Genomic DNA, 72,089 nt, shown 5'->3' with positions numbered 1-72,089 from the left:
CTATATAAGTTAGTTGCCATTGTATGTAGGCTAAGCTCTCTCCTCACTCACCTCTTCCCTTACATCTCTCTCTCCCCCTTTCCACTTTCCCTTTCCTTCCCTTACATTAGTCAGTAACTTGTTTCTATGTAAATACTTAAGCCTAGATTTAGAGTTTTGTCGGTAAAGACCCGCGGTGCTAACGCTGCTTTTTTTTCCAGCTCACCCTTAAGACAACGCTGGTATTTAGAGTTGTCTGAATGGCTGCGTTAGCCTCAGAAAAGGGAGCGTTGAGCATAATTTAGCTCCACTTCAAAGCTCAATCTTTCAGCAGTAAGCTGGAAAAACGTGCTCGTGCACGATATCCCCATAGGAAACAATGGGGCTGAGCTGGCTGAAAAAAACCTAACACCTGCAAAAAAGCCGCGTTCAGCTCCTAACGCAGCCCCAGAAGTCTTCATCCAAGAGGAGCAAGAAGAGGTCCTCTATCCGGTAGAAGTCTTCATCCAAGCGGGGTCTTCCATCTTCCAGCCAGCCGACGCGGAGCCATCCTCTTTAACCGACGGGCTAACGACGAATGACGGTTCCTTTAAGGGACGTCATCCAAGATGGCGTCCCTCGAATTCTGATTGGCTGATAGGATTCTATCAGCCAATCGGAATTAAGGCAAGAAAAATCTGATTGGCTGATTGAATCAGCCAATCAGATTGAAGTTCAATCCGATTGGCTGATTGACCTTGCATTCTATTGGCTGATCGGAACAGCCAAGTTCATAGGTAGTTTATGGGTGTTAGTGTACTTTATAGCACAGTAGTTAAGAGCTTTATGTTCCCGCGTTAGCCCATAAAGCTCTTAACTACTGACTTTTTTTGGCGGTAGGAGTCTTGTCTACCGCTCACTTCTTCCAAGACTCGAAATACCAGCGTTAGGCAAATCCCATTGAAAAGATAGGATACGCAATTGACGTAAAGGGGATCTGCGGTAGCCTCGAGTCGCGGAAAGAAAGTGAGCGGTAGACCTTTTCCTGCCTAAATACCAGCGGGCGGTAAAAAGCAGTGTTAGGACCACTTAATGCTGCTTTTGATGGCTAACACCAAACTCTAAATCTAGGCGTTATTTTCTGTATAATAAAAGAAATAATTTCATCAAGCAGCGTCCTGATTTCCTAAGATAAAGGTAATGTTAGTGAGGAAACAGTAACTAAAAAGTTAGCAGATTCTATAGTTACAAAAAAAACCACTAAATTATGAAGAAAAAAAAAAACAAATTATCAAAAATACATTTTTTACACCTAATCTAATAGCCCTATCAAAATAAAAAAAGCCCCCCAAAATAAAAAAACCCTAGCCTAAACTAAACTACCAATGACCCTTAAAAGGGCCTTTGTGGGGCATTGCCCCAAAGATATAAGCTCTTTTACCTGTAAAAAAAATACAAACACCCCCCAACAGTAAAACCAACCCCCCCAAATAAAAAAAACTAAAATAACCTAAACTACCCATTGCACTGAAAAGGGCATTTGTATGGGCATTGCCCTTAAAAGGACATTTAGCTCTTTTACTGCCCAGACCCTAATCTAAAAATAAAACCCACCCAAAAAACCCTTTAAAAAACCTAACACTAACCCCCGACAATCCACTTACAGTTCTTGAAGTCCCGCTTGAAGTATCCATCCAGGCGGCGAAGTCCTCATCCATGCAGCAAGAAGACTTCATCCAGATTTGTTTTGATTTTTTCCGTAATTTAGTGGGGGGAGGGGTTGTAACTTAGTGTTTGTTTGTTTTTGTAATGTAGTACTTTTAATAATGTTTAATAGTATATTTAAATAATTTTAGTAGGGTTAGGTTTTTTTTAATATGTAATTTAGTTTATTTAATTGGTAGTTCAAATTAATTGTAGTATAACAGTTACGGAAGGTTAAATAATAGTTTAAAATTAGTTTATTTTAATTCTACAGGTAAGTTTTAATTTATATTAAGATAGGGATGTTGTAATTTTAATTTAAAATTAGGGGTTGTTAGGTTTAGGGGTTAATAGCTTAATTTAGTTTTTTGTGATGTGGGGGCTGATGGTTTAGGGGTTAATAGGTTTAGTTAGTGGTGGTGATGTGGAAGGCCAGAGGTTTAGGGGTTAATAAGTTTATTTAGTGGCGGCGGGGTCCGGAAGCAGCGGAATAGGGGTTAATAACATTATGTGGTTGTTGGCGATGTCGGGGGCGGCAGATTAGGGGTGTTTAGACTCAGGGTTTATGTTAGGGTGTTAGGTGTAAACGTTACTTTTTTTCTACCATAGAAATCAATGGGGTATGCTTCATTCTCTTGCAGCATCGAACATTAGCTTTTGGTGCTTTCAGACTCCCATTGATTTCTATGGCATCCGCGGCCTCAAGGGTGGCGGATTGAAAACCAGGTACGCTGTGTCGAAAAAGACGCAAGCGTATCTGTTAACTATTTGATAAATGGGAAAAAGTGTCAAATAGAGCCGAATGTGTATTCGGAACATCTGTAATGAATAAAGGTTTAATCTGCGTCGGATTGAGATCGCCGGTTTGTATGTTACGTCACAAATTTCAACATTTGCCAGTCTTGAGGCTTTGATAACTAGGTTGGATCAATCTCGCAACTATTACGGCACTGAATTCCAGCATATTTTCGGTTGACAGCTTGATAAATAGGCCTCTCTGTCTGAATCATGAACATTTAGTTTTGACTTTACTGTTGCTTTAATAATACCGAGGTATTTCCATTGAGTTGTGTTCTTTATTACAGCTTCCTTTGTATTAACAAATAAATATGCATATTTAGTTACAATTGCTTATCATGTAAACATCTCCTTATAGTATGTTTGTAATGTTAATATACCTCAATGAATTCTAAAGGGGCAGCAAACCCCAACATTTTCTTTCATAATTTGGTTAAAACATACAACTTCTATTATCAAATGTGCTTCAGTCTCATGTTATCCTTTGCTGAAGGAACAGCAATCACAAAACACGAATGTAGGCAGGCACCAATCAGCAGCTAGCTCCCACTAGTGCAGGATATGTGCATATCCTTTTTCAACAAGGGATACCAAGAGAATGAAACACATTTGAAAATAGAAGTGAATTTAAAGTGTCTTAAAATTACATGCTCTGATTCTTGCAAGTTTAATTTTGATTTTCTTATCCCTTTAAATATTTTGCTTCCAAAAAGGATATTCAGGTGTTTCAGAGAAGAGATGTATTTAGAAAACAATACATGTAAACAGCACTGCTGTCCAGATGAATGATGCACCAACCGTGCAGGCAAAACGTGGTGAATTGGGTTATATTAAATAAAAGAATACCATGTTGAAGTTTGCTTTATTTTTGCTGCAAATCATAGGGATCAGTAATCAATTTGATTGTTCTCAGTTTTGTCTGGAATTAAAAACACACTCTGGGGATTTATGAGTTAAGGTGAATTCTGACTATATTGATTTTTTTTTAATTGCTCCGTAAGAGGCTGGAGGGCATCTTGCATAATTAAGAACCAAAGCTGATACCAGACTATAGCATTTAGGGGTCCAAATATTGACCACAAAGCTAAAAATATCAAAGGCTCAGGAAGGAACTAGTCACCTTTACCTTAATTTGGTTATCAAGTGAATCACCATTTTTTTATTGGATATTGTTGTAGACTTTATTACATCATGGGTTATTTTATTTAATGAAGGGAATGCACAGTAGTTTGTGTAGGCGTAGTTAAAAATCACGATATGATTATTGCATTTTGATTGGATATAAGACTGTTTAAATATTTGATACAATTGTATATACACATAAGCTTAATGAGATAGTTTTTTAGACTGTGTTGCTTGTGTTCTCCATTGCTTTGGATTGTTTTTTTTTTCTTTTAATGAAGTTTTTAACAAACAAATCCAGTCATATTGTTCACTGCATGTTCCAGTCCCAAAGGATCCAGACATGGGAGAGCAGGTGGTGAGTTTGATGCGCAACTGAGAGGACCCAGTCTGCTCTTACAAAACCTGAGAAGAGCTTCCTGTTTGGGAGTATTCAACTTGAAGATACCTATTGCGTTTTTGTGTTTAGTTGATTACTGCACCATGAGGTGCCTTCTCTTTCTACTCTAGTTTGGACAAAGCTGCTTTTATTTGATGGTGCCTGGACATTTTAAAGATTTAATAACTCCTCACTTGTTCTTTTTTGACATATACAGGGAGTGCAGAATTATTAGGCAAATGAGTATTTTGACCACATCATCCTCTTTATGCATGTTGTCTTACTCCAAGCTGTATAGGCTCGAAAGCCTACTACCAATTAAGCATATTAGGTGATGTGCATCTCTGTAATGAGAAGGGGTGTGGTCTAATGACATCAACACCCTATATCAGGTGTGCATAATTATTAGGCAACTTCCTTTCCTTTGGCAAAATGGGTCAAAAGAAGGACTTGACAGGCTCAGAAAAGTCAAAAATAGTCAGGTATCTTGCAGAGGGGTGCAGCACTCTTAAAATTGCAAAGCTTCTGAAGCGTGATCATCGAACAATCAAGCGTTTCATTCAAAATAGTCAACAGGGTCTCAAGAAGCATGTGGAAAAACCAAGGTGAAAAATAACTGCCCATGAACTGAGAAAAGTCAAGCGTGCAGCTGCCAAGATGCCACTTGCCACCAGTTTGGCCATATTTCAGAGCTGCAACATCACTGGAGTGCCCAAAAGCACAAGGTGTGCAATACTCAGAGACATGGCCAAGGTAAGAAAGGCTGAAAGACGACCACCACTGAACAAGACACACAAGCTGAAACGTCAAGACTGGGCCAAGAAATATCTCAAGACTGATTTTTCTAAGGTTTTATGGACTGATGAAATGAGAGTGAGTCTTGATGGGCCAGATGGATGGGCCCGCGGCTGGATTGGTAAAGGGCAGAGAGCTCCAGTCCGACTCAGACGCCAGCAAGGTGGAGGTGGAGTACTGGTTTGGGCTGGTATCATCAAAGATGAGCTTGTGGGGCCTTTTCGGGTTGAGGATGGAGTCAAGCTCAACTCCCAGTCCTACTGCCAGTTTCTGGAAGACACCTTCTTCAAGCAGTGGTACAGGAAGAAGTCTGCATCCTTCAAGAAAAACATGATTTTCATGCAGGACAATGCTCCATCACACGCGTCCAAGTACTCCACAGCGTGGCTGGCAAGAAAGGGTATAAAAGAAGAAAATCTAATGACATGGCCTCCTTGTTCACCTGATCTGAACCCCATTGAGAACCTGTGGTCCATCATCAAATGTGAGATTTACAAGGAGGGAAAACAGTACACCTCTCTGAACAGTGTCTGGCAGGCTGTGGTTGCTGCTGCATGCAATGTTGAGCAATGTTGATGGTGAACAGATCAAAACACTGACAGAATCCATGGATGGCAGGCTTTTGAGTGTCCTTGCAAAGAAAGGTGGCTATATTGGTCACTGATTTGTTTTTGTTTTGTTTTTGAATGTCAGAAATGTATATTTGTGAATGTTGAGATGTTATATTGGTTTCACTGGTAAAAATAAATAATTGAAATGGGTATATATTTGTTTTTTGTTAAGTTGCCTAATAATTATGCACAGTAATAGTCACCTGCACACACAGATATCCCCCTAAAATAGCTAAAACTAAAAACAAACTAAAAACTACTTCCAAAAATATTCAGCTTTGATATTAATGAGTTTTTTGGGTTCATTGAGAACATGGTTGTTGTTCAATAATAAAATGAATCCTCAAAAATACAACTTGCCTAATAATTCTGCACTCCCTGTATATATATACACACACTCACCGGCCACTTTATTAGGTACACATTGCTAGTACCGGGTTGGACCCCCTTTTGCCTTCAGAACTGCCTTAATTCTTTATGGCATAGATATAACAAGGTGTTGGAAACATTCCTCAGACATCTTGGCCCATATTGACATGATAGTATCACGCAGTTGCTGCAGATTTGTCGGCTGCACATCCATGATGCAAATCTCCCGTTCCACCACATCCCAAATGTGCTCTATTGGATTGAGATCTGGTGACTGTGGAGGCCATTGGAGTACAGTGAACTCATTGTCATGTTTAAGAAACCAGTTTGAGATGATTTGAGCGTCTTGACATGGTGCATTATCCTGCTGGAAGTAGCCATCAGAAGATGAGTACACTGTAGTCATAAAGGGATGGACATGGTCAGCAACAATACTCAGGTAGGCTGTGGTGTTTAAGCAGTGCTCAATTGGTACTAAGGGGCCCAAAGTGTGCCAAGAAAATATCCCCAACACCATTACACCACCACCACCACCCTAAACCGTTGATACAAGGCAGGATGGATCCATGCTTTCATGTTGTTTATGGCAAATTCTTTTAACCTCTTTTTTTGAAGCCCTTAATTTTTACACTCCTTACTGAGCAGCTGCCTCATCTTTGTTGTTCTGTGCACTTGTACGGCTCCACCGGCCGTTTCTGTCAGCTTGCTCCCCTGTAGCCTATGCATGTTGGTTTGCCCTGCCAACTCCCCGGATCTTACTGACACTTCCGCGTCTGCAGCGGCCATAGCTTTGGAAAGTTATGGCAAATTCTGACCCTACCATCTGAATATCGCAGCTGAAATCGAGACTCATCAGACCAGGCAATGTTTTTCCAATCTTCTATTGTCCAATTTTGGTGAGCCTGTGTGAATTGTAGCCTCAGTTTCCTGTTTTTCTCTTTTTTGGACCATTCTCTGTAAACCCTTGAGATGGTTGTGCGTGAAAATTCCAGTAGATCAGCAGGTCTTGAAATATTTAGACCAGCCTGTCTGGAACCAACAACCATGCCACTTTCAAAGTCACTTAAATCCCCTTTCTTCCCCATTCTGATGCTCGGTTTGAACGTCAGCAAGTCGTCTTCACCACGTCTAGATGCCTAAATGCATTGAGTTGCTGCCATGTGATTGGCTGATTAGCAATTTGTGTTACCAAGCAATTGAACAGGTGTGCCTCATAAAGTGGATGGTGAGTGTGTGTGTATATATATATATATATATATTGTGTGTGTTTGCTTAAAATGCCCCCTGGTATAAATACTTTTTTGAGCTGTTTATTTATACTTACTGCAGCATTTTCAGTGCTCTACACAGAGCAATGAAAAAGGTAACAGAGAGGATTTTAAAAAATCCTATTGGCTGAAAAATGTATTCCTATTGGCTGAAAAATTCAAATCAGCCAATAGGATGAGAGCTACTGAGATCCTATTGGCTGTTCAAATCAGCCAATATGATTTCAGTAGATCTCATCCTATTGGCTGATTTTAATTTTTCAGCCAATAGGAATGCAAGGTATCCCAAATATAGAACGAGTACCTTGCATTCAAGCTTCAGTGTGCGGCGAAGATAGCATGAAGAGGATCCTCCATGCTGGATGGCTCAGCAGTCGCCGGTCCTGTTCCGCGGCCACTTTCGCTCCGTGCCGCCTTCGCCCTGGATGAAGATAGAAGAGGTCCCGACGCTGGATGAAGATGTTGCCGCCTGGAAGAAGACCTTCACCGCCGGACTTTAGGAATGGTGAGTACCTATTTCGGAGTTAGGCTTTTTTTTTTTTTTTTTTTTTTTTTTTAGATTAGGGATTTTTTTTATTTTAATGTGCTGCAAAAGAGCTGATTGGCAATGCCCATACAAATGGATAGCTTAGGTTTTTTTAGTGTTAGGTTTTTTTATTTTGGGGGGTTTGGTGGCTTGGGGGGTTACTGTTAGGGATTAATTTGTATTTTTTTAGGTAAAAGAGTTTTTTAATTTAAGGCAATGTCCTACAAAAGGCTTTTTTAAGGGCTATTGAGATCTTAGTGTTAGATTAGGGGGTGTTTTTATTTTGGGGGCCTTTTTTATTTTTATAGGGGTATTAGATTAGGTTTAATTTTTTTTATTTTTGATAATTTGGTTGTTTTTTTCCCTGTAATGTTAGACATTTTTATTTTTTGTAACTTTAGATTTATTTATTTTAATTTAATCTTAGTTTGTTTCTTTTTTAAAGTAATGTAAGGTTTTTTTATTTTAATTTTAACTTAGTATTTTTTTATTTTATGTTATTGGGGTTAATTTAGGGGGTGTTAGGTTAGGGGGCTTAGTGATTAAATTAGTTATTTGCGTTGTAGTAATAGGTTTACTATATATGGGGGGCTGGCGGTTTAGGGGTTAATAGGTTTATTTTATTAGTAGCGATGTGGGAGGCCTGCGGTTTAGGGTTAATAGGTTTATTATAGTAGTAGCGATGTGAGGGGCCGGCGGTTTAGGGGTTAATAGGTTTATTTAAGTATTAGCGATGCGGGGGCAGCGGTTTAGGGGTTAATAACTTTATTTAGTTTAGGCGATCTCGGGGGCGGCGGATTAGGAGTATTTAGACTAGGGGTTTATGTTAGGGTGTTAGGGTTTTTACATAACTTTCTTTTCACCATAGACATCAATGGGAATTGCGTTACGGCGATCGCCATTCCGCGATCGCAGGTGTTAGTTTTTTTCTAACACTTTCTCTCCATTGATGTCTATGGGGGAAATGTGCACAAGCACGTTGTCAGGCCTTGGGTTTTGTGCGGTATGGAGCTTAACACACCATACCACACAACAAAAGAAAGGGTTTTCAGTAACTTGTAATGGCAGCACTATGGAGAGCGCGATACTGCTCATTTTTTTGCGTTATTTACCCACCCGGTTTAGCGCATAACTTGTAATTTTGCGATTTGTTGTAGTGCCATCCAAAAGCAGACCAAGATGCTGAAGAAGAGATGTTGAAGAAATCAACCATAAGTCTCTGGATGTGAAACTGTGAGAAGTAGGGAACTGAAGAACATGAGACAGTGATCACCCAGGTAATAAGCAGTTCAATAACTTTGGGTTCAATAGTGGAGTAAAAGATTAAAATAATATAACTGGAGAGAAGTGGTTCACAAATTCTGGCATCAGTATTGCAGCAGAAGAAGTCATATACTGGTACACTCTGAACTTGCATGTCAACAGATGGGATATTTGAAGACAAGATACAAGATAAGCACTGGTCATACACAGAATCTGTCCGAACTTGGTATCAAAGCAAGTTAATCTCTTATAAGTAGTGATGTCGCGAACATAAAAATTTGGGTTCGCGAACGGCGAACTCGAACTTCCAAAAAAGTTCGCGAACGGGCAAACCGGGTGAACCGCCATAGACTTCAATAGGCAGGCGAATTTTAAAACCCACAGGGACTCTTTCTGGCCGCAATAGTGATGGAAAAGTTGTTTCAAGGGGACTAACACCTGGACTGTGGCATGCCGGAGGGGGATCCATGGCAAAACTCCCATGGAAAATTACATAGTTGATGCAGAGTCTGGTTTTAATCCATAAAGGGCATAAATCACCTAACATTCCTAAATTGTTTGGAATAACGTGCTTTAAAACATCAGGTATGATGTTGTATCGATCAGGTACTGTAAGGGTTACGCCCGCGTACACAGTGATAGACGCGTGCGCATGCACGGGAGGAGGCGGGCGGGCACGTGCACAGGGAGGGAGCGGGTGGGAACCTCTACACTACAGAAAAAAATGTTTTTATAAGTGGGAGAAAGGGGTGCAAAATATTTAGTACTTGGAATTCTAAGTGATCTGGGAGCGGGTGGGGGATTGGTCTTGGGGGGAGGAAGCTACACTACAGAAAAATGAAATAAAAATAAAAAAAAACCCATTTTATTTGCAAACTGGGTACTGGCAGACATCTGCCAGTACCCAATATGGCCCCCAATAAGGCAGGGAGGTTGGGGGCTAAGGGGGGATCCTACACAACAGCATATGTAAATATGCTAAAAAATATATATATAAAAAAAAGATACCTTTTATTTTAGTACTGGCAGAGTTTCTGCCAGTACTTTAAGATGGCGGGGACAATTGTGGGGTGGGGGAGGGAAGAGAGCTCTTTGGGAGGGATCAGGGGGTCTGATGTGTCAGGTGGGAAGCTGATCTCTACACTAAAGCTAAAATTAACCCTGCAAGCTCCCTACAAGATACCTAATTAAGCCCTTCACTGCTGGGCATAATTCATGTGTTGTGCACAGTTGCATTTACTGGCATTCTAACTACCAAAAAGCAACGCCAAAGCCATATATGTCTGCTATTTCTGAACAAAGGGGATCCCAGAGAAGCATTTACAACCATTTGTGCCATAATTGCACAAGCTGTTTGTAAATAATTTCAGTGAGAAACCTAAAGTTTGTGAAAAAGTTGACTATTTTAATTTGATCGCATTTGGCGGTGAAATGGTGGCATGAAATATACCAAAATGGGCCTAGATCAATACTTTGGGTTGTCTACTACAATACACTAAAGCTAAAATTAACCCTACAAGCTCCCTAATTAACACCTGCACTGCTGAGCATATTACACATGTGGTACACAGCGGCATTTAGCGGCCTTCTAATTACCAAAAAGCAATGCCAAAGCCATATATGTCTGCTATTTCTGAAAAAAGGGGATCCCAGAGAAGCATTTACAACCATTTGTGCCATAATTGCACAAAATGATTGTAAATGATTTCAGTGAGAAACCTAAAATTTGGAAAAATGTAACGTTTTTTTTTATTTGATCGCATTTGGCGGTGAAATGGTGGCATGAAATATACCAAGATGGGCCTAGAACAATACTTTTGGTTGTCTACTACACTACACTAAAGCTAAAATTACCCCAAAAAGCTCCCTACATGCTCCCTAATTAACCCCTTCACTGCTGGACATAATACACATGTGGTGCGCAGTGGCATTTAGCGGCCTTCTAATTATCAAAAAGCAACGTCAAAGCCATATATGTCTGCTATTTCTGAACAAAGGGGATCCCAGAGAAAAATGTACAACCATTTATGCCATAATTGCACAAGCTATTTGTAAATAATTTCAGTGAGAAACCTAAAGTTTGTGAAAAAAATTGTGAAAAAAGTGAACAATTTTTTTTATTTGATCACATTTGGTGGTGAAATGGTGGCATGAAATATACCAAAATGGGCCTAGATCAATACTTTGGGATGTCTTCTAAAAAAAATATATACATGTCAATGTCAATGTAACTAGCGCTAATTTTGAAAAAAAATGGTTTGTAAATAGCAAAGTGCTACTTGTATTTATTGCCCTATAACTTGCAAAAAAGGCAAAGAACATGTAAAATGCAAAGAACATGTAAACATTGGGTATTTCTAAACTCAGGACAAAATTTAGAAACTATTTAGCATGGGTGTTTGTTGGTGGTTGTAGATGAGTAACAGATTTTGGGGGTCAAAGTTAGAAAAAGTGTGTTTTTTTCCATTTTTTCCTCATATTTTATAATTTTTTTATAGTAAATTATAGGATATGATGAAAATAATGGTATCTTTAGAAATTCCATTTAATGGCGAGAAAAATGTTATATAATATGTGTGGGTACAGTAAACAAGTAAGAGGAAAATTACAGCTAAACACAAACACCGCAGAAATGTAAAAATAGCCCTGGTCCCAAACGGACAGGAAATGGAAAAGTGCTGTGGTCATTAAGGGGTTAATGTAAACTACTGTTACACCAGATATGAGTTGCACTTGTGTGACACTGGAGGAAACTGACTGCTATTATTTCACAGTCAAAAAAGTGTTGTTGTTTTTTAAATGTACACTACTGTTACACCAGATATGAGTGGTGGCACTGGGCAAGTGGGCACAGTATACGCTGTGAGCCTGACACACACGCTGGCAGGCAGGCAACTGCAATTAGATTACACAGGACAAAAAAAAGCAGACTGATGTTCTAGCCCTAAAAAGGGCTTTTTGGGGTGCTGTCCTTACAGCAGAGATCAGATGAGTCCTTCAGGACTGTAGTGGACACTGAATACACTAGCCTAGCTATCGATTTCCCTATTAAATCAGCAGCAGCTACACTGTCCCTCCTCTCACTAAGAATGCAGCTTCCGAATGAATCTAAAATGGATGCTGTCCAGGAGGTAGGAGGGTCTGGGAGGGAGGGTCTGCTGCTGATTGGCTGGAATGTGTCTGCTGACTGTGAGGTACAGGGTCAAAGTTTTACTCAATGATGACGAATAGGGGGCGGATCGAACATTGCATATGTTCGCCCGCCGCGGCGAACGCGAACATGCTATGTTCGCCGGGAACTATTCGCCAGCGAACTATTCGCGACATCACTACTTATAAGCTTTCCATGAAAAACACACCTGAGACTAGAGGAAAACTATAATATACTAGCAACCAAAAATGCCTTAAATAGGAGAAAAGGTGAAAAGCTCCTGTTTATACAGTATATAAGGCCCCAAACTGCTGTCAGATTGTTTCATTGTTTCCCCAAGACTGATGCAAAAACATAAAAAAAATGTAAACAAACACTCTCGCCTAGATTTAGAGTTTTGCGTTAGAGGGGGTGCATTAGCTACGCGTGGTTTATTTCTAACGCACAGAGTTTTTTAACGCGGGTATTTAGAGTTTATAAACAACCTTCTAACCATACTCCTAACGCGTGTATTTCAGACGCATATACTTTAAGATGCGGAAATACGGAAAATAACAACAAGGAAAAATAAATGAACAATCATACACAAGAAAAATACTCGCATTCAATATTACTATATATTAGGACAAACATACATATACAACACTTCACTAATACGACACCATCGCAAATTAACATTTACACATAATACTATTGGACAATGTTATAAAAAACGAGCACTATGACATCATCGCATTCTACACATTCCACAAATACAAACTCGAAATGAGCATGCGCAAATTCACACAACTAATACACATTGCACAAATACTAATTACTAACAAAGCACACCTGAACACAATTTACAAGGCAAACCGGTACATCATTAAACATTTACACAGGGTATATAAGCACCACACAAGCATGGCTTCTTTGACTGTGTTGCTGGTGGGTTTTTGGAGATTACAGAGAGATTTAGTGCCTTATTGTGAGTTAGTTCGTGTTAGTGTGAGAGAGTCAGTTAGTGTTATTATGAGTGAGTTAGTGGTAGTGTGAGTTATTCAGAGTTAGTGGTAGTGTGAGAGAGTCAGTTATTGTTATCGTGAGTTAGTGGGAGTTAGTGGTAGTGTGAGTTATTCAGAGTTAGTGGTAGTCTGAGAGAGTCAGTTAGTGTTATTGTGAGTTAGTGGGAGCGTGAGTTAGTGGTAGCGTGAGTTAGTGGTAGTGTGAGTTAGTGGTAGCGTGAGTTAGTGGGAGTGGGAGTTAGTGGGAGTGGGAGTTAGTGGGAGCGTTAGTGAGCGACAGTTGGTTTGGGTGAGTGTGCGAGTGTTTTTTCTGCATATTTAACACATTTACACGCAAACACATTCAATACATACATACACTTATCAATAACACTACATACACTCCATACCCCATACCCTCTCATACTACACTCCATACCCCATTCCCTGTAGTCCCATTCCCTTTCATCCCATTTACTCTTAACCCATACCCCATCCCATCCCCATCCCCTAGTTACATTTAGTTTACATATCCTCCTTTTAGTCTTCTTATACATTTTGTTTGTTTAAATACTTCTTACCCTCTTTTATTTATATCCCTTTCACACTTTCAGCACTTTTTTTGTCTTTTTAGTTCTTTATCTTGACCCCCTTTCATTTGATCACACTCACTTTTTGTTTGCTTAGTTGGGGTTTAGTTTAGGGAAGAGATGGAGGAGGAGGAGGGCAGGCAGGAGATTAGTCAGGGGAGAGGTAGAGGGGGGAGGAGAGGGAGGGGGAGAGGAACAGGACAGGAAGGGGGGCAGGAAGCGGGGGTGGAAGCGGTGGGTGGACCCAGCCACTTGGTTCAAGATGAACAAGTGGCTGGGCCCAGTGGCGGATAGAGTAGGGCTTCACAGTCCGGGAAACAGAGGGCATCGTCACAGGGGAAGGCCAAGGCGACTAGGGAGGCGAGGTTTACTATGGAGGAGAAGGAGGTCCTTGTAGAAGCCTATATGGGCAGGTATAGGAGGCTGCAGGCTCAGAAGACCACCCCGAGTGAGAAGAGGAAGCTCTGGAAGGAGATAAGGGATGCAGTTAATGCAGTGGGGGGCCGGAACAGAGATATGGACTCTATTAAACATCGCTACCGGGACTGCAAGATGGATCTTAAAAAAAAAATAACCAGGGAGTCCCAACATGCCGCAGGAACCGGTGGCGGCCCTGCACTGATAGTTGAGTACTGCCGATGGGAGGCAATGTTGCGTCCCAGCATCTCCGAGGTGGACATAGTCGGGATCGGAGGAATCGATACCGGGAACCTGCCACTCTCATCTGACGGTAAGCTCATTTAATAATAAATTAACATCAGAATGTATTTAAGGATAAGATTAATGCTATTACGCTGTTTAACACATTATTACGTAAACGCATTCACAATTACTTTGCCATTACATTAGTATCTAGGCTATAGGTTAGGTGTGCATTTAAACAGACTGAAAAAAAACGCAAAAACATTAAGATTGACCAGAGAGATATCACAAACACGGTTTGGAAAATGCGGAAATCGTATTGATTGTTAGATTTCAAAGTGGATTAATGAGGCTGCATTTGTAATTGTATCGTAATCTAAATTATTTACTTTTTTAAATTTAAATATGCTAATATATACATTTCTTTTTTATTTGCAATATACAGAGTCTGAGGAGGAGGCAGCACAGCAACTACAGGCTCCTCCTTTACCCCGGTATGAGAGTGGTGGGGATGAATCGCCACCTCGGAGAGCAGAGGCCCCCCTTGAAGCAGAGGAAGAGGCCCCCCTTGAGGAAGAGGCTCCAGAAGCAGAGGAAGAGGCCCCTCAAGCACCAGCAGGCCGCCGGGCACGGGCAGCCCACCGGGCAAAACAGGAGGAGATAGGTGAGGTGCGGGTGTTACTGGACTACATTGACCAGATGCGTACCTCCCGGATGGAAAATATCCAAGGCAAAAGTCATATTATTGAAGAGCTTAGTGGCATTCGAGAAGGCCAAACACAAATCGTAGAGATCCTTACAAGAATAGAACAAGGACAAAACAGGAGTTTCCAGCTACAACAAGATATGTTTAATTTCTTCCGGGAGGTGCATGCTGGTCTATCTGCTGCTGGGACATCTGCTGCTGGGACATCTACTGTGCCTCCATCTGCTGCTGGTCTATCTGCTGTGCCTCCATCTGCTGCTGGTCTATCTGCTGGGCCTCCATCTGCTGCTGGTCTATCTGCTGGGCCTCCATCTGCTGCTGGTCTATCTGCTGGGCCTCCATCTGCTGCTGGTCTATCTGCTGGGCCTCCATCTGCTGCTGGTCTATTTGCTGGGCCTCCATCTGCTGCTGGTCTATCTGCTGGGCCTCCATCTGCTGGGCCTCCATCTGCTGCTGGTCTATCTGTTGGGCCTCCATCTGCTGCTGGTCTATCTGCTGAGCCTCCATCTGCTGCTGGGCCTCCATCTGCTGCTGGGCCTCCATCTACTGGGCCATCTGCAAAGCCATCTGCAAAGCCTCCTGCTGGGCCATCTGCAAAGCCATCTGCAAAGCCTCCTGCTGGGCCATCTGCAAAGCCTCCTGCTGGGCCATCTGCAAAGCCATCTGCAAAGCCTCCTGCTGGGCCATCTGCAAAGCCTTCTGCTGGGCCATCTTCAAAGCCTCCTGCTGGGCCATCTGCAAAGCCTCCTGCTGGGCCATCTGCAAAGCCTCCTGCTGGGCCATCTGCAAAGCCTCCTGCTGGGCCATCTCTTGCTGGGCCATCTCCTGCTGGGCCATCTCCTCCTGGGCCATCTCCTCCATCTCCTCACCTTGGTCACCCCAGTACTCCTCCTTCCCACAACATCTCCGATGAGAACTCGTCGGAGGCGGCAGTTGCCCCTCCCAGAGCCTCAGCCTCATGGGAAGAGGGGAAGGAAGAGGAAGTAAGTATTTTTTGACATGTTTATTTCGTATTTATTTAATGTGTAATGGATAGGTATGTTATGATGTGGTTTTCAGACACTTGTGGACCACACTCTGTATATAATCTGCTTCTATGGGACCGGGTCCATGGAGGCAGATTGTTTGCAGAGTGTGGGTTATAAGTGTGTGGACACCACATCATCACATACCTATCCTTGTTCATGATATTGATTGGTTTCTGTGATGTGATGTCCAAACTGTTTCCCTAATCTCAAACAAAATGACCATTACAATTATACATGATGGCATATTACTGTTTGAATGACAATAACACAGCTTAAAGGGACAGTCAGAACATTATTGTTTACAAAGAAAACACTGTATTACGCATTATCAAGTTGGAAACAAAAACATGGAGAAATACGTGTGACTTATGTGCTTACCCTTGTATCTATGCCTATGAAAAATGACCACTTATTTGTTGTTCTGACATAACATTTTAGTCAATCAATGATCAATACATGGTAAATATGCTGTATGAGCTCAATGTTTTCAAGATACAAATGCTATCAAAATGCCCTCTAGTGGTCAAATTGCATTCTGATTACATGCACTCTTCAAGCTCTAAGAAATGAGCACACAAACCTCATAGGTTTAGCTAGCAAATAAAAATAACCAGAGAAAAATGATTAATTGGTGAGAAACCTTTGATATCATTTTTATTTAAAAAATTGCTTTTTTAATAATGCAAATCATTATTTGTTTTCTAGACTGTCCCTTTAAAAAAATTACATATGCTAACATATACTAATATTTGGTGATTGTTGGTATATCTACATGTACTTGTTCAAACAAGAAATATTGCAAAAAGATTTCTATTGACGTGTTAAATAAAGTCTATTTTCTTAAAGAGACATTATTGTGTTTGATTTATTTTAGAAAGACATTTGTTTTAACAAGGAACATGGTTTAAAGTCCTTTTAGGAGTGACTAAACAAATATATGCTCACAATAATATATTTGGAGATTAACCAATGTGGAACTCATACATTATACAAAAATCAACATTTGCATTAAAGGGACAGTATACAATCTTTTTTTCTTTTCCTTTATTTAAATAAGTCAACAGATACAAAATTATGGCTCCAAAAATATATACCACGCAGGGCAAAATTACAAGTTTGAACAAAATAAGCATATCTAACACATAAAAAGCAAACTTAATTAACCAGCTTGATCTCATGTACATGAAAGTTAGTATCTTTGACAAAGGATTAACTTAAAATAATCATTTAGGGTGCTTAGATACCAACCTTAACTTAACAAACTTAAATTTTTCAGCCGTGTTCAGTTGATGACTTGAATATAAAGTTTTAGATAAATCAGCATACAAAAAAAATCACAACTCAAATAATGTAAGCTGCAGCAAGCAGGGTAACAAATTAACCAACATAATGGTTTATAGCATAAAGATACCATCTTGACTTGATAAACTTCAAACACATATGCATAAATAGATAGCATCTTGAACATAATGTCAACTTAACAAGATCATTTATGGAGCGTAAATATCGACCTAAACTTATCAGGCTTAAATCTTTCAATCTTACTTGATTGATATCTAAACAGAGTTAGGTTAATTTTTTTCCTTTTTTTTCTCTTTTTTTACCCTCTTTCTTTCTTCCTTCTTTGCCTTTACTTTCTTCTAATTCCCTAATAAACAGACAAACAAGCAACAACAAAAACAACAACAAAAACACCAACAGCAACGACAGTAACAACAACAACAACAGCAAAAAAAACAAAAAAAAAAAAAAAAAGGAGATTCTCCCCCACATCCCTATCTCCACTCCCTAGCCCCTATCGTAACCAATAATCCTGAGCTGTATTTATATAGCTTCTATTCCCTGTAGCAAGAGACCCAAGAAGCTGGGAATTCATTATATAGTACATATTCTGCAAAACTGTCTGAACTTAAAAATGGAGATAGAATACGCTTTTGGATATGCAGTGTATAGGACTTGATTATAGGTAACCAATCTGAGATAATTTTTTTTATTTTTTTTTATTTAGCAGATTTCAGATGAAAAGATTCGAAAATTATTTGATTCTGTATTTCCTGGGTAACCTTAGAGAAAGAGGGAGCAAATTTCGATTTCCAATTTTTTGCTATAAGATGTCTAATTGACATGATGATAGATACCAGGGTTTTCCGTCTTAAGGAGGAATCAGTAATATGGAAATTAAAAAAAATAATATTTTCTGGGCTAAGTAATATATCGATACCATAAAACTTTTTTAACCAAAAGGAAAGTTTGTTCCATAGTTGTCTTAATCTAGGACAAAAATAGAACATATGTAATATATCGGCCTTGGGATGTGAGCAACGAGGACAATTAGAGGATTGTGAAATATACATTTTTGATAATCTTACAGGCGTTATGTATGATCTATTTATAATTTTAAAATGTGATTCTTTCCAACTTGATGGAATACAACATTTATTTACTAAGATACAACTGGCTTTTATATCTCCATCCTCCAGATTTGGACAATCCCGCGACCATATGGAAAAAATATTATTAAGACAGAGTAGGTTCTGTTTATTGAGCATGATATCGTACATCAGAGAGATTGACGATGACTCTGCTTTAAATTTCAAGATACATTTATTAATATCAGACCATGCTAGACACTGATTGGGCTCCCAAGTATGATTATTAAGATAATGTTTTAACTGGAAATAAGTGAACATATCCTGTCTAGGTAAACCAAATTGTATAGTAAGAGACTCAAATGAGCGAATATAACCATTGTCATGGAAAATTTGGTACATATTAATAAGTCCTTTGTCGGCCCATTTCTTGAAGACTGCCTGGGAGTAGCCTGGGGAGAAATCAATTGAGCCAATTATTGGGAGAAATTCAGAAAAAGAATAATCAATTCCTATTAGCGTACAGAATTTTTGCCAAGCTTTAATAATATTTTTTATAGTTATCAGACCCTTAATATTATAGGGTAGATCTATTGGTGCATAGTGCAGACTAGCTTTAATAGAAAAGGGGGAAAGCATATAATTTTCCATTATCGAACAAGAAAAAATATTTGTGTTAGCTAACCAATCTATGGCAATTTTGGCTAAGCAGGCAATATTATAAAATTGAATATTTGGTAGAGCAAGGCCAGCTGAATCACGAGAATGCATTAATTTCCTAAGTGCAATACGGGTTTTTTTATTTTTCCAGATAAATCTGGAAAAAATAGAATATAATTTATGTTGGTCCAGCATAGAGATAAATAGTGGTAGATTCTGTAGAAAATATAATAAACGAGGAAATATAATTGTCTTGATGACACTGACACGAGCTGACAGTGAAATGGGTAATAAAATCCAATTTTCTAAGTCAATTTCAATTTTTTGAATAAGGGGGGGAATATTTAACTTATACCATAGATTAGGGTTGGCATGAATATGAATGCCTAAATATTTGAATGTTTCGGATGTTTTAAAAGGAAAATTGGACTTGGTACGACTATCCTTTTTAATCCACATTAACTCACTTTTCTTGGAATTGATTTTGTAGCCGGAAAAAGAGCTAAAGGTATTAAGACTATTTAGAATCATAGGGATTTCCTGCGCAGGATTTCCTAGAAATATCAATAAATCATCTGCATAGATTAGAAGTTTTAAAGTTTGCGGACCAAATCTAATACCATTAATTGTGTCCCTAAGCCAGATTGCAAGCGGTTCCAAAGCAATATTGAAAAGGAAAGGCGACAGTGGGCAGCCTTGCCTAGTACCTCTGCCTAATGTCAAGGATGGAGAAACCTCAGAATTAACTAACAAATATGAGATTGGATTCCAATAAATATTATGTATGAATCGGATGAATTGATTTCTAAAACCAAATTGCTCAAGCGCTCTAAACAAATGATTCCACGTAATAGCGTCGAACGCTTTTTCGGCATCGAGACTGATTAGAGCTGTATCTTGCATTGGATGGGTCTGTTGAACTTGATCAGTATTATATATATAATCTATGCATGTTAAAACTTTGCGTATGTTTTTTGAGGAGTTCCTGGTACTCATGAAGCCCGTTTGATCGGGATGGATTATCTTATCGAAAGAGATCGACAGCCTAGATGCTATAATTGTAGTTAAGATTTTATAGTCTGTATTAAGAACAGATATGGATCTATAAGACGCGGGATCTTCCGGGTCTTTGTCTTTTTTAAGTATTAAAGAAATGTTCGCTGCAGTAAAATTTTTTGAGATTTGTTGATCATTGGTAAAATAACTATTATAAAGTCTTTCTAAAGTCTCTATGATTTCATCCGCTAAGATTTTAAAGAATTCAGCCGGAAGGCCGTCAGGTCCTGCTGCCTTATTTAATTTAGTTTTTACTATAGCTTTCCTTATTTCATCTTGAGTTATGGGGGCATTTAGTATAGTTAAATCTGTGTCCAGCATTTTCGGCAGGTTAATCTTAGACCAAAACATTTCTTCCTGTACTGTATCTGGTTCTATTCCAGTATATAAATGCTGGTAATATGAATGGAAGAAATTACTAATTTCATGAGGGTCTGAATAGCTTTTATTACCTGTCCTTATGGCCAATATATAATTTTTTTCTTCCTATTTCTAGTTAGCTTAGCTAAAAATTTAGCAGAACAACCATGAAAACTTTTATAGTAGAGATTATTTTTGATTTCTTCCTCTTGGGTTTTTTGCTTTATTAAGACATCTCTTTCCTGTCTAGCTTCTATGTATTTTTTCCAATTTTGGTCATTACGTAGATTATTATATCTTTTATATGCAGTTTTAACTTGATTAGCTAAAAGAATTTCTTGGGCAGCAGCTTTCTTTTTTATAATACACATATAGGCCTTTATCTCGCCTCTTAAAACTGCCTTTGCAGATTCCCAAAATTTTTCTATTTTATTAAAATAAGCAATGTTATTGACACAATAATCTCTCCAAGTTTGTTTCAACCATAAAGAAAATCTAGAATTGTTATAAAGATATTTTGGAAAGTAAAATGTTTGGTTATTACTCTTATTTCGAGTCAAAGAGCGGAGCGCAATTGAAATGCTAGCATGGTCTGATAGGACAATATCATTTACCTGAGGAACTAGCTTAAAGATGGATAGTGATTCTGATGTATACAATCTTTTTAACAGAACTGCTTGTAATAGACACTACTAGAAACAACAAGATTAACATATACTGATATCCAAATCAATATGAAAAAGCTTTAAACACTTTCAAATAAAATCGTGTTATCTCTATTGAAAAGATAGATGTAAACCCCATTCCAAGTGTAAAACAAGACAATACCCCTTCCTTAACATATGTTATTTGAACATAAGCAAAAGTAGACATGTCTTTGGTAAACAATGGACTATATAACTAGAGGGGAAAAAAAAACATATTTGTTTTTTAATGTGAGTGTATAATGAACCTTTAATAAAATATACAACAAAATAACATCTAGAAGAAGTCGGCATCTCATATATTTAGCATATGATAAAGATAAATGCACATTGATTACTTGATTCTAATACAATAGCACATATTTATGAATTCGATATCTTGAAAATTAAACACAACACAGTCATTTTTCATAAAAAGGAACATATTGTTGACAAACATATTAAACAAGATGGACTATATTTAGGGATTTGCACTTACCTCGAAATATCTTATGCATGAAAACATTTTGCTTTCATTCGTTTATTCAACCAGACAGCCAGCAAAACAGAATGTTGTGTTCTTTATCAGCTATGGGTCAACAAAGTTACATGATGCACACAATCCATACTCGCCATGGTTTTAAACTTGTCTTCTCATTCACAAACGTGTGTTACGTTCAAAATTAAATATTGCGGGACTACGTAATACAATCAGACTTTTTTTACACCTTTGCATGTGACGTCTTAATTAACATGGCGCATCCTTGATCACATAAAATCGCCATCCAATAAAAGGCGCATCCTTGATCACGTAAATACCCCATCCAATAAAAGGCGCATCCTTGATCACGTAAAAATGCCATCCAATAAAAGACGCATCCTTGATCAGGTAAATACGCCATCCAATAAAAGGGGCATCCTTGATCACGTAAATACGCCATCCAATAAAAGGCGCATACTTGATCACGTAAAAACGCCATCCAATAAAAGGCGCATCCTTAATAAGGAAAAAAGTCAGCCAATAAAAGGCGCATCCTTGATCACGTAAAAACGTCAGCCAATACAAGGAATCATTGGACAGCCTGGAAGGTGACGTCTTAAGCAAAATGGCGCATCCAAGATTGATGAAAAACCTCAGCCAATACAAGAACTCAGTTGATAGCTTGGCATATCAATAAGAAACGTATTTATATTTTAGTAACTAGTATGTGTCTATATTGCTATCTAGGAATGTCACGATAGATAACGAAATACTGTTATCTATCAAATAGAATACATTATAGAAAATAAGGAGATATTTCATTAGAAGCAGAGGATTTATAACTAAACTATTTAGCAAGCAGCATATTTTAAGTAGACCTGAAATCAATATTTTAAGTTTACACGATTATGTACGACATTGCAATTTGAAATACATTGTAACAATAAATGAAAATCTTTGGATTATAGTGTTTCATATCCCTTTAAATGAAAATTAATGCTAGGAGATGCATTAGTAAAATAGGGATGTGTTAGATATTATATGTTAAAGGGACAGTCAACCCCAGAAATTTATTTTTCGAAAATATAGCTAATCCCTTTATTACACATTACTAATTTTTGAACAACAAACACAGTTATATGTTAATATACATTTTACTTCTGTTATTATCTTGTATCTAAGCTTCTGCTGACTGCCCCATTATTTCTGTTCTTTTGACAGACATTCAGTTTAGCCAATCAATGCTCACTCCTAGGTCACTTTACGTGCATGAGCTCAATGTTATCTATATGAAACATGTGAACTAATGCCTTATAGTAGTCAATATTTTTAAAACATTAGAGGCAGTCTTCAAGGTCGAAGAATTTAGCATATGAACCTCCTAGATTTACCTTTCAAATAAGAATAACAAGAGAACAAAGCTAAATTGGGAATAAAATCCAATTAGGAATTTGGTTAAACTCGCATGCCCTATTTAAATCATGATTCATCTTTTTGGACTTGACTGTCCCTTTAACTATAGCTATGGTGTACATCTTTAACATTTAAAAGATACACATGAGAAATACATATGCCATTGATGTTTTAAGATATGTTTAGATTGTTTTTGAATAACAATAATGACACATGTATTGATCAAACGTGTCACTTATTCAAGTTGAAATATGGTCAGCCTACCTATAGCCATATATGGGAGGAGAAGTATTTTGTTAAAATATTTAGACAAAGATATTCCTCATCTAAAATATGCGCATTACACACAGAGATTGATTTGGTTACACTACTACAATAAGATAGAATTGAAATTGAAATACATGTGCTGTCAACATTACAATAAGATTGTTTATTAATAAGATTATATGTCCTTGTTCATGTAAAAAGGACCAAAACGCTTTAGAAATGGAAATCCATTCATTAACAATTGTGGTCAGCATCACTTAAAGGGACATGAAATAACAAATAAATAAAGAGGATACACAGAGAGAATACTATTTCCATAAAAATAACACTTTACAGGGATTATCTCATTGTATCAATCCTGGGATCATTTGTTAAAGGTGCATCAATTCACGCAGAGTTTACAAATAAACACATGGATGTGAAATTTTAAATATACATATATATACAAACATAAAGATATATATATACATATATAAAAAAATTACTATGCTAATCATAATCATGCAATGATAAAGCTTTAAGAAAAATATATAAAGAAAAATAATAAAATTAAATTGGAGATGTAAATCTTAAAGTCATTTACAATTGTATTACATATATGATTCAGGAAACAACATTATTTTTGTTAAGGTCCCTTTAAGGATTAACCACATAAACTAGAGATTTCAATCAATGACATGAATAAAGAGGACAAAGAATTGTGGAATGACATGTCTTTTATTAGTATGTCAGAAAACATCAACAACGTTTATAAATAATCTTTTAAAGATCAGGAAAATTGGAGCCATTTGACAAGGTCAAAGAGTGCATCACAGTCCATGAAGAGAGTTGCCAAGGGCCAGCATAGCCCCATTGGAGCCATTTGACAAGATAAAAGAGTGCATCACAGTCCATGAAGAGAGTTGCCAAGGGCCAGCACAGCCCCATTGGAGCCATTTGACAAGGTAAAAGAGTGCATCACAGTCCATGAAGAGAGTTCCCAAGGGCCAGCACAGCCCCATTGTAGCCATTTGACAAGGTAAAAGAGTGCATCACAGTCCATGAAGAGAGTTGCCAAGGGCCAGCATAGCCCCATTGGAGCCATTTGACAAGGTCAAAGAGTGCATCACAGTCCATGAAGAGAGTTGCCAAGGGCCAGCATAGCCACATTGGAGCCATTTGACAAGGTAAAAGAGTGCATCACAGTCCATGAAGAGAGTTGCCAAGGGCCAGCATAGCCCCATTGGAGCCATTTGACAAGGTAAAAAAGTGCATCACAGTCCATGAAGAGAGTTGCCAAGGGCCAGCATAGCCCCATTGGAGCCATTTGACAAGGTAAAAGAGTGCATCACAGTCCATGAAGAGAGTTGCCAAGGGCCAGCATAGCCCCATTGGAGCCATTTGACAAGGTAAAAGAGTGCATCACAGTCCATGAAGAGAGTTGCCAAGGGCCAGCACAGCCCCATTGGAGCCATTTGACAAGGTCAAAGAGTGCATCACAGTCCATGAAGAGAGTTGCCAAGGGCCAGCATAGCCCCATTGGAGCCATTTGACAAGGTAAAAGAGTGCATCACAGTCCATGAAGAGAGTTGCCAAGGGCCAGCACAGCCCCATTGGAGCCATTTGACAAGGTAAAAAAGTGCATCACAGTCCATGAAGAGAGTTGCCAAGGGCCAGCATAGCCACATTGGAGCCATTTGACAAGGTAAAAGAGTGCATCACAGTCCATGAAGAGAGTTGCCAAGGGCCAGCATAGCCCCATTGGAGCCATTTGACAAGGTAAAAAAGTGCATCACAGTCCATGAAGAGAGTTGCCAAGGGCCAGCATAGTCCCATTGGAGCCATTTGACAAGGTAAAAGAGTGCATCACAGTCCATGAAGAGAGTTGCCAAGGGCCAGCATAGCCCCATTGGAGCCATTTGACAAGGTAAAAGAGTGCATCACAGTCCATGAAGAGAGTTGCCAAGGGCCAGCATAGCCCCATTGGAGCCATTTGACAAGGTAAAAGAGTGCATCACAGTCCATGAAGAGAGTTGCCAAGGGCCAGCATAGCCCCATTGGAGCCATTTGACAAGGTAAAAGAGTGCATCACAGTCCATGAAGAGAGTTCCCAAGGGCCAGCACAGCCCCATTGTAGCCATTTGACAAGGTCAAAGAGTGCATCACAGTCCATGAAGAGAGTTGCCAAGGGCCAGCATAGCCACATTGGAGCCATTTGACAAGGTAAAAGAGTGCATCACAGTCCATGAAGAGAGTTGCCAAGGGCCAGCATAGCCCCATTGGAGCCATTTGACAAGGTAAAAAAGTGCATCACAGTCCATGAAGAGAGTTGCCAAGGGCCAGCATAGTCCCATTGGAGCCATTTGACAAGGTAAAAGAGTGCATCACAGTCCATGAAGAGAGTTGCCAAGGGCCAGCATAGCCCCATTGGAGCCATTTGACAAGGTAAAAGAGTGCATCACAGTCCATGAAGAGAGTTGCCAAGGGCCAGCATAGCCCCATTGGAGCCATTTGACAAGGTAAAAGAGTGCATCACAGTCCATGAAGAGAGTTGCCAAGGGCCAGCACAGCCCCATTGGAGCCATTTGACAAGGTCAAAGAGTGTATCACAGTCCATGAAGAGAGTTGCCAAGGGCCAGCATAGCCCCATTGGAGCCATTTGACAAGGTAAAAGAGTGCATCACAGTCCATGAAGAGAGTTGCCAAGGGCCAGCACAGCCCCATTGGAGCCATTTGACAAGGTAAAAAAGTGCATCACAGTCCATGAAGAGAGTTGCCAAGGGCCAGCATAGCCACATTGGAGCCATTTGACAAGGTAAAAGAGTGCATCACAGTCCATGAAGAGAGTTGCCAAGGGCCAGCATAGCCCCATTGGAGCCATTTGACAAGGTAAAAAAGTGCATCACAGTCCATGAAGAGAGTTGCCAAGGGCCAGCATAGTCCCATTGGAGCCATTTGACAAGGTAAAAGAGTGCATCACAGTCCATGAAGAGAGTTGCCAAGGGCCAGCATAGCCCCATTGGAGCCATTTGACAAGGTAAAAGAGTGCATCACAGTCCATGAAGAGAGTTGCCAAGGGCCAGCATAGCCCCATTGGAGCCATTTGACAAGGTAAAAGAGTGCATCACAGTCCATGAAGAGAGTTGCCAAGGGCCAGCATAGCCCCATTGGAGACATATGACAAGGTAAAAGAGTGCAACAGGCACAACAATAATAAAAAAGGCCAAATGGCAACAATTCAAACACGGAACATCAACATGTGGACGGAAGATTCTTATCTGCACCCTTGGAGCATCTCCAGATCCTCCACTTATTGGTCATCCCCTTCATCGTCCTGTGCCTGTCCAGCTACAGATTCAAGCATTGACTCAAACCGCATCATACGTCGGAGAGTCAAACGCTGAACCTGTAGCTGGGCATGCACGGTGTCGTTAATCCCTCTCAGGCCAACTGCGTTCCTCAACACAGCCTGCTCTACGTGTGCTAGAGCTTCTAGCGTGACCCATGTTGAGTCACAGCCTAAAATAAAGAATAAATAAAATATTAATGATAATTACACAACAGAATAAAAAATAAGCAAAGATACATTTTCATCATAAAGACAAATCATTCTTTAAATTAATTTTTGGAAATTGATTATTTACACATTAAATATGTTATTCAGACAGACCTAAACCATTAAAGGGACAGTTTACTCAAACATGTTGTCCCCTTTAATTGGTTTTCGATGATCCACTTTTACAACTTGAGTGTATAAAATCTTGTAAAAGTATTTCCATTGTACTCACATTGGCAATTTAAATATTTTAGTTATACTGTGGTAGCCACACCTATCCTTAAACATTTTGACATTCAGGCCAAGCTGTGTAAACATAGCAACCAGAAGAAATTACATTCCCACTGGGTTATACAAGAGATAATGTATGAACATTTGTACATAAATTGTTGGATCCAAGTAGTGGTGATTGGTATATGTAGTGATATCAAATTAAAGGGACACTGAACCAAAATATTTTATTTAGTGAATCAGATAGAGCATGAGATTTAAATCAAATTTTTAATTTACTCCTATTCTTGAAATGTTATAATTCTATAGCTATATTTTAAATGCAAGAATGTAAGTTTATAGGGCAGGCCATTTTTGGTTATCAACCTTGGTTGTCCCTGCTGATTGATGGATACATTCATCCAACAATAAAGAAATGATGTCCAGACTTTTTTTTATTTCAAAATAATTATAGGCATTTCTTTGTTTCAATAAAGATAGCAAGAGAACAAAGAAGATTTGATAAGAGTAGTAAATTATAAATTTGATTAACATTGCATGCTCTATTTTAATCACAATAGAAAAAATTTGCCTTCAGTGTACCTTTAAATATCTTATAATGTTGATTTGGAATGATACTTACAGCTGTGCCTGGGAAGGACAATCTGACACCCAGGACAATGAAGGTTGAGACAGGGGGAAGGGATGGGATTGGGTTGGGGAGGGATGGGATTGGGTTGGGGAGGGATGGGCTGCCGCTCTGGGGTAGGCCGTACAGCTGGGGAGTGGTGAGTTGGGGGCTGGGCAGGTGGGGTAGCTGTATGGGCCAAAAGACGGGGAGAGCGGCGAAGGGGGGTGAAGGGGCATTTTTTGGGAGGGACAGGACAGGCAAAATGTGAAGGGCCGGGAGGGTCTTGGGTCTGTGGAGGGGCCTGTGAAGGGGCCTGGGCAGGGGCCTGGGCAGGGGCCTGGGCAGGGGCCTGGGCAGGGGACTGGGCAGGGGACTGTGAAGGGGAAGGGGACTGGGCAGGGGCGGAAAAAGGATGACCAGAAGTGGGGGATCCATCTGAAATAAATAATAAAAATATATTAACATCTCATACATCATGAAATCAAATCAAGGCATTTCAACTTGATTATGTTTGCAATATACTTAGAAGTGTGTTTGAATTTCTAAACAATGATGACATGAGGATATGGTATGCATATAGGCACTCAGATGAATAGCAATGACTGTCTGTACAATTATAAAATTATTATTGTGGTTTGGCCTGGAATATGCATGTGACATCATGATGGCATGAATTAGAAATCAAACAAAAATGAAAGAATAATCAAAGCATATGTTCATGCTGCCTGATATAGAAAGGGGGCAGTAGTGTATTTGAAAAGAAAAAGAATATTCCTTTTTATAGTGCAAAAGCTGTAGACTTTGAATGTCTTCAATAAAATGTTTTACAATAAAAAAACATGTTGAATACATGTTAGATATATTTCACATACCATCAGACTCCAAGGGAGCCTCTTCCTCCTCCGTCCCACATGTTAAATCAATCTCTGTAAAACATAATATGTTGTGTACACGTTAAGATCAGATATTATAACATATGTTACTGTTGCTCAAAGACACACATCAATGTTGCATTAAAGATATACACACCCAAAGTTATGATTTACATCATTTTGATGGAGCATACAAATGACATTAGATTTGTTATTCTCAATGATTCAGATTTTCGATTTATTGTTTGTATTATTTTAAAAATCATAAAAGCATAGTACATTGAACATTTAAGATTTCTCATGTGTGTATCACTTGATGATTGTTGTCAAAATTGAAAATGTAAACAAACATATGCTATACATCTTCTGAATAACAAAGGTGTAGACTAAGAAACTTGGAATTCTTAATCTTTTAATATTAAACTAAAATTGATATATAATCAGAGGAGTAAATTATATGTTTGTTTCAAATGTAATGCTTCATCAGAATCATGTTCATAATATTGATTACCAATACACCTTCAATGACATATAAATGAGTCAATGGACTTACCAGAAAACTGCAAAGGCAGCTCAGTGTCAGTGCTGGATCCCTCTGGGCTCCCCACAACAACTCTCTCTATGAATGATATAGATATATATTAGTGAACACATTTTGGATAGCACTAAATCACATCTGTATCGATTTATAAGAATAATCAACTTCAAAATGTGAAGAATAGAGCAGTCATTAGAAGAAAAAATGCTTGATTGAATCAAGGGGATTATGAATAAAATCGAGCCATTTGTGCAATGTACAGTAATCTTGTGTAGAACACAACACATATTGATCACAATACAAAACAAAATTGATTATTAAAAATATGTAATCATGGTGCTGTTAGAGTATGCTTATATCTATAAAGTAACTCCAACAGTGAATATGTGAATTATATATCAATATTGTTTCATCCAAAGAATGTAAGGATTAATTAATGTATTGTTTATTAAAGGGACACTGACATTAATTTTTTCAGTGATTTAACTGTTCAAACTGTTACAAATTATGTAACATTGACTCCTATTATAATATATATTTTGAAACATGTTAATCTTAAAGGCAGATAAGCAATTATTTAATCAATAAATATTGTTTGTTGAAGGTATCCAACAATCATCAATAACAACCCGGGTTGGTCAACAAAAATGGAGCTTGTTTTTAAAATACATTTATCAAGAGAATATTGTAAATATGATTATAGTATTAAAATTAAAATTTGATTAATATTTCATGCTCTATCTGAATGACAACAGTAATAATTTTTGATCAGTGTCCCTTTAATAGAAAAAGATATTGATTTGACAATGTCGCTGTTAATGAATTCTCTAGTCCATATGTTGATGTAATGAATGGGATGGAGCATGCAATTACAATATAATATGTTAGTTAAGGATATCCGCAAGAATCTTTAATTATCCTCTCTTAAAGGGACATGAAGCTCCAAATGTGTCATTGGATACTTTTTGAAACTATGTACAATTTCTGAATGAAAAAAACGCTGGTTAATCCCAGTAATGCATTGCTTAACCTAAACCAAACTCAATATGTTTTTAGAATAACGAAAACAATAGACTGAACAAATTTAGCTAATAAAATGTTTATACAAAACAAGAAAATAATGTGTCGAAATCATTCAATTTAACATTTAGTTGTCATGTCCCTTAAATGACTCGAACAATTAAAAATATGTAATGTATATTTTAAAATTCAAAACATATGCAAAACTGTGTGAATGTGGTCAAAATGTATCCCAATAATATTAAGCAATACACAGGGGAAGAATATTAATTGGCCATTCAAAGAATCTTACATTAAAATTAAGATATCAAGAATAGATGTGATATCTTAAAATCGTCAAAATTTCAGATTCGTATTACAATGTAATCCAAAATATTTTATATTTTATTATTTTTAACTTTTTAAAATATAGAATTTGAGGATCCATATAAATAGCGAACAATGTGGATGTATTATGTAATGTTCTGTCCATGTCTCTAAGACAAATGTCAATTAAAATGAGACATACCATACTGTGACAAGCCCTGGCTTGAGGTTCCAGCACCAACATCCCGATCTGTAAAATATTAAATGAGGATTGGATATTATTAATACAAATCATGCCATGTTTAAACACTTTAAATTAGTACAAAATCACTGACAAACTAATAATATTTTTTTAGTCCCATGAGTTAATTTTTTCATCAATTAATTTCATCATAAATATCTCCTGTACTCTTATTTTCAATCAGTTATGTTGTTGACTGTATCTTTAATTAATTTGTTGTGTAATTTCATTCGCATCAATTGATGGACATAGTTCATTGTTTATTTGGATTCTGCTAGTATATTTTTTATTATGTATAAGATTGAAAATAAGAATACTGTATTCTTCACATATATAATAATTCACATTTACATTTGACCAACATGTGTAAAGCGATGCCATTTACAGCAAACCCATGTTCACGTGTGTGCGCTATTCTATTTCTCGGGATCATTGCGCAAGGATTCCAAGCGGAATTAGGCATCCGTGATTTGACCAACATGTGTAAAGCGATGCCAGTTACAGCAAACCCATGTTCACGTGTGTGCGCTATTCTATTTCTCGGGATCATTGCGCAATGATTCCAAGCGGAATTAGGCATCCGTGATTTGACCAACATGTGTAAAGCGATGCCAGTTACAGCAAACCCATGTTCACGTGTGTGCGCTATTCTATTTCTCGGGATCATTGCGCAATGATTCCAAGCAGAATTAGGCATCCGTGATTTGACCAACATGTGTAAAGCGATGCCAGTTACAGCAAACCCATGTTCACGTGTGTGCGCTATTCTATTTCTCGGGATCATTGCGCAAGGATTCCAAGCGGAATTATGCATCCGTGAAATAATTTTGGATAAAGTAGTGTGATGAGTATCATTTCATAAAGACTTCAAATATATTTGCAATTGGGTGTATTACGAGATGAAAATAGTATATATGTTAATATTGAACAAGAACAAAGAATATATCTGTCTTAGGAATCGATAGTTAATGTATGAAATGGTGGATGATAGTGATTTCACGGATGCGCAATTCCATTTTCGCTCTGTAACGCATATTCTGTAGAGTGCAAGAAACATCATTCATATTTAATGTGTGACTAATCTAAAATCAGATATCTAAACATCATATGTAGTGTATGTTGTGAGATCTATATAGGTTTAATATCTGACTATACAAATTTCAATAAAATCGAATAAAATATTAATATATTATATGAAGTTGTATAGTTACCTGGTTCAGATTCTCTGTCCGCTCCTCCCAGGCCACCGGACGGAGAAGCAGCTGCACTGGCCCCGGGTCAGGACTTTCAGATCCAGCAGCTGGGAGGGAAGAAGAGGAGGCCGAGGATGGAGAGGATCTAAATCTTTTGGGGACCCGGAGACTGAGGAGCTGACATAAAGTCACCTCATAAGGGAGTAGGTATAGTTTTTCCGCGGGGCCTTTCTTTTGCCCCCTCTTTTACGAGCTTGTACCCACTCCCTTATGAGGTTGACTTTTTTGGACAAGCGCCGAATCTCCGCATGATCTGATCCTGGCTCCTCTGGACGCCCAACACCAATTGAACCGCATTGGTGATAGACTCCCAGAGGGCCTTCTTAACATGTGCATCTGTCGACCTCCTCTTGTTCCCAAACAGCTGGGGATAAAAGTCCTGGACGGCGTGGACCAGTGCAGCGCTCTCCTGCTTGGTAAACCTGGTAGGTTTCATGCCTGTTAGCGCCAAACAAAATATTATCTAGATATAATATATATATACAGCCTGCAGGCATTAGAGAACTGACAAAGATGGCAATGTGTAATGGACTTTTATATGGTGAAGTAAACATGAGATACACCATGGGACATGTTATCTGTACATCTGATTGGATAAAAGTTTGAAATATTGTTAGAATGTCTGTGAGACCATCCTGACTCAAGTTGTGTTTGTGTGATGAACTCTGATTGGCCATTCCTTAATGTTTAATATCTTAGTAACTTCCATACACATACCTCCTGGTGGTGCTGTTACTTCATTTTTCATGTAGACTTATTTGTAACTCATGGGCCTGTCATGCGGATATGTGTGACGCAGATTTAATATACGTGATCCGTTAAATATTAATGTTTAAATTCACCATATAATGTCACCTAATACTGTCACATTATTAAATGTTGTAGACATTTTTCAGTTTAATATCGGTCTGTTTCTTTAATACAAATACGTTGGATTAATACACATTTAACATTGTATGTATTTATTGTTCATAAAATCAATTCCGTGACTTATTGTGAAGTATTGACATTGCTCTATTAAACGTATTTATAATGCACATTGATTCTGTGCTATTGCGTGACATTAGACTAGAATTTTTAAAGATGCAAATCTCGTGTTTCAAGATACATTTCCCACGCAACATTTCAGAATGTGCAATTTCTGGTTATAATGTCCGTAACTTGGATAATCTGTTTATAAATGTTAAACTACAGGTTTGTTTGTTATTAGTAAATAAACCTTGAGCTTGTATTTGTCTGAACTGCTCATATATGTTATTGTGCAATGGTGTCTTTATTTTTAAAGAGACATTACAACCAAACAATTGTATCAAATGATCTGTAGAGATCAAAAATGTTTAGACTTTAAAATGTAACTCAATTTATCTTTGTATTTAGATATCCTTAACTGAAGAAATTTCAATGCACATGGTTGAGCCAATCACATAAGGCATCTCTGTGCATCCACCAATCTTCATCTACTGAGCCTATCTCGATATGCTTTTCAAGCAAAGTATGTCAAGATAATGAGATAAGAGAAGTAAATACACTCTTTAAATCTCTTAAATGGACACTGTACAAAATATTTAGCGCTCGTGAATCAGATTGAGCCTGAAATTTTAATCAAAAATGTAATTTTATTTTACGGATAATTTTTTTAGAACATGGGTTGTCCTTGCTGATTGTTGGATAACTTAATCCACCAATAAAAAAGTGCTGTCCAGAGTACTGAAGGGAAAAAATAAACAATTTAATGCCTTCTTTTTAAATTAATGATAGCAACATAACGAGGAAATTTGATAATATGAGTAAATTATAAAGTTGCTTAAAATTGAATACTCGCCAGAATTAATAAATTTTAAAATTTTTATCAGTCTCCCTTTAAGGATATTTTGAGTTCATGTCCCTTTAAGGAGACATTTCACAATAATTCAGGAAATATCATAAACCTAGGCACCTTACTTTATCAAACTTAGTATAACATGTGACTAAAGCATATTTAGATTACCTTCTGGATTGTTTTCCCCACTGTGAATGAAATATATATTCTAATGGCTGTATTTTGCCGTCTTCAGCTTAGAGGGACATTAAGCTATATGTTATTTACGTATTTTGAAGAATACTAGAAAATTTAAAAATTATAATATTTATTTTTATTCTCTCATTAGCTTTTAATTATATATATTCTTTGATTTTAAAAAAAGCTACATAGGCTATTTTGATGCTGATTGTTGGTTGCACATAGATGCCTTATGTCATTGTCTAAGACATGTGCATTGATATATCTTTTTCTAAGTATATTTAAAGACTGAATGTAATTCAATAGTACATTCAAAATATGTGTTTTTTTTATTGTTTAAAATTCAATACACAATATATTTTTTTAATGTCCCTTTAAGGACAAAACCATTCGGAATGTGGATTTAACATTGTAGAAATAAACTAAAGGGGAATGAAAATACATATAGATATGTGATGTCTAACCAAGGGGTAAGATTAAAAAATTGTTCAAATTATATTAATAACTATAGTTAAATGACCGTTTAAATGACTCCACTAGAACAGAAAATCAATTAATATTGCATCCAATAACTAGCTTGTGCGAAATATGAAGTTAACTGACTTACCATTTTAATGTTTTTTAAAGCTAGATTTATGAAAATAATGTTTTTGTATACCTAAGGAAGATACAAGATCTTATGTAAAAAATTTGACATTTAACCACACTGTCTCTTTAAAGTGAACCACTTTCCCTTCTTAAAAGTGAAAAGAAAGTTATGTCAAATTCTGACTACATATCCGAAAATATTGTTAAATTTTAACATCTAAAAATTACACAATAAAAGCATCGATGAATTTCAATCCCCAATTAATTTAAAAAAAGCTACTTGACTTTAACATTCTCTGAATCAGTGGATTTTAAAAAATTAATGCTATACATGATGCCTAGTTTGATCTTATGTGTGTGCTTGTCAAATAGACAACTTCCAGTCATGGGAGTCAAATATTTTTTTATTGACAGATTATATGGATATTTATTATAATCTGTTCAAAAGATGGTCTTTAATCAAAATAAAAGGTTTATTAAAAATTAAATTAAAAAAAAAAAAATAATAATATAAAAAGTTAATACACACGTTGTAAAATATTCATTAAATAAAATAAGTTTAAAATCATCTTGTGTCTATGCTCTAACTTTTGTGCAACATTTTATCAAGATATTTATGAATCGAAAACACAAACATAAAATCTATACATAATTGAAAATACCATTATATTGTGTAATCTAAATTACATTTAAATATGAGATTTTCAAATTATACATAATGCATATCACATTTAAATAATCAAAAATACATATATGTATGTTGAACATAAATGTAATATTTAATGTCCATTCAAATACCTCTATCAACTATAATATGTATTCCTTTGTCTGATTGTGATACAGAAAAATCCAATTATGAACAAAGTAGTGGTCATGTGTGTAAGATACAAATATTCTAATATAGGACATGTATGTTTTCAAAATATTTTACATTCTTCTTCCTGTGATTCTTAACTAGCATGCATTGGGCAAACCAACCTGGATTATGCATGGTCTTTGAAAGTCAATTCTCTAGAAAACAGTTTATCTTCAATAGGTGTCTTATTCATCATTTCCAAAATAGAGGACTGTGAAATACCATCTAAAAATAAATAAATAATCTAAGTGTCTCCAATAGGATGCCTCCACAGCCTTATTCCATCAAATAGTTGGCACTTACCATGTGAAAATGTCTTTGTATGGTTTTCAAGGTCAGCAGATTTGAAAGACAATGCCAGACATGATCCCATTGGTATTCTTCACTTTCAATCTTGGCTTTTTCACTTTCAGTCTGGGAATTCTTCACTTTCAGTCTTCAAATTCTTCACTTTCAGTCTTTCGATGAAGTCATCTCCCTAATGGCAGAAAAAGGTGTGATAAAATTATTACTACAAGTGTGTGAATCAGTTCTGTACCCCTCTCCCACCCCCCATTTCAGAACTAATTGATGTCACTAGCTTACTAAGCGTGTGTAGCATCTTGTGCTATGTTCTATAAAAGTGTGAAGATGAGTGATATTGAGAAGAAAGAGCCTCTAATGTGTGACTTTTAACCATAGTCATGCTAGAGGATTCCTTTCTGAGTATTTACATTTTAAGTAATGTGCAAACTAAATACTAGTTTTGAAAATGTATGCCATATGATGTATTTGTGTAAAATTCCTGCCAGCAACAGTCCATACATTTATACTTACCAGCTGATGTTGTCTTTAAAAACCAGGTGGCAAAGACTCGCTACAGGACCCAATGACCAGAGCATCACCTATATTAATAAATGAAACCAATTGTTAGAATTTGATGAACAATCCTAACATGTTTGCACAATTCTCTATTTGTCATTTCCCTAGAGTTCACATCTATTGACAATACTCCAATCTAACTTCTATTATTTACCGTCTGAAGTGGCGGTTGATGATGTCTTCTCTGACATTGAGCCCCTCGTCCTGGAATGGCCCCTCTAGAACAGGCTCGTCCTCCTCATTTTTGAGGAGGCGTCGGGGCGCCTGGATGGCCTGCAGCATCCCAGCCTGCTCTGCAATATTATGCAGGACGCTACAGGCTACAATGATCTTAGTCACCTTCTTTGGGCTGTACTGGAGGGCTCCTCCCGACCTGTCAAGGCACCGGAATCTCATTTTGAGTAGCCCAAACATCCTCTCGACCACAGCCCTGGTTCTCTTGTGCGTCCTATTGTAGCGCTCCTGAGCCTCATCAGTAGGGTTACGTAACGGCGTAATGAGCCAAGGCCGGCTCATGTAACCAGAATCACCTATAAATTATGAACAGAACAAAATTAAAAATTAATCCACAAAAAAGTATTTATCTTCAAAAAAAAATTTTGTGTACCCGATAATCCACTAACAAATGTTTAAATTTAAAAAGAATAATCTAGTTCAATCTTATTCTCTATCTTCCCATTTCAGCTAAGACATGCTACATATGCGTATTTGGCATAAACCAGACCTTGTCTAAAATACAAACTAAATGGTTACATTGCATTCTCTATCTGAGCATTTAAGGTAAGACATGCTACATATCTGCATTGAACTAAAAGTAGACATTTGCGGAAAGAGACAATGACATGGTTAAATTGCATTTGCTATCTTCCCATTTCAGCTAAAACATGCTACATATGCGTATTTGGCATAAACCAGACCTTGTCTAAAATACAAACTAAATGGTTAAATTGCATTCTCTATCTGAGCATTTAAGGTAAGACATGCTACATATCTGCATTGAACTAAAAGTAGACATTTGCGGAAAGAGACAATGACATGGTTAAATTGCATTTGCTATCTTCCCATTTCAGCTAAAACATGCTACATATGCGTATTTGGCATAAACCAGACCTTGTCTAAAATACAAACTAAATGGTTAAATTGCATTCTCTATCTGAGCATTTAAGGTAAGACATGCTACATATCTGCATTGAACTAAAAGTAGACATTTGCGGAAAAAGACAATGACGTGGTTCAATTGCATCCTATAGCTGAAGATTACACTAACAGTTTAAGACTACAGTGGCAATTGTCTAAATAATTAACCATGTTGTGCACAAATACTCACCAACGAGATACCCAGGGGGAAACTGTCTTTCCTCAAACTGCCGCCACAGGGAGGACAGAGAGAGGATGCGGGCATCATGACTAGCCCCTCCAAAATTCTCACACACATGCATAATCCGCATCCGTGCGTCACAAACATACTGCACGTTGAGGCTATGAAAATGTTTGCGATTTCTGAAGGGCAAGTCATCAACTGGAGCACGCAGCGCAATGTGGGTACAATCAATCGCTCCCAAGACATTGGGCAATTCAGCAATAGCAAAGAATTCCCACTTCAGGCACCTCCAATCACTATCATTCTGTGGGAATCCTATGTAGTGCTTACTGATACGTACCATGGCGTCCAGAAAGTTATCAAACACCCCAGAGAATGTACCTTGAGCCAGGCCATGCATGTACATCTCTCCTGATTGAAAACTCCCGGAGGCCAGGACGTATAGACAACTTAGCATCTTAGTGATGCCGGGGACAGCAGTCCTTATTCTTATACGTGGCTCCAGATGAGGTCTAAGAACATCGTAAAGGCCAATGAGCTGTTCGCGATTGAGCTGATACTTGTCATAAACCTCGAAGTCGCTCATGTTTTCCAAGGTGGGTCTTACCCTGTAGACACGAGGACCTCTAACCAAACGACCCCTTTGTCTCACTCTGAGCCGCCGAGGCTGCCTGATTCTATCAACCGCTACTTGGCCAACAGCAGCACCAGCAGCATCTACCAGATCATCGTCATCCATATTTGCCAAGCTTAGCAGCACGAAGCCAAACAGCAGAGCAAACACAGCGCAAGGAGTAACAAGGTATGCAAAAACACAGAAGCGAATTGATACGATGTCGATCACCATGGAAGCTTTGGCCATGTTGTTTGGGGGATTTATAGTGCAATTAGTCCAATGGTAGTGAGTTTGTAATGATTGCTAATTGTATTCACTTGTTTGTATGTGTGCGGCGTGAATGCTTTCAAAGTGGGCGTTTTTGAAGGTGTTTGCTGAAATGTTGTTTTCCCCCAATGAATCTCAATGTGAAAGTGTACAATATCACACATACAGTGCATGTTTGTAATGTTTGTTCATATGCGTAATAAATATTTATTAAACGCGATCTTATAGTAAAAAGCACACGTTCACGCTAAAATGAATGAAAGTGCATACTTGTGTATAATGTGCATAGAATCTGATCGATCAATGTTGCTGCAATATTGTTTGAAAACGATAAAGTAACAGCTGCCATCTGTAGTATTGTATATTTAAGTGATTGGCGAGATGTCAATATTGTACGCGTCCCATTAAAATCGCCATAATAATTCTGAACTTCCGGCTGTCACCTGTAGTATTGTATATATAAGTGATTGGCGAGATGTCAATATTGTATGCGTCCCATTAAATTCGCACTAATACTGAATAACTTCCGGCTGTCATCTGTAGTATTGTATATATAAGTGATTGGCGAGATGTAAATATTGTACGCGTCCCTTTAAAATCGCACTAATGATTCTGAACTTCCGGCTGTCATCTGTAGTATTGTATGTATAAGTGATTGGCGAGATGTCAATATTGTACGCGTCCCTTTAAAATCGCACTAATGATTCTGAACTTCCGTCTGTCATCTGTAGTATTGTATATATAAGTGATTGCCGAGATGTAAATATTGTATGCGTCCCATTAAAATCGCACTAATACTGAAGAACTTCCAGCTGCCATCTGTAGTATTGTATATAAAAGTGATTTGCGAAATGTCAATATTGTACGCGTCCCATTAAAATCGCCATAATAATTCTGAACTTCCGGCTGTCATCTGTAGTATTGTATATATAAGTGATTGGCGAGATGTAAATATTGTATGCGTCCCATTAAAATCGCACTAATACTGAAGAACTTCCGGCTGACATATGTAGTATTGTATATATAAGTGATTTGCGAGTTGTCAATATTGTACGCGTCCCATTAAAATCGCCATAATAATTCTGAACTTCCGGCTGTCATCTGTAGTATTGTATATATAAGTGATTGGCGAGATGTCAATATTGTATGCGTCCCATTAAAATTGCACTAATACTGAATAACTTCCGGCTGTCATCTGTAGTATTGTATATATAAGTGATTGGCGAGATGTAAATATTGTACGCGTCCCTTTAAAATCGCACTAATGATTCTGAACTTCCGTCTGTTATCTGTAGTATTGTATATATAAGTGATTGCCGAGATGTAAATATTGTATGCGTCCCATTAAAATCGCACTAATACTGAAGAACTTCCGTCTGTCATCTGTAGTATTGTATATATAAGTGATTGGCGAGATGTCAATATTGTACGCGTCCCATTAAAATCGCCCTAATAATGATGTTCCAAACTGTTGTTTACGTATATGTTGTATTGTAGTATTGAGTGGTAAAGTTCTGAAAGGGGCGGTACAGTCGTAAATCTGTAATGTGTATGGTTGAATCTTCTAATGACGTCATGATATTATTAACCTGCCTGTGTAGTTATGAAATCCTCATTGTGTTGTTGTATTTGACTACATTGTTATTATGTGCTGAATAAAATATAAATGTGTGCTTTGTGTTTGCGTGATGCATGTTATGTACATAGACGTATATATTGTGATTGTGTCCCACATATGCTGACTTCTCTAAAGCGGTCTGGCATTGTTGTTCCTTCCCATAAAGTGACAGCTGTAATCTGTTGTAAAGATGTTCTTATTGTACGTAATTCCTAATGGTTTATTGTGATCGAATCATGATGCTAAAAGTACAGTCAAATCCCTATTTTCAGTTTCGTGATTCATCATAGAGAAAATGTAATGTGTTTTTCCACCATCATTTGAATGCACATGTATGAGTGAATGTTAAAAGTAATGTATGTGCATCCATGACTGATCATGTGTTAAGCCTATGTAGATATGCTGTTGCTGCAAGCATATGAGTTGAATAAATGAAATGCAATAATAAAGGTAAACGAGAGGTGTTTCCCATTGTCTACTGTTTGTGAATCCTGAAATGTTGCAATTATGTTTGTGTCCGTTTAAATGTGATTGTAATGCTCAGGTCAGTCAACTCAGGTATACTAACTTATTGGAGTTTGTAACAGAAATTTTAACAGAATCTTTCTGTAGAAAAATGGTTTGATGTTCGCTAGGTAAACCAAAAGAGATGTCTAGTGGTTTCCCTAGTGGTTTTATATATGCCAGGTGAATACAGAGATGTAGATATTATATGATACTGACTCTGTATTCACAGTGGCATCTATCACAGAGATATAGAATTTAGCTCGGTATAACATACAGCTTTAGGTTTAGCATAACAGTTCAATTTAGGCAGTTATGGGGTTATGTTAAATATGATTCACAGAGACCTTCTTAGCAAAATAGTACTGAGTAGTACTTACGGTGAGAGTTCTGGAGTTCAAGGAGGCCAAAACCCGGAGCGGTCTGTTAGCAAGCGGCAGCGTTCCTGTCAGGCAGGGAGAGAAGCACCGGGCGGTGTCTGATGACGTAGTAGGTGCTGTGTGCTGCGGAAAGGCTGTTGTCCCACACTGTGCGGTTTGAGGATCCAGGCTGTGCTGACAGGCTGCAAGACGGACACTGTTACACAGGCTGAGGATAAGGATATCAGGACCAAGGTATGAAAACCTTAGCAACTCAGGAGAGCTGAATCTTGAGAGGAAGTTCAGTTAGTATCAATTCTCAATAAACCAGCATTGAGGTTAGGGAGGAAGTGCTTTAAATAGGCAGGCCTTAAAGGGACAGTATATAGCGAGAGGAAGCGTAACCCTTACAGAGCCCCCCCCCCAAAGGAACCACAGCGAGGGTCATGGTCTAGGATGGTCCGGATTGCGTCGGTGAAACAGGGAGACCAGACGAGGGGCCGAGACATTGGAAGCCGGCTCCCAGGAATCATCCTCATGACCAAAACCCTTCCAGTGGATCAGATAGAACAAAACTCCTGCACGGATACGAGAATCCAGAACACTGTGTACCTCATACGACTGATCCGAAGACTCAGGGAGCACAGGATCGGAAGATGAAGATGAGGGAGGGGGGTCATGACAAGGCTTTATCAGAGAGACGTGGAACGTCGGATGAATCTTGAAAGTGGACGGAAGTTGCAAGGTGACAGTAGAGGGACTGTTCACCCTGAGGATGGGATAGGGGCCCAAAAACAGCTTACCTAGTTTCCTACAAGGATAAGATAGCTTTAGGTTCTTTGTAGAAAGCCACACAAACTGACCAATGGCGTATTGAGGACTGGCTCGGTGGCGCAAATTGTAGAACCGCCTCTGCGAAGCCTGAGCATGAAGTATGTTACCATGGATGTGGGTGAAGACTTTTGAAATGTCATTTACCAAGTCATTAACCTGTGGACAAGGGGTATTCACTCTTGGAAGCAGGGTAAAACGTGGATGTAATCCGTAGTTGATAAAGAAAGGGGAAAACCCAGTAGAGGTGTTTTTATTGTTGTTATAAGCAAACTCCGCAAGAGGCAAAAAGGATGCCCAAGCATCCTGCTGATGGGAACAGAAGCATCGCAGATATTGCTCCAGCCACTGGTTAACCCTCCCCGTTTGCCTGTTTGTCTGGGGATGGTAGGCTGTGGTAAGTTTCTGTTCCATGTGTAGAGCCTTGCATAAGAATCTCCAGAACTTCGAAGTGAACTGAGTTCCTCGATCACTGATTATAGTAGTAGGGATACCATGTAGTCGTACGATGTTTTGTATAAAGAGGTCGCATGTAATCCTGGAAGTGGGTAAAGAGTTTATAGGAACAAAATGTGCCATCTTGGAGAACAAGTCTGTGACAACCATTATTGTGGTGTAATTACTAGAAATAGGGAGATCCACTATGAAATCCAAAGAGACTGTCTCCCAAGGAATTCGAGGAGCAGGTAAGGGTTGTAGTAACCCAATGAGTAGTTGTCTTGCTGGTTTGGAGGTGGCACAAATAGAACATTTAGATAAGAAGTTTTTAAGATCAGGACGTAGAGATGGCCACCAATATGAACGAAGGAGTAGGTTAGTAGTTTTATCCCTACCCATATGTCCTGCTAGTGGTGAGTCGTGAACCATCCGTAGGAGAGTAGGTCTTAACTCTGAAGGAATATACAATTTACCATCTTTACGGAAAATACCATTGGAATCTTGGGTTAATTCCTGAAAGGGTACAGAAGTATCAGTGGCCATAGCATCCCTGAGTAGAGGTTCGAGACTAGTAAGAAGCCCAATGATACAATCTTTAGGTACTACCGTAGTTGGTTCAATATCAAGAACAGGTTTTAGGGCTTGCCTGGAAAGGGCATCGGCCTTACCATTTCTAGAACCCGGTCGATAGGTGATGATATAATGGAAACGGGAAAAGTAGAGGCTCCATCTCATTTGTCTAGACGAGAGAGTTCTGTTAGATTGGAGATATTGTAAATTTTTGTGGTCAGTATATATGACCGTAGGTTGAAGTGCGCCTTCCAATAAATGCCTCCAGTGGTCAAAAGAACACTTAATAGCCAAAAGCTCCTTTTCACCGACAGGGTAGTTTAATTCAGCCGGTTGCAAGAGCCTAGAAAAGAAGGCTACTGGATGGAGAGGATCCTTAAATGATTTCCGTTGGGAAAGAATAGCGCCGATGGCGAAATCGGATGCATCCACCTCAAGTATGAATTGTTTATCCGTATCTGGATATTGTAAAATAGGAGCTGAAGTGAATTTCGATTTTAGTGTGTCGAATACTGATTGGGTCTGACTATTCCATCGGAAGTTGAGATCCAGCTTGGTAAGATCTGTCAGAGGTTTTGTGAGGGCAGCGAATCCTGGGATAAACTTTCTGTAAAAGTTAGAGAACCCAAGGAAACGTTGTACATCTTTTTTTGATTGAGGGGTAGGCCACTCCAGAATTGCTTGTACTTTATCACTTTGCATCTTAATTCCCGAAGGAGAGATCTCATAACCCAAAAATGAAATCTTACTAGATTCAAATATGCATTTTTCAAGTTTAGCGTAAAGATTATTTTTTCGTAATCTAGTGAGTACTTCTCTTACATGTCCTCTATGTTGGTCTAGGTCTTGTGAAAAGATCAAAATATCGTCCAAATAGACCACTAAATATACGTCCAAAATGTCCCTGAAAAGGTCATTGATGAGACATTGAAATGTTGCTGGAGCATTGCATAACCCGAATGGCATCACCGTATATTCGAATAGACCGTATCTAGTCCGAAAAGCGGTGAGCCATTCGTCTCCAGCTCTCATTCGTATCAGATTATAGGCACCCCGGAGATCCAATTTGGTGAAAACCGAGGCACCTCTTAATCTTTCGATTAACTCAGGAATAAGTGGGAGGGGGTACCTGTTCTTACGTGTGCGCCTATTTAACTCCCTATAGTCGATGATGGGTCTCAACGAACCATCTTTATTAGTAACGAAGAAAATCCCGGCTCCAGCAGGAGATGTACTGGGTCTGATAAACCCTTTCCTGAGATTCTCATCAATATAATTCTTTAAATGTTCTAACTCCGGTTTTGATAGGGGATATATATGACCATAAGGGATTGAGACCCCGGGGAGTAAATCAATTGGGCAATCATAGGCCCTGTGGGGTGGAAGGCTCTCAGCGTCTTTCTTATCAAAGACATCTAAGAATTCAGCATAATGCGTGGGTAAGGTACAAACTTCTGTTTGAGGGAGTTTAGTACTACTAACACTAAGACAGGAGAGTGTAGGGGTAGAAAAGGTAAGACAGAAGTCTTCCCAATTGAATGTTGGTTTATGTGTACGTAACCAATCAATTCCCAATATGATGTCAAACATGGGAGAAGATATAACATCAAATGTGCAGGTGTCAATAACAGAAGTGCTAGCAGTTACCTGGAGAGGTATGGTCTGTTTCATAACAGGACCAGAGGAGAGAAAAGAGCCATCAATAACCCTCACAGAGACTGGAGCTGTTTTACACTCAATAGGAATTTTATTTCGTTTCACAAAACCACAATGTATAAAATTCCTACACGATCCGGTATCCACAAGGGCTTCAGTGGTTGTCTTGTACTGTTGCCACTGTAAGAGAATTGGGATGGTTATATATGAATTTTTTGTTGTTTTCAACATATGAGTATTTGTATGATTGAATGACCTACCCTTCTTAGTTTTTGAGAGTACTGGGCAATCCTTAACTTCATGGGTTGGGCAGGCACAGTACATACAGAGACTGTGTAGTTTTCTTCTTGATTTCTCTTGGGGGGTTAGAGGCCCCTTCATAAACCCAATATCCATCGGTTGTGGGGTTTCTTTTACTTGATAAGATGGTGCTGGGAAGAAATTTTTTGAGCTACTGGCTCTTTCGTTTTGCCGTTCTCTGAGACGTCTGTCGATGTTAATACAGAGTGGGAACAATTCTTCAAGAGAATCAGGGATTCCTATGCGAGACAGCTCATCCTTTATCTCTTCAGATAAGCCTAGGCGAAATTGCGTCTTAAGAGAAACCTCATTCCACTCTGAATCTCGAGCTGAGATTTTGAACTGTGTAATGTAGTTTTCCACTGGATTCTTTCTTTGTCTCAGAGATCTGAGAGTATTTTCTGCAGATACCTGCTTAAATGGATCATCATAAAGAGCTGACATTTGGTTGAAGAAGGTTGAGAGGGACCCCAAGATGGCGTCGTGATTCTCATAATAGGTGTCTGCCCAGGCCCTGGGCTCTCCCCTGAGGTAGGAGATCACTGTTAGCACCCTAGCCCTCTCTGTGGGATAAGTGCGTGGCTTCATTTCAAAGAGGAGTAAACAGGAATTCCTAAACTCCCTGAAGCGTGTACGGTCGCCAGAGAACTTCTCTGGGGGAGAGACCAGGGGTTCTGGGAGAGATTCAGTAGCAGGAGGTTTAGGGGCTAAAACCTCCCTTAGACAGGCTTTTAAAGCCTGATTCTCCACTTGTAGTTCGTGGAATGATCCGGATAAGGCATCCAGCCTATCTGATAAAACCTGAATTTTTTCATTTAATGGATCTTGCTCCATTTCAACTGTATGTAAAGAAAAAGCTTGAAGGAGAAAAAAAAAAAAAAAAAAAACTTTTTCAGGATTATTTGTGTAGGAATATTAAAGCACAATTCCTATTCCTTTTGGCTGGTTTATTATGTAATGCTCAGGTCAGTCAACTCAGGTATACTAACTTATTGGAGTTTGTAACAGAAATTTTAACAGAATCTTTCTGTAGAAAAATGGTTTGATGTTCGCTAGGTAAACCAAAAGAGATGTCTAGTGGTTTCCCTAGTGGTTTTATATATGCCAGGTGAATACAGAGATGTAGATATTATATGATACTGACTCTGTATTCACAGTGGCATCTATCACAGAGATATAGAATTTAGCTCGGTATAACATACAGCTTTAGGTTTAGCATAACAGTTCAATTTAGGCAGTTATGGGGTTATGTTAAATATGATTCACAGAGACCTTCTTAGCAAAATAGTACTGAGTAGTACTTACGGTGAGAGTTCTGGAGTTCAAGGAGGCCAAAACCCGGAGCGGTCTGTTAGCAAGCAGCAGCGTTCCTGTCAGGCAGGGAGAGAAGCACCGGGCGGTGTCTGATGACGTAGTAGGTGCTGTGTGCTGCGGAAAGGCTGTTGTCCCACACTGTGCGGTTTGAGGATCCAGGCTGTGCTGACAGGCTGCAAGACGGACACTGTTACACAGGCTGAGGATAAGGATATCAGGACCAAGGTATGAAAACCTTAGCAACTCAGGAGAGCTGAATCTTGAGAGGAAGTTCAGTTAGTATCAATTCTCAATAAACCAGCATTGAGGTTAGGGAGGAAGTGCTTTAAATAGGCAGGCCTTAAAGGGACAGTATATAGCGAGAGGAAGCGTAACCCTTACAGTGATGTAATTGTTGTAAATGTTTGTTACTAGTGATGATGATTTGTAGTTGATGTAATGTAAAATTATGAAACAATTTAATATTGTTGTGAATTTGCCATAAGTTAACTCCATAAGTCCACCATAGGGAAATAGGCATTTCTTGATCTATTTGTCATAGCTGGGTCTAACGCAGAAAAACATGAGTTATTTTCATAATTCTAGCACTGGTATTTAGAGTTTTTTTGTCTACGCTTTTTGCGTGCATTAGGAAAATCTGTCTGTCGCGTGCACGAGCACGTCTTCCCCATAGAAGTCAATGGAGGCTCAAAATTTGTGTGTAAATAAATTCCAAGACTGGTTTTGAGCGTAAAGTGAGTGACGTCATGGTCTTGTGTTAAAAAGTAGCTAAATCGTGTTCATTTGGTAATAAATAACTTGTTTGTGTATGTAATGTGGTGTATATTTTTTGTATGCATCGATGAGTGTATGTTTGTGATAATATTATTAGTTAGATGTAGCTATATGAGTGTCTTTTCCCGTCTGTCAATATAAGTCAATGGCAAAATGGATTTGTGATGGGTTTTTTTTCAAACACCCGAGATCTCGCAACTTTGATCCTTTCTATTTTGATGAAAAAATATTAAATCTGAAAAATAAATATAGTGTAGTGTTTGTATGAGTGTAAGTGTACTTTGTGTAATATTTGTTTTGTGATTCGTGGATGTTTATTTTGTCGGTAGATGTTAACTCCTGGGTCTGAGCTGTCGGTAGAGATTTGTGCGTTCAGAGATTTTGGAGTGTCGGTAAGTGAACTCTAAATACCAGCGGGCGGTAAAAACAAGCGTTAGAAGCCCTATACGCTGGTTTTGTCGGCTAACGCCAAACTCTAGATCTAGGCGTATGGCTGCAAAATGGCTCAATGCCATCTGTAGTGGGAGCTTATTTCATGGATGTTTTCTTCTTGTGCAAGTTGCTCCTAAACCTTCCCATATCCAATTATACGAAGAACTATAGTGAGCGTAGCAAGTGCAAATGCACCAGGGACTGCAAAACAAGGGGGAGGGGGGGACATGCCACCCCCAGCTGTCACCCACAGCCTACCTAGTGTCCTGCTGGTATGGCTAATGCTTCCCCCTCTTCTACTGCCATGCAGACCACCCCTTCATTGTATCTTACAACCTGGCTGCCATATAGGTGTAACAGCCAAGCCCAATGCCAACATTACTTCCTTCTGTCAAGTCCCTAAATGCAGAGCAGCAGTGTCACCAGCAACAGTAGGTAAGAGACGGCTGGCATCTGATATGAGATGTCACTTTGGTATGAGGCTGGCACAATGAGAGTGACAATGGCCAAGAATCTGATCTGAAGTCTCACCCAGGTATGGAACTGACACAACGGAAGTGACAATTGTCAAGAATCTGATCTGAGGTCTCACTTGGGTATGAAGCTGGCACAACAGGAGTGGCAATGACCAAGAATCTGATCTGAGGTCTCATTTGGTTATGGAGCTGACACAACGAAAGTGACAGTGGCCATGAATCTGATCTGAGGTTTCACATGGTCATATTACTGCACAGTGAAGACTCCATGTCACCATGCACTTAAATTACTCTCTCTCTTGGGAATTTAGCTGGCATATTGGAGCTGTGTGACCGTAGGGGCAGTGTATCTATCTGGGATTGCAGAGACCGTGCATTTGAGGATTGTTTTGGAACTTCCATAAACTTTACTATATGCATGCATCTGATTTGAGGTTCAGTTGGATATACAGTACTTCTTTGTATTTCTGCTGAATAAATACTCATTTATGTACGTTGATATATAAACTATGTTTCAACTTGTTTAATTGTTAAAGTTCTCACATAGATAGCATACTATCAAGCATATGTGCTACTGGGATTTGCATGTTTAGCAACAGGGATGACTGTGCATAAAGAAGAAACAAGAATTAAAACACTTGTTTAAATAAATAATGCAGCGTACAATTAAATAACACACTTGCATTTTTCTATCTATCTATCTATCTATAGCCTATATCTTTCAGTAGGTCTTCGAAGAACTTCTAAAGCAAATAAATATCTTTATACATTAAAAAAATTTGAAGTGCTTACATAATCCAATAGTGCATTTTGCTATTAACAGTTAAAAAGATTCTAACGTGTGCATGAGCTGCTATCACAGAACCTTACTATGTGGCAAACCTATGTCACGATAAAAATAGAAAAGCTGGGTCATTCCTGTGTTCCCACCATTATGAAGAGCAGATGACAGGGCAGCTGGACATAAATATCAAGGTAAGTGCACACCCCATTGTCATTGATGGACCCTTTTATCCACATTGTAATGTCTATACACTGCAGCACATGAGCATTTATTTTTAGCGTTAAAGGGACAATAAACTTGAATCATGTGTCTGGAATTAAAGGGTCATTAAGCAATTTGAGATGGTAATATTTCATGTTTAATTAGGATAAGTAAAAAAAAATTGCAGTATACTTTCATTATTTATTTTGTCCCCTTTTTCTGTAATTTAACTCTGAGTTTCTATAAAGTAATGGGCACCACCATGTTTGTTATTCTAGATCAGTGTTTCTCAACAGCCGGGCCGCGGCCCACTACCGGGCCGCGACGGCCCTGCTGGTAGGCCGCGACCTGACATTGCCTCCAGACACTCGCTCTGACAGGCCCGCCTTTACACATCTCCTAAATTTTGGACGGGCCTGTCAGAGTGCCACTGCGCATGTCAGTTTGCGCACTGTGAGCATGTAGCGGCGGGCGGGCGCACTGTGACCGGGTAGAAGCGGCTGGCGGTGTGCAGAGCGTGAAGCATCGGCTCACAGGTAAGTAAGCCCACTGACACCAATGACATAATTACGGCCACTGACACCAATGTATATATTTAGGGCGGCCACTGGACACTGTATTTGTAAACTGTGTGTGTGTGTATATATATATATATATATATATATATATATATAATCTTCCAAACCTACTGCAACCCTCTCCCGATGCTTACCGGGCCCTGGACCGGTCCGGCTAAAACTTACCGGGCCTTGAGGTCACTTAGGTTGAGAACCACTGTTCTAGATTAAAAGCTCACATGGTTTATATTACAATATCTCACTGTGTTCCCTCTCACACTTTCTGCTCCTTTTTAAGTTCCCAACATTTCCTGGTCTCCTCTCTTCCCTGTATGTTACTGTAATCAACTGTCTCCCAGGGCAATTTTGCTGCCTGGCATCCTCATTTTATTTTTTCCGATAAACCATCCCTTATCCTTGCCAACTTCAACATTCCTGTGGACACATCTATCTCAACTCATCTCTCAGCCGCTGCTTCTAAACATTTATCTTTAACTTCTTCCCTCTGCCTTTGTCGCTGGACATATTCCCCAATTCCTTGTGTGGCCATTCTATGTTTTCTTTCACCTCTTTTCTGTCTACCAATTCTCCAATGCTCCCTTCCCTCTGTCTTACCACCACTCTTATCTTGCACTCTTAATGTACCTAATTAGCATCCCAGTATTCAGGCATCTTCCCATATATGAAGGAACGTTCAAGTTTTAGACCCCAGAAATGTTCACAATCTATCTAACCTCTTCTCTCTGAAATATCTTCATCACTTGTCCCAGCCTTACTGCTTCTCAATAAAATCACTCATTAGCTCCTACCATAGACACTTAATCTATTTATCACCAGATTACAAGTGGAGCTCTAAAAATTACGTGCAAGCGATATCGGGTTTATTGCGGTTGTTTGCACGCATCAAAAGTAGCGCTTGTATTCCAAGTTGAAAGTAAACGCGATCTCTTAAGAGCAATTTAATTTAACGCGTCGGTATACCGTGACCGCAGAGCTCTGGTTAACAAAATATTGCAAGAAAACAGATTAAAAATACATTAAAAAGTACAGTTACGCTCATAATACCACTATCTAATAAATTATTAAAAAATATTGCACAACATAGTTATAAGAGCTCAAAGATACAAGGTCTCAGGTGTTAGATAAAAGAAAGCCAGACAAAGGGCTTTAACATAGATACATACATACAGTACTATGCAAAAGTCTTAGGCCACCATTAGATTTGTTTTTTTAGCAAAGTTTTAATAACCATCCATATTTATTTCCCTGTCTCTTTATTAAGATACAAACAGAAAAACAAAATTTATGCTTACCTGTTAAATTTCTTTCTTTCTGGATTACTAGTGGGATTATCCCTCCTGGCCAGCAAGAGGAGGCAAAGAGCACCACAGCAAAGCTGTTAAGTGTCACTCCCCTACCCATAATCCCCAGTCATTTGACCGAAGGGAAATGGAAAAGGAATAACACAAAGGTGTAAAGGTGCCTGAGGTTTAGTAAAAAATAACTGTCTTAATAAAGGGTGGGGTTGTGGACTCCATATCCAGAAAGAAAGAAATTTATCAGGTAAGCATAAATTTTGTTTTCTTTCCTAAGATATGGAGATTCCACGACATCATTCAATTATTAGTGGGACCCAATACCCAAGCTAGAGGATATAGAATGAACAGGTAGGGAGAACAAGACAGGCAGACCTAAACAGAAGGCACCACTGCTTGAAAAACCTTTCTCCCAAAAGAGGCCTCAGCCGAGGCAAAAGTATCAAATTTGGAAAATTTGGAAAAAGTATGCAGAGAGGACCAAGTTGCAGCCGTGCAAATCCACAGAACCTTCATTTTTGAAAGCCCAAGAAGAGGAGACAGCCCTAGTGGAATGAGCTGTAATTCTCTCAGGAGGCTGCTGTCCAGCAGTCTCATAAGCAAAACAAATCATACTTCTCAACCAGACTGAAAGAGAATCAGAGGTACCCTTCTGACCCTTACGCTTTCCTGAGAAACAAACAAGGCAGAAGACTGGTGCAAATCCTTAGTCGCCTGTATGTAGAATTTAGAGCACGCACAACATCCAAGTTGTGCAACAGACGTTCTTTATGAGAATAAGGATTGGGACAGACAGAAGGAGCAACAATTTCCTGATTAATATTTCTATCAGAAACCACTTTAGGAAGAAACCCCAATTTAGTACGAAGAACCGCCTTATCCGTATGAAAGATAAGGTAAGGCGAATCACACTGCAAAGCCGAGAGTTCTGAAACTGTCTGAGCAGAAGAGATAGCAATAAGAAACAAAACCTTCCAAGATAGCAACTTAATATCTATGAAATGCATTGGCTCAAATGGAGCCTGCTGCTAAACTTTAAGAACAAGATTAAGGCTCCAAGGAGGAGCAACAGGTTTAAACACAGGCCTGTTTCTGACCAGGGCCTGACAAAAAGATTGAACATCTGGCACGTCCATCAGACGCTTATCTAACAAAATAGATAATGCAGAAATCTGACCTTTCAGAGAACTGACCGACAACCCTTTCTCCAGACCTTTCTGGAGAAAATACAAAATTCTAGGAATCCTGACCCTACTCCAAGAGTAGACCTTAGATTCACACCAATAAAGATATTTACGCCATACCTTATGGTAAATTTTTTGAGTAATAGGCTGTCACGGCTAAGTAGGAGTTAACCACTTGTTCAGGTGTGTCTCCTGATAATGTTACTTCCCCTTTAAATATGTAGGGCTCGATCCGATATAAATCGTCGCCCGCAAAAGCCGGCGACGCCAATATTTGCGCGGGTTTGGTATCCTATATACGGCGTAACTTACACTGTATATAGGATAGTTACGCGCGTATATTTCTGCCTTCGCCCGTCATTTTTTGGCCCATAGACTGACATACAAAACATGCGCAGTTTGGTATCCAATATACGGCGTAAGGACTTACGCGCGCAGATTTCAGAAAATCTACTCCATTCTCATCTCGCCACAAATTTCCGCCGCAGGAACCCTTGCACTGACTTAGAAACCAACGTAACTCTCTGAAGGCCTAACAAGTGCATGCTTAACAACATACATATCAGCAGCTTGATCACAAATAGTTAACCTCTTCAAAGCATTTATTATTCCTGCCCCTGCAAGTTTGTCAAACCAATCACAAAGGGGTCATCATGGGGCACAAGGGGTGCATCATGGGGCACAATGGGTCATCATGGGGCACAAGGGGTGCATCATGGGGCACAATGGGTGCATCATGGGGCACAAGGGGTCATCATGGGGCACAAGGGGTGCTGGAAGACCTACAATCCCCTGATGTTCTGTCTACACATGCTGATTCTATAGTTGCTGCTGAGGTCCATGGTGATGGTGCTGCCCCTGCTGCAGCTGGTTACACTGGTTACACTGCATTTAAGTGAAACTACTACATCCTACCCCCATTCCCTTAACCACCCTAATTACTGAAAATATATCATTAGTTCAATTCATGTTTTGGTCACTATGATTTATTGACTATCATTTTGAGGAATGAAAATGGATGTTTATACCTTATGTTCACACCTTCTGTAAAAACATTATTATTTAGATATATATACCCATGTGCAGGGATAGGCAAGGTGTCCTTCACTAAAAGTCTTTACCTTAGAAATTGTCCACCACAGCCTTGGCTTGTGCCTATCCCTGCACATGGGTCAATTTCTATTGGATGTGAGAAACCTTGATTTACATCTTAAAAGTGAATATCACTATATGTACCCTTCATACACAACTATGTGATGTGGTTTAGAGAACATGAATATGTCATAAACATGATGATATTACCTTTTCTGGGCCATTTCCACACAGGCCTTATTATATTTTTCAAAAATATTACGCCTAGATTTAGAGTTCTGTGTTAGCCGTCAAAACCAGCGTTAGAGGCTCCTAACGCTGGTTTTGGCCGCCCGCTGGTATTTAGAGTCAGTCAGGAAAGGGTCTAACGCTCACTTTCCAGCCGCGACTTTTCCATACCGCAGATCCCCCTACGCCATTTGCGTATCCTATCTTTTCAATGGGATCTTTCTAACGCCGGTATTTAGAGTCTTGGCTGAAGTGAGCGTTAGAAATCTAACGACAAAACTCCAGCCGCAGAATAAAGCCAGGAGTTAAGAGCTTTCTGGGCTAACGCCGGTTAATAAAGCTCTTAACTACTGTGCTCTAAAGTACACTAACACCCATAAACTACCTATGTACCCCTAAACCGAGGTCCCCCCACATCGCCGCCACTCTAATAAATTTTTTTAACTCCTAATCTGCCGACCGCACACCGCCGCAACCTACGTTATCCCTATGTACCTCTAATCTGCTGCCCCTAACACCGCTGACCCCTATAATATATTTATTAACCCCTAATCTGCCCCCCAAAATGTCGCCGCCAGCTACCTACAATAATTAACCCCTAATCCGCCTCACTCCCGCCTCAATAACCCTATAATAAATAGTATTAACCCCTAATCTGTCCTCCCTAACATCGCCGACACCTAACTTCAATTATTAACCCCTAATCTGCCGACCGGACCTCACCGCTACTCTAATAAATGTATTAACCCCTAAAGCTAAGTCTAACCCTAACACCACCCTAAGTTAAATATAATTTTTATCTAACGAAATAAATTAACTCTTATTAAATAAATTAATCCTATTTAAAGCTAAACACTTACCTGTAAAATAAACCCTAATATAGCTACAATATAATGAATAATTATATTGTAGCTATTTTAGGATTAATATTTATTTTACAGGCAACTTTGTAATTATTTTAACCAGGTACAATAGCTATTAAATAGTTAATAACTATTTAATAGCTACCTAGTTAAAATAATTGCAAAATTACCTGTAAAATAAATCCTAACCTAAGTTACAATTAAACCTAACACTACACTATCAATAAATTATTTAAATAAAATACCTACAAATAAATACAATTAAACTTAACACTACACTATCAATAAATTAATTAAATACAATACCTACAAATAAATACAATTAAATAAACTAACTAAAGTACAAAAAATAAAAAAGAACTAAGTTACAAAAAATAAAAAAATATTTACAAACATATTAAAAATATTACAACAATTTTAAGCTAATTACACCTACTCTAAGCCCCCTAATAAAATAACAAAGCCCCCCCAAAATAAAAAAATGCCCTACCCTATTCTAAAATTAAAATAGAAAAGCTCTTTTACCTTACCAGCCCTTAAAAGGGCCTTTTGCGGGGCATGCCCCAAAGAAAACAGCTCTTTTGCCTGTAAAAATAAACACAATACCCCCCCAACATTACAACCCACCACCCACATACCCCTAATCTAACCCAAACCCCCCTTAAATAAACCTAACACTAAGCCCCTGAAGATCTTCCTACCTTATCTTCACCACGCCGGGTATCACCGATCCGTCCAGGCTCCGATGTCTTGATACAAGCCCAAGCGGGGGCTGAAGACGTCCATCCTCCGGCTGAAGACTTGATCCAAGCGGCGAATGAAGAAGTCCATCATCGGGCAGAAGTCTTCATCCTATCCGGGCAGAAGAGGAGATCCGGACCGGTAGACATCTTCATCCAAGCGGCATCTTCTATCTTCTTCCATCCGATGACGAGCGGCTCCATCTTCAAGACCTCCAGCGCGGATCCATCCTCTTCTTCCGATGTCCTAAAACAGAATGAAGGTTCCTTTAAGGGACGTCATCCAAGATGGCGTCCCTCGAATTCCGATTGGCTGATAGGATTCTATCAGCCAATCGGAATTAAGGTAGGAAAATTCTGATTGGCTGATGGAATCAGCCAATCAGATTCAAGTTCTTGTCCGGAGGACAAGATTTAGGATGAAATATAACAATATTTTTTTTTTTAGGCTTCTTAGATGAGGGGGCTGAGGTGCCTGGAGTGGCTCTCCTGCCTCTCCTGGGTTGTGTGGATTCAGAGGATTCTGCAGGAGTGCTGACCACAGATGAGAGGCTTGAGTAAATGTCCTGCTGGTGTGTGAAATGCTCCACCAACACACCCAACAGTTGGTTCTGTTCCCTCTGAATCTGAATGTCCAAAATAACTCTCAGCATCTGAGATTGGTTCTGGACGATACCACTTAAAGATGCTGCCATGTCCCGTTGCATCTCAATGGAACGCTGTAGTAAAGTTTGTTGGCTCCTGTAAAACCTGCGTTGGTCTCTCTGCATTCTCTCGCAGGTTGATGTGAGCCTCTCGCAGGTTGATGTTTGCCTCCTCTGGAGGGCAATGTATTCGTCGCCCATGGCGGAAGTCAGAGGATCTAACGGCTCTTCACCAGCAGGGATTCTAGGCGCAGGTTCACCTCTAGCTGCTGTTTCAACTTGAACATCCTCAGCTGCTGATGCTGCCTGAGGGATCACAGCTGGTGCTGCCTGAGGGATCACAGCTGGTGCTGCCTGAGGGATCACAGCTGGTGCTGCTTGCGGGATCACAGCTGGTGCTGCCTGAGGGATCACAGCTGGTGCTGCTTGCGGGATTACAGCTGGTGCTGCCTGAGGGATCACAGCTGGTGCTGCCTGAGGGATCACAGCTGGTGCTGCCTCAGGAATCACAGCTGGTGCTGCCTCAGGAATCACAGCTGGTGCTGCTTGCGGGATCACAGCTGGTGCTGCCTGAGGGATGATGACAGGCGGTGCTGCCTGAGGAATGCTGACAGCTATATGCTCCTCCTCAGATGCTGGAGCTCTTCCAAGGGAAGCAGATGGTGGAGATCTCCGGATGGACTGGTAGTCCCATTGCCGACTGGTGTGCACCCACTCAGCCTGGTGGTATAATCCCTGACTGGCCTGATATTGGTGGGGGGGGGTAAAGACATCTACCCTTCGGGGCTGACTTGGCTCCCCCTCCAAGCCAAAGGAATAGTCCTCCTGCCAGGTATCATCTTGCAATAGTGGTGGCATGAGATCTGGATCGTCAACAGAGGCACTCCAACCCAGCTCATGCCTGGGTGCATACTCTTGCTGGACTCTCTGGACCGGTGGTTGAGGTGGAGGCATTCTCTGTGGCGGTGGTGGAGGTGGATGCATGGGTGTTTGCACCCTGGTAACTGGAGGTTCTGTTGAGGAGTCAAATGATGAGAGGGATTAGTACAGTCAGATATATATCCATGTGGGCATACAATGTACATGCTAGGGCCTATACACATTCTCATGTCAAACTCTATAACATGCATGTGCACGTGCACATTGAGATTTGTGATATGAGGGTTTTTAATATGCAAAGTATACATGTATGTGTTTCATACAATAGTTCTGTGTACATGTCAGTGATGGAGAAAATGTGTTCTTTAAGTGACACTATGGTTGTGATGACTATAGTGTCCATTTACTGAAAACTCTACATGTGGCTTGTGGCCTGTGTTACTCTGAGACATGTTAGTATTTCACTATTCCACCTCATATCATGAATTTCAATGTGTTAAGTAGCATTAAATGGACATTAAACCCATTTTTATTCTTTCATGATTCAGCTAGAGCATGCAATTTTAAACAACTTTGTTATTTACTTCCATTACCTAATTTGCTTCATTCTCTTGATATTCTTAGCTGAAAAGCATATCTAGATAGGCTCAGAAGCTGCTGATTGGTAGCTGCACATCAATGCCTCGTGTGATTGCCTAACCCATGTGCATTGATATTTAATAAACCAAGAATAACAAAATAATGAAGCAAATTAGTTAATAGAAGTAAATTGGGATGTTGCTTAAAACTGTATTCTCTATCTGAATAATGAAATAAAAAGATTTGGTTTGATGTCCCTTTAATGTGAAATATAATTGTAGATGTTTTTGTTAGTAGGCCAAATACCATGCTCCTCATTGTGTACATGAATGTGTGACATTATAGGATGTTATATCTCAAATACATATAATACTGGTGTGTGGGATGTTACTCACCAGCATGCTGTGCTGATGTTGCAATCCCTGAGTCACGAGCCCCTGGAAGTCCACGGACTGCTGTGATGCTCAGGGACCTACGAATGAGCTCCTGACACTCGTTATATTCTGCCTCCTGGTGAGGCCCACCTCCTGTTGCCCTCTGGGACATTGCTTCTTGGCCCATCTTCTCCTTGACTCTCCTCTTACAATCATTCCACCTTTTCTTTAGGCCATCCACAGTCCTCCTCTGCTGGGACACACCATTAACTGCCTCCTCCACCTTCAGCCAGGCATCTTTACGCCTACGGGCAACTCCTTTTCCCTTCTCTTGGCCAAAGAGGGCAGTATGGTTGGGGCACCTCATACGCTTCTCGTCCTGGGCCACCTGGCTCCCTCCCTGGGATGTCCCTGGTGTGGGTTCCTCCCTATCCTCTCCCTCCTCCCCCCTTCTATCCCCATGTGCACCCTCTATCCCTCTTCTACTGAGTGTGCCTGGCCTTGGGGCAACCCCACTCCCATCCTCCCTTCTAAGTCTCCCTCTCCCCACTCCACTGACTCCCTGACGGGGACCCTGCTGCTCTTCCTGACCATAATCCTCTTGATGCAACTCCCCTTCCCTCCTCCCCTCCCTGACATCCTCACACTACACACACTCACACACTCACACTCACTCCCACTTCAATCACACACAATCACAACCAAACACTCAGCCTTTCACACTGTAAAAGATAAAAAAAATGTTGTGTATTTTGTATATGTGTGTCTGCAAAATGTGTGCAATATGTAAAAAAGTGACAGTAATGTACAAGCTTAACAAATCCACCAAATCCGAAATAACTAAATATATGCAATGCGCCTCTCTCTCTACTCTAACTACTTTCTCTTACTCACTGTAGTGTGCTGTAGCTCCAAGAACCAACCAAACACACTAAAGAAAATGGCGGCTGCGCAGGGGTTTAAGTATGATTTTTGAATGGCGTAATTACGTGGCACATCTTTTAGAACTGGCCGTTGTATTTTACGATTCGTGGCCTAATTTGCATAAAACTACACTTTATTGAGACTTTACGTGAACAAAATACTGGCGTAAGTACTTGCCACGACTAAAATGTGTATTTGCGCACATTTTAGCTGATCGCCGGTTTTTCCTACTTACGCCAGTTTAGCATCTGACGGCGCAGTATATTGGATAGCTCGAGTTGCGAGGGGAAATTACGGGCGGCGCGGGTTCCCTCGCCTGCGCCGAAAACTACGACGGATATCGGATCGCACCCGTAATATATATGAGTTTGATATGTAGCCTTTTAAGTTAGATTGGAGGAAAATACCAGGAATATAATCTCCCAAAACAGAGTAAGGCACAATAATATGGTAAGCAGAATAGTGTAGCAATAATTCCTTAGTTATACCAGGCAGGCGATAAGCAGTTAATGCAGTGAAAGCACAAACAGAGAGTAGCTGCAATTGATTTTGGCAGGTTGTTAGTACAGGCAAACTGAATAGGTGGTCTGATATTACAAGCAAGCTGAAACAATTCTGAGGACGTTACTCACAGTGTCCGGTTACCAAGTTAAGATTTTGTTAGCAGGAGAGAAAACACCTTACCAGATTCGGATCTTTAGGAGAGGTGAGAGTTACCGGAGTCTGCAGCTGAGAGCGGCTTGAGAAGCGAGATGCAGGGAGGAACCTGCTGATGTCAGAGGCTGTGGCAAATAGCCATAATACACAGGGGATACGATGTCCTCAGATAGTGCAAGGAAACTCTTTAGTTATAACGGACTGCTTCAGAGCTGGAGAAGGAGATTAGCAAACTTCTTCAATAAACCAGCACTGAAGCAGAGGAAGTGGGGCATTTTATCCAAAACAGTAAATGAGGTAACTGTTTTGTTAAGGTGGACATGTAATAATATAAGAGAATGCCTTCTTAAGGTGGAAATGAACATGACATAGGCTTGCGAGCCTGGATCATGGTCTCAATGAATGACTCCGAAAATCCACGCTTAGACAGAACTAAGCGTTCAATCTCCAAGCAGTCACCTTCAGAGAAACGAGATTTAGATGGAGGAATGGATCCTGAGTTATAAGGTCCTTCCTCAGAGGCAACCTCCAAGGCGGCAGAGATGATATCTTCACTAGGTCTGCATACCAGATCCTGCGAGGCCTTGCAGGAGCTATTAGAATTAGCGATGCTCTCTCTTGTTTGATAAGAGCAATAACTCATGGAAGGAGCGCAAACGGAGGAAACAGGTATGCTAGACCAAAATCCCAAGGAACCGCCAGAGCATCTATCATAGTGGCCTGAGGATCTCTTGACCTTGAACCATACCTTGGAAGCTTGGCGTTCTGCTGAGACGCCATCAGATCCAACTCTGGCACCCCCCATTTGAGGGTTAACCTGGAGAACACCTCAAGATGGAGATCCCACTCCCCGGGATGAAATGTCTGTCTGCTCAGGAAATCCATTTCCCAGTTGTCCACTCCAGGAATGTGGATGGCAGATAGACAACAATTGTGAACTTCCGCCCACTTAATAATCGGTGGCACCTCCTTCATGGCTAAGGAACTCCGAGTTCCTCAATGGTGGTTGATGTAAGCCACTGAGGTGATGCTGTCCGACTGAAACCTGAGAAACTGGGCTAAAGAAAATTGAGGTCAAGCCATTAGAACATTGTAAATCGCTCTCAACTCCAAGATGTTTATGGGGAGAGCAGACTCCTCCTGAGCCCATAGTCCCTGCGCCTTTAACCAGTGCCAGACTGGCATCCGTGGTCACAATCACCCAGGAAGGTCTCCGGAAGCATGTGCCCTGAGACAGATGGTCCTGAGAAAGCTACCACAGGAGAGAGTCTCTTGTCGACTGGTCTAGATCTATCCTCTGAGACAGATCCAAATGGTCTCTGTTCCATTGTCTGAGCATGTATAATTACAGAGCTCTCAAATGGAATTGAGCAAAGGGAATTATGTCCATGGAAGCGACCATCAGACCAATTACCTCCATAAATTGAGCCACTGATGGCCGAACCATAGACTGAAGAGAGAGGCAAGAGGAGAGAATTTTGGATTTTCTGACCTCCGTCAGAAAATTTTTCATAGATAGGGAATCTATTATGGTCCCTAAGAAAACCACACTTGTAGCTAGAACAAGGGAACTCTTTTCCAGATTCACTTTCCAACTGTGGGAACATAGAAATAACAACAAGATCTCTGTATGAGAAGGCGAATCTCAGGAATTTGTGATGATCCCTGTGGATGGGAACATAAAGATACGCGTCCTTCAGGTCTATGGTCATCATGAACTGACTCTCTTTGACCAAAGGAAGAATGGAATGAATGGTTTCCATTTTGAAGGACGGTAACCTGAGAAACTTGTTGAAGCACTTTAGGTCTAAAATGGGTTGAAAAGTTCCCTCTTTTTTGGGAACCACGAACATATTTGAATAGAATCCTAGACCCTGTTCCCTTACTAGAACTGAAACAATCACTCCCAGGGAGGAAAGGTCCTGAACGCATTTCAAGAATGCCTCTCTTTTTACCTGGTCTGCAGATAATCTTGAGAGGTGGAATCTGCCCCTGGGAGGGAACGTTTTGAATTCTATTTTGTAACCCTGAGATATTATGCCCATAGCCCAAGGATCTGGGACATCTCATCTCCATGCTTGACCAAACAAAGGAAAGTATGCCCCCCACTTGATCCGATCCCAGACCGGGGGCTGACCCTTCATGCTGACTTAGACTCAGCTGAGGGTTTCTTTGATTGCTTCCCCTTATTCCAAGACTGATTGGGCTTCCAAGAAGACTTGGACTGCTCCTGCTTAAAAGAGGGAGAGGAAGACTTTTGACCTTTGAAGTTGCAAAAGGAACGAATATTACTTTAACGTCCTTTGAGTCTGTTCTTTTTGTCTTGTCTGGCAGATGTATCAGAGGTATTTACAACCTTACCCTTCAGATGAACATTAATGGCCAGTTTCTCTTTAGATATCCCAGGCTGAGCTATCCATGCTGACTCCTCTGACTCCAAGTCAGGCATATCTTCATCATGTGGAGTCGACAGTTGCCGGGGCCCGAGTGCACAATCGCTCTCATGATGCAGGGGAGTAGCATTCAGGTTTAAGACTGGAGGGGGAAAGTCAAAGGTGTGAAGGTTAAGTGTGGCTTGCAGCTTCTTTGTAAAAGCTTCACTATAACCCTTTAGTAGTATTCTCAGTTCCTCTAGAAAAGCAGATGCCGACATCTTATCGCACTATAGCATCCAGAGTAGAGCCCAAAAGCAGTTGAATTATAACTGCTATACCCAGCTTGTTTGCTGGGGGGGTGCCGAGGACTTGAAAATGGCCGCCGCCAGAGGCCTCAGCAGTCCGAATCGGGGCTCTGCTGTCATAAGCACACCAGACTTAGCACTTAAATGAGCATCAAAACAATCAGCATGCAGATTTGCAAATGTTTATGTTCAAATGGACCAGTATTTCAGCAAATATCGGCGGATTCAGCTAATTCTATGCAGGAGCTCTCGATATTGCAACCAATCATGGCTGCTGCCCGGACACGCCCCCCATGTTTCTGTTTTTTGTTGTTGTCTGTAAGTTTCCCCCTTCATATTCATTTAAATGTGTAAATATTAATTAATTATTAACTGTCATCAGTATAACTGTTACAATCACTATTATAAAGCATATTTATATATGTATTTATTTCTACTGATATCTATCTACTGTATCTATTTAGCAATCATCTTATCAGTAAATCTGTGTATATGTTTTTTTTTTAAATAAATTCACTTTTAAATTTATGTCTATTAAATCAGATGCTATAATCATATGCTGGTACAAAAACAGCTGCTGAGGATAGCATGCATGCAGTCATAGTTTGTTTGAATTTACAGTATAGCTGTAGAAAATTTTAAAATACACATATTCCTATAACATATAAAACTAAAGGTTGAAGAAGATTTAGCTAAACAGGAGGAATCTGACATTCATTAATCAAAATGAGAAGAGGGAGGCTGTGCCATCTAAGCACGCAGTCTAAACACAGCATCCTGGCAGAAGCAGGGAGCTGGAATGAATAAACTGCGCAAATAGCAAAGAGTTAAATGAGAACATGGAATTCGATCTAGAAGAAGCAATTTTCTCTTAGTAAAAGTAAGGAAAATTGAGTAGGACACAGAATAAGTACTGTAGTGGGAGGCAGCTTTGTAAATAAAATCATGTAATCACGAATGATGATGAAGATGAGGTGTTAGATCTGAGAGATTAGTGACAACTGACTGACACTAACTCACTCTGAATAAACATACCGGTATCAGTCTTGGTCCTTCACAATCACACCTCTCCTCCTCACCAGTCTGTAGCTGCGCGCCAGCATCCTCACGTGTGTTTCACTCGCTCTCACAGCTCCACACTGCCTGAGCCGCCCCCAGCCTTTCACGCCACTTGACTGCCAGACCAGTCAGCATAGGCGGCCGTTACGCACGCTGAATCAGTGGCGTGCCGATGCACAGCAGGCAGCAGCGCAAGTGTGACTCGAGCTCTCTGAACTGTCCAGTGCTCAGTACTGCCCACACACGCCCAGCGCCTGACCCCTGCCCAGTGCCCATCAATCATGCATAAAGCAGCCTGGCTCAGCTTGCTGCAACAGTGTCCTGTCATGTCAGTGAACAGTGTGTGCCATCACTGCCATGTGTGCTTGTACGCACATACATTTTTAAAAACTCAAGCTGATTAGCCAATGCCGGCAGGCAGATCCGGCACCCCCCTGCTGCAGGCGCAATAAGGTGGCTGCCTAGATCGCCTTACACTGGCACTGGGCCTGCTTCCAAGAGGCTGAGAGGAACTGCAGGGCACTGTATGTGATGCCATAGAGGCTTGGGACGTTTGAGGAGAAAGCTGTGGCATTGCCTGAACAGCATCATTCTGAGAGACATTGGGCTCAGAGGGCAACAATTTATCTTTAAATTGAAGTGTTCTAGCTAAGCATGCAGCATAGGATTGCCTCAAGGCATAACAAGCATTTGTCAAAAGACACAGAGTCTTGGTCCATGTCCATAATACTAAATAAAAAATTCCCCAAATTGTAATTTTTTTTAAATATGCTGTCTAAGAATTTTTAATACCACAGCCGCTTAACGTTATGCAAAAATTCTTTAAAATAATAAACCAATCAGGCCCTCTACACCTCAGACAGGCTGAGGTGCCTTACCCTAACACTTATACACAATTTGGCTGCCAGAAGTCTCTAAAACGATCATATAGTAGATCGACACTGAAGAGACTGAAATTCAAAACTAACGCTAAAGCAGTCTGTCAGTTAGCCTGTTCTAGCTAAGCAAGCAAAGAAAACCAACTGCCACATTTTAAGTTTATACATAAATCCCTGTATAAAACATAAGCCCCACACACATACTAATAAAGTATTTCAACAAAATTAGCCCAAAGAGGAAAAACGTCCCAATAAAGGGAAGATTAACCCCTAGTCTCAACAAACATAATGTGCCTGCCCACTGCCAAAGAAAATCCTGTATAAAGGATCTACTGCATATGACATATTCTTCTGAAGTGCAAGTCGCCAAGACCTAGAAGACAAAATAACTTACCTGCAGTCTACCTATCCGGCAGGAAGACAGCTCACAAGGTGTGAAAGGACACATACTCCTTATAGAGACATGTAGAAAAAGAAAGAGCAGAGTAACAAACTCTGGCTTTCTGTACCATGGGCAGCAATGTGTTAGGAAACAAAGCAAGGACTACCTTACAACTCCCTACCTGCTTAAAAGTCACCACTACTCTACTGAAGGGATTGAAGTGGACTCAGCTAAACCCAAATCCTTGCTTGCAGGGAAAAGTACCTGAAAAAGGAATTAATTTCTTCAGACACCAAACTTCACCTCCTCCATTGACAGAGGCAAAGAGAATGACTGGGGATTATGGGTAGGTGCTCTTTGCCTCCTCCTGCTGGCCAGGAGTGATATTCCCACTAGTAATTGAATGACGTTGTGGACTCTCCATATCTAAGGAAAGAAATATGTACACAAAATATAAAAAAAACTCAATTTTCAGAGCAAAATAGCTTCTTCAGGCAAAAGTCAGTATTTAGTTTGACCTCCCTTGGCACTAAGCACATCTTGAACTCTTGGGGAGACTGTCCTGAAGCTTTCTGAAGTAATCTTCTGGTATAATATACAAGGCATCTTTCAGCACTTCCCAGAGTTCTTCTTTAGATTTTTTTTTTCACTGTCCAGTTGATCCCAAACTGCCACTATAATATTCAGGTCTTGACTCTGTGGACGCCAGTCCTTGATTGTCAGTGTTTTATCAGCTGTTTTTCTTTAACAAATATGATTTCACTGCATTAGCAGTGTGCTTGGAATCGTTATCATACTGAAAAATAAAAGCATTCCCAATCAGACACTTTCCAGAAGGAATGGCATGATTAATTAAAACCTTTCTGTACTTTTCAACATTCATAATGCCATCAATTCGGACAATATCGCCAACACCACAGGCAAAAATGCAGCCCTAAACCAGGACAGGACCTCCACCATGTTTTACTGAAGACCGCAAGCGCTTGTTCTTCCATCCTTCTCTAACTCTTCTTCTCACATATTGTTGACAATTGGATCCAAAAATTTCATACTTGGATTCGTCATTCCGTAATACTCTTTTCCACTGATCTTCATTCCAATCTTTGTGAGCTTTAGCATATCTTAGCCTTTTCACCCTGTTCCCCTTCCGAAAAAGTGGTTTCTTGGCTGCTACCCTTTCCATAAAGACCATTCCTGATCAAGCTTCTTCGGATTTTAGAAGGGTCATATTTTGAAAGTTTTCTTGGCCTTCCAGTCCTTTTTTTGTTCTTGACCTCTCCTGATTCTTCAAAAATTTTTATAACAGCTTGAATACAACATCTTGAGTATCCAGTTTGTTTGCTGATTTCACTTTGAGAGTGACCTTGCTGATGCAAAAGTATTATTTTTAGATCTGTTAAATTATGTGATCTTGGGCATTTTGAATGGAATGATGTGATTGATAGTTGGTCTTATTAGCAAGCTTCCAATTTATTAAACTCATACCACAAATGTATGTAATGCTCAAGCATGTCTTGCACAAACCTGGTGTAATAGACATTTCTCACAGCAGTCATTTTGACATGAAATAGTAGGAGAAATACAGGTGTTAGCAATGACATTAATTAGGGTTCCATTCTATTTAGGTTTACGAGAGACAGGTTCCTGCTATTGCTCAAGTGTAAGCAGAGATCACACTAAATACTTGCCACTTTGGCCTATAGAAGCATTTTTTCCAGATTTTTCTGATATCATGCCTATTTTAATAGCACTAAGGAATCTGTTGGCACTCTACAAATAAATTATATTAATACTGTAGGCCATTTTCAGTGAGAAACAAACACACGTTATTTAGTTGGGGTTTTTTTAGGAGACCCAGCAAATTCAAACTATACCATTATTTTATGTATATATCATGGCATGTGATAACCCTGAAACAAAAAAGTGTGAAAAAAATCATCTTTTTTATAAGAAATGTAATAAATGAGGTTATAAATAATAGTGAGTGTGTGTTTTTCTCGAAATTCTATAGCAAAAAAAAGGGGATATCCTTGTATAAATAGGGGCCTTTCAGTATAGTTATGTAACATTGATCTGCACATAGGGGCTACATGAGTAAACTGGAAAGCTGTTTAAAATGATGTGCTTTATATGAGTCATGAAAGAAAAACGTATGCCCCTTTAACAGGAAATGTTCAAGTGAACTTAGATTAGGGGCTCTATTTATCTTTGTGTGGGTGGACAAGGTGCCCGACTGGGGAATCTGTCTGACTGTGATGGTTTATTTTTTATTATTGTACACGCAGTCGCTCGGGAAAAGACAGTGTTCTGTCAGAATAAGCTACTGGTGCACTGGGCATGTGCTATGCGACGTCACCACATTCCAAATCGCCAAATATGTTTGGAATGTGGTGACCTCACAGAGAGCATGCACCATGCATGGGTAGCTTATTCTGGTGGAGAAATTCCTCAGGCAATGCCTCTGTGACTGGTTACTCGCATGCACAGTCACAGAGGTAGCTTATTCTGACAAATGCTCTCATTGTTAAACGATGACTGCACATGCGAATTTCGGGAGGCAGCCACAGAGGTAGTAGATTATAATGACTGAAGAGGGTAAAATTGTCACGCTCAGCTGCTGGGAAGCTCTGCAGTCCTCTCTGTGTGCTTGATTGACAGGTGTCTGAGCCACCCCTTCCTGATGATGTCACAACCAGGCTTTTTATTCTGGCTTCCTGTTTCTCCAGTGTCCGTTTGTTTGTTAACTTTGAGGCTTCTGTTAGGATTTCGCTGAGGAATCTCTCTAACTGCTGCTTTTCTGTTGCCAATCTCTTCAAGGATTTACTATGCTGGATTAACCTTCAACCTCCTGAATACCTGTCTCCAAACAATGCAAGTACTGTTTGTTTTGTGAAACTTTCAAACTTCCTGTTTACCTGCTGCAAACCCTGCATATTCAGACTACTCTGTGTAGTTCAAACTATTCAAATACTGTTATTTCTGTGAATCCTTCAATCTGCATGTTTACCTGTTTCCAAACTCTGCAAATATTATTATTCTGTGTAAACCTTCAAACTGCTGGATATCCTGTTGCCAATCTCCACAAGTGCTGATTATCTGTGTTAACCTTCAAACTACCTGATTACATGTTATTAATTCTGCAAGTTCTGACTACACAGTGTTTACCCTCAAACTGCCTGATTACCTGTTGCATACTCTGCAAAGACTGTCTACACAGTGTTAACTCTCAAACTGCCTGATTACCTGTTGCATACTCTGCAAAGACTGTCTACTCAGTGTTAACCCTCAAACTGCCTGATTACCTGTTGCATATTCTGCAAAGACTGTCTACACAGTGTTAACCTTCAGACTGCCTGATAACAAATGACCTACTCCTGCATTATTAACTGTTTCCTGTTTTACCCTTCTTCTGTCTGAGTATAAGTGACTATCCCTGCTCTCCTGATTCTGTGGAAGGCATTTCCTGAAACCAGTTCCTTATTCAGAAGTCTATCTGGCTGATATCATGAATTACTTTGGCACAGGCTAACCCTGCTCCATATTGTGAGTACTTTGTTTTTTGGAGGTTGTCGTGGGGTTACGTCCTGGATTAAACTCAGAGTGCAAGGGTGTTGTTTAAGTTCGCCCTTGCATTTGGGTCTACTTCTGGATATTTCCTAACCTGACAGTACAAACGGACCATAATATGGACCCTGACGAGTTATCCAGGGCTGTGGCTCTACAAGGGCAACTTCTAGGAAATCATTCTGCTCATTTGCAATCTTTGGATTCCAAGCTTGACCAGATTACTGCTCTGCTACATAACCTCTCCGCTCCTTCTCAAGCGACGGTGACTCCTGCTGCCACTGCTACTAGCACCAATGCTGTCTTTAATCCACCTCAAACTGTTGGACAGAATATACCACGAATCCCACTTCCAGATAAATATGACGGTAATCCTGAAGAATGCTGTGGATTCCTTAATCAGTGTCGTTTACACTTCAGAAACAATCCTCAAGGTTTTTCCAATTCTACTTCCAAAATCACCTTTATTATTTCTCTCTTGAAGGGTAAGGCTCTAGCCTGGGTGTCCCCTCTTTTAGAGAAGAATGATCCGTTACTACAGGATGTGGAATTATTTGTGTCCATTTTTTCTTCTGTTTTTGACAAGCCTGGGAGGTCTGCAGCTGCTGAGGCAGGATTGTTGGATCTGAGACAGGGATCCCTTTCGGTAGCTCAATATGCTATTGAATTCAGGACTTTAGCCGCAGAAACTGATTGGAACCATGGAGCCTTACGGGCAGCCTTTCGCAAAGGACTTTGCGAACGCCTTAAGGATGAACTAGTATTTCGGGAACTCCCCGATTCATTGGAGGGTCTTATCAATTTATGTATTACTCTTGACGCCCGGCATTCTGAACGTCTTCAGGAGAGAGATAGGAATCGGAGATCCTTTGTTAAATCTTCATTTCGTCCTCCTATTCGAACCTCAAGTCTTTCTAATAATAATTCCCAATCTCCTGAGTCTGTGGAACCCATGGAAGTAGGAGCTATTAAATTGTCAGAAGCTGAACGCCATAGAAGGCGTACTCTTGGGTTATGTCTGTATTGTGGTACCAAAGGACATTTACTGAAGGACTGTCCTATCCGGCCAGTAAAAGCCAAGGCTTAACTTTTGATAGAGGGACAGAGTTAAGCCAGAATCCCATGTCTTCCCTCAATTCTAAACTTTTTGTTCCTGTAACTATCTCTTTTGGAAACACCAAGTTTCGAGCTCAAGCTCTCATCGATTCTGGAGCTGCTGGAGTATTCATTGATTCAAACTTTGCTGACTCTCTCAGGATTCCTCTTCAAGCCAAGAAACAGTTAATTAAGGTAACTACTGTCAGTGGACAGCCTCTAGGTACTGGTATCATAAAACATTCTACCATTCCTCTTCTTTTGACTGTGGGCATACTTCATTCTGAAATTATTCGTTTTGATGTCATCTCTTCTCCCCACATACCATTGATTCTGGGGTTACCTTGGTTGCAGCTTCATGATCCAGTTTTCTCATGGTCTAAAGGAGAACTTATTTCCTGGGGAACTAACTGTTTCAAACATTGCCTGCAAAATCACTCTAAACCATCCTGTCCTGTCGTAGCTATGGTGGAAGTTCCTGAATCATTGCCCAATTACTATCATGCCTTTAGTGATGTGTTTTCTAAAAAAGAGGCTGAGACGTTACCTCCACACCGGATATTTGACTGTCCTATCGAATTGTATTCAGGGGCTCCTCTACCTAAGGGAAGGACCTATCCCCTCTCTCGTCAAGAAAATGTCTCTCTTGAGGAATACATAAAGGACAACTTAGCCAGAGGATTCATTCGTCCTTCCTCTTCACCTGTGGGTGCAGGTTTTTTTCTTCATTGGGAAAAAAGATGGAGGTCTTCGTCCCTGTATTGATTATCGAGCCTTGAATCAGATTACTGTCAAAAACAGCTATCCTTTGCCGCTCATTTCTGAGTAATTCGATCGTCTTCAAGGTGCTTCTATTTTTTCCAAGTTAGATCTCCGTGGGGCCTACAATCTGGTCAGAATCCGTAAAGGAGACGAATGGAAGACGGCATTTAACACTAGATTTGGTCACTATGAGTATCTAGTAATGCCATTTGGATTGTGCAATGCACCAGCAGTATTTCAGCACTTTGTTAACGAAATCTTCAGAGATTATCTAAATCAATTTGTTATCATTTATCTCGATGACATTCTAATCTATTCAAAAACATTACAGGAACATGTACATCATGTAAGACTGGTTCTTCAGAGGTTACGAGACAATTCCCTGTTTGCTAAATTGGAGAAATGCTCTTTTCATCAGAGTTCCATCCCCTTTTTGGGGTATATCATTTCTGAATCAGGTTTTGAGATGGATCCTGCTAAACTGTCGGCTATCAAGGACTGGCCCAGACCAACTACTCTCAAATCCCTGCAGAGGTTTCTTGGCTTTGCCAATTACTATAGAAAGTTTTTTAAAGAACTTTGCTGACATCACGTCTCCACTCACTTCTCTTACTAAGAAAGGGCAAAATTGTAAGAACTGGTCCTCTTCAGCAGTACAGGCTTTTGAAACGCTAAAATCAGCATTTTCTTCTGCACCTCTTCTCAGTCATCCAATTCCTGATTTCCAGTTTATTTTGGAGGTTGACGCTTCCTCTATAGCAGCTGGAGCTGTTCTCTCCCAACGTGATCCGACTACCAGCAAGATACATCCTGTGGCGTTCTTTTCGAAAAAATTCAATCCTGCCGAGTTAAATTATGATGTGGGCAATAAGGAGCTTTTGGCTATAAAATTAGCTTTGGATGAATGGAGGCATTGGTTAGAGGGTACCAGTCAACCTTTTTTCATTCTGACAGATCACAAGAATCTTTTATACCTCCAAACAGCTACACGTCTCAATCCTCGTCAGGCTCGATGGGCCTTGTTCTTCTCCAGGTTTAATTTTGTACTTTCCTATGTTCCTGGTTCAAAAAATTCCAAGGCAGATGCTTTATCTAGGCAGTTCCAATCTTCTGAACCTTCTCCATTGGATTCAGAACCTATACTACGTCCAGTCAAAGTTTTGGCTCAAGTATCCTCTTTTCCAGTACAGGCTTTACATGCTGCTCAAGTCCGGGTACCATCTTCTTGTAAACTACCTTCTGGTATCCTGTATGTACACAAAGGATTACGTCTTCAGCTTCTACGTTGGGCTCATGACAACATTTCAGCAGGTCATCCGGGAATAACCAATACATTGTGGAAACTGAAGCAGCATGTTTGGTGGTCCACTATGAGGAGGGATGTTAAGGATTATATTGCTGCTTGTAGTTCTTGTGCTTCGAACAAACAATCTTCTCATTGACCGTTTGGTCTATTACACCCTCTTCCTATTCCTCATTACCCTTGGTCTCACTTATCCATGGACTTTGTTACAGATCTTCCTGTTTCTGCTGGAAATACGACCATTTGGGTAGTGGTGGATCGGTTCTCCAAGTCTGCTCACTTCATACCTCTTCCAGGCTTGCCTACAGCTCAAAGACTTTCTGAACTCTTTGTTCTACATATATCTCGTTTACATGGTTTTCTCACTGACATAGTCTCAGATCGTGGAGTCCAATTTGTTTCCAAATTTTGGAGGTCTTTTTGTAAACACTTCAGAATCAACATATCACTTTCTACTGCACACCATCCTCAATCCAACGGACAGACTGAGCGTGTAAATCAAGCCTTGGAATCTTTTCTAAGACATTATGTAGAACATCACCACTCCAACTGGTCTCAGTTATTGCCTTTGGCGGAATTAGCTCACAACTCACGTTATAACGCCTCATTACAGACCTCTCCCTTTAAGGCAGCTTATGGATTTGAACCTAGAACCTTTCCTATGATTACCAGTTCTACTGAAGTCCCTGGAGCAGATCGTATAGTGAAAAATCTCAGTAATCACTGGCAACTCATTCGTCAAAATCTACTCTCTTCTTCCTTAAGACATAAGAAATATGCTGATCGCAGAAGGTGCAAGGCTCCTTTACTTCGTACTGGAGACAGAGTATTTTTATCCACCAGATTCATACGTCTAAAACAACCTTGTACCAAGTTGGGTCCTAAGTACATTGGACCTTTTCGAATTGTTTCCAGAGTTTGTTCTTCTGCATACCGCCTGGCCTTACCCAAGACTCTCAAGATCCATCCAGTGTTTCATGTCTCCCTACTCAAGCCAGTCATCTACAATCGGTACTCTATCAAGAGTAAACCACCTCCTCCACTTTCCGTAGAGGGAACTTCTGAGTTTGAAGTCAGCCAGATTCTCGATTCCAAGCTACGGGGCAATCGGCTGTACTACCTGGTCCATTGGAAGGGTTATCCTATCTCTGAACGATCTTGGGAACCGGCCTCTCATGTTCATGCTCCAGCTCTTGTCAAGTCTTTTCACAAGAAATACCCTGCCAGGCCCGGTCGGGTCCCCCGGAGGGGTCCTTGAGGAGGGGGCACTGTCACGCTCAGCTGCTGGGAAGCTCTGCAGTCCTCTCTGTGTGCTTGATTGACAGGTGTCTGAGCCACCCCTTCCTGATGATGTCACAACCAGGCTTTTTATTCTGGCTTCCTGTTTCTCCAGTGTCCGTTTGTTTGTTAACTTTGAGGCTTCTGTTAGGATTTCGCTGAGGAATCTCTCTAACTGCTGCTTTTCTGTTGCCAATCTCTTCAAGGACTTACTATGCTGGATTAACCTTCAACCTCCTGAATACCTGTCTCCAAACAATGCAAGTACTGTTTGTTTTGTGAAACTTTCAAACTTCCTGTTTACCTGCTGCAAACCCTGCATATTCAGACTACTCTGTGTAGTTCAAACTATTCAAATACTGTTATTTCTGTGAATCCTTCAATCTGCATATTTACCTGTTTCCAAACTCTGCAAATACTATTATTCTGTGTAAACCTTCAAACTGCTGGATATCCTGTTGCCAATCTCCACAAGTACTGATTATCTGTGTTAACCTT

Source organism: Bombina bombina, chromosome 6 (genome assembly GCF_027579735.1).
Source record: "Bombina bombina isolate aBomBom1 chromosome 6, aBomBom1.pri, whole genome shotgun sequence".
Classification (NCBI taxonomy): domain Eukaryota; kingdom Metazoa; phylum Chordata; class Amphibia; order Anura; family Bombinatoridae; genus Bombina; species Bombina bombina.
This window is presented reverse-complemented; position numbering follows the sequence as displayed.